Source organism: Chelon labrosus (genome assembly GCF_963514085.1).
Source record: "Chelon labrosus genome assembly, chromosome: 8".
NCBI classification, from domain to species: domain Eukaryota; kingdom Metazoa; phylum Chordata; class Actinopteri; order Mugiliformes; family Mugilidae; genus Chelon; species Chelon labrosus.
This window is the reverse complement of record NC_140358.1, coordinates 3,844,894-3,916,982: the sequence shown is the minus strand read 5'-3', so window position 1 is coordinate 3,916,982 and position 72,089 is coordinate 3,844,894. Positions and strand designations below refer to the sequence as shown.

At 40.5% G+C, this 72,089-nt stretch overlaps 2 protein-coding genes across 2 annotated transcripts in view; one reads left to right on the top strand and one right to left on the bottom strand.

The window, feature by feature from the left end:
* Positions 1 to 18,234: 18,234 nt before the first annotated feature.
* pdgfc (platelet derived growth factor c) lies at positions 18,235 to 58,078 on the bottom strand. Its single transcript, XM_084549485.1, has 6 exons — positions 57,317 to 58,078; positions 31,477 to 31,669; positions 27,302 to 27,482; positions 19,270 to 19,477; positions 18,811 to 19,031; positions 18,235 to 18,635 (listed from the first exon to the last, which is right to left on the bottom strand). The coding sequence occupies exons 1-6, from the start codon at positions 57,426 to 57,428 to the stop codon at positions 18,522 to 18,524; spliced, it is 1,029 nt and encodes a 342-aa protein (XP_084405611.1). The 5' UTR covers positions 57,429 to 58,078; the 3' UTR covers positions 18,235 to 18,521.
* A 9,897-nt stretch (positions 58,079 to 67,975) lies between these two features.
* The window catches only part of glrbb (glycine receptor, beta b), a gene marked incomplete at its 3' end in the record, with an annotated part of 22,519 nt that continues 18,405 nt past the window's right edge, over positions 67,976 to 72,089 (top strand). The window contains exons 1-2 of the mRNA XM_084549795.1: positions 67,976 to 68,640; positions 71,459 to 71,565. Of these exons, the coding sequence (XP_084405921.1) occupies positions 68,519 to 68,640; positions 71,459 to 71,565 (229 nt within the window). The 5' untranslated portion in view covers positions 67,976 to 68,518. The remainder of the gene's footprint in view (positions 68,641 to 71,458; positions 71,566 to 72,089) is intronic.

Sequence of the window (72,089 nt, the reverse complement as noted above, 5' to 3'; positions counted from 1 at the left end):
GAATCTGAAGTAAAACAGAACAAACCAAAACCAAACCTGAAACATTTATGGGTCGTGGGTTTTGGATTTGGCTCCAATTGTGAGCAAAATCATGCATCCAAAAAATGTGCTTGTTAGTGCATAATGAGCATTAAAGTCTAGCATGGCAGCGTCGTGTCAGTGGGCTATGTCCAATTTCCCTCTGGTGCATCTCTGTTTCTCCTCACTTGTCCTTTTCTGGCATCTTAGTTCCTTAGATTGAAGTCATGAGGAGAAAAACATGAACATTTGGAAACACGTTTAGAAAGTTAGCTGTCTGGTTTAGCCTTGTTTAAATACACCGCATATTAAATGGCAAATTATATTATTTATACCTAGGCTTTCTTCGTAATATACATTAAGGCTGGATTTGGGGATACACTGGTAGCCACGGGCGAATGTTTAAACATTTCTTATGTTTAACCACTGCTGTCATTTTCTAATCTCATTATGTGGAAGTAAAAATAAGTACAAAGAAAGTTGATATAACTAATTGGAAAGTCATTAAATGGAAAATTTCAACTGACATCATCCCGTTAATTGAAAGTACATGGGCGTGTCCCTTAAATTTTGTTATTATTTTTTGGTGTCGGATATGCTGAAAGTTATGAAAGTTAGTTCAATATACAGTATATACAGCGTACATTTTAATAATTTGGTTATTTAAAGAGAAAAGTGAAGAAATAAAGGGAGGATTTAGGAAAAAACTGATAAAATAGCAGAGAACAGTATTACACTATCTAAAACTTTTGAAAACTTGTACCTCTTAACTCTGCTTAAGCAGAGTCACAGAGAAATGATGTAAGGAACACACAATAGCATCCTAAGCCCCTTCAAACCATCAGTGCTCTTTCATATTCTCTGAGAGAGCATGATTACAAAGAGCAAAAGAGGAAAACACAGACGGAGAAGAAGCTGTGGGTGGAATTTATCTCCTGACCAGACAGCGGGTCTTTAACGAGGCTTGAAACATCTCTGGGCATTTTAATGGGCAGATTTTCCAGGTCTCAACACTCACCCACAGGCACAACAGCGTATAATGTCTGAGCCAAGTCCAGGAGAAAAAAAAATCTGAAGCATGATGTCATTATATCTGAGCTATGGCCTCATATCAAAAGAAAAAAGTACTTTGATAAATTAAGGGAAAATTGGAAGTTAGAGACGGGGACCAAATTCATCTGGGGCCGTCTGTCACACTAAAAACTTTAAAAAGGACTATTTTGTGTGACCTGAAAAAAATATGTGCATAGCAGAGGTGCTATGGTTCATAAATGCACCTCTTGCCTTTACCAGTCGTTTAAATGATTGTATTATATTTTATTTTAGGATGCTCAAACTATCCAGTTACTGAAACGTCCCTCTTTATTGAAGCTTTATCTGGAATTTTAGAAAATTCAGGCTGTATGATTCAGGATTTGGAACACGTCACGTGATGTTTGCCCCACATGAGCAAAACATGCATAAAAAGAATGGATTTATTCCAACCAGACACAGTCGTACCAAGCATTTACATGGTTATCCATCAGTTCAGTGTGTTCCAACTCAAATGGTTACATAACACATTTTTTTATTTTCATTTTGAGTGGAATACACGTGTCCCTGTAAATACAGCAACTGATGAATGAGTGTTGCACAATGAGCAGGCTTCCAGTGCATTCACTGGACTGCTTTTGTTTTATAAAAGTTCTAGTAAGAAGTAAGATCTTCTTTTAAGCAAAAATCAGTAGAATAATTCTACTATCTGTGTTGAAATTTTTTCCTGATTTAATAATGACAGTATAAATAGTATTTGCTGTTCCAACTGGCACACCAAAAACCTAAATGTGTTTATTTGTGTGTCTGACGATCATGTTCCTCTAAGTTAAATGTGTGACTTGTATTTGGATGTCTTGTTGTTCAATCCTGCTGTGCAGGAAGTTTCAGCTGAAGAGACTTTGGTTCCAGCCCTGTCAGTGCTGTTGCCTGGTAACCATTTATATAGTCTGAGACCAGAGCTGCAATCTCAAAAATATAAACCCACTCTTTAAATTACCAAGCTGGGAGTTCGTCTCTGCCAAACTGGCATTCAGATGTCCCTGTAGCTGACGATTTCATTTGACTCGCTTCCATAAAGCTTTTATGGAGGCGTGAACTGTGTGAGGTCCGTAAATTTAATATCATGTTCTCCAATCAAATGTTTAAGTCATGATAAAATGTTCCTGGTGTGATTGCTGGCATCAGTAACACCAATGTTCCATCTCGCTTTCACAATTTTTCCACGCCATATTTGGCATTTAACTTATATTCCTTCCCTTTATACTCACTCATATGTTTTTGATTCTCTTACAAAAATAAACCTGTGATGTTATCTATGCCTTGTATTTAGATTTTGAAAGAAACACAAACAATCTGAGGATGGAAGTTCATTCTGTACTTTCTGTGCTTTCAGGAAACGTCCTAAGCCATATCCACATTTAAAGTAATCCGCTTCTTGCACATCAAGGGACATAGCCTACACACAGTAAGAGACTAGCAGTGATGTGGTGACCAGAGACCATGGAGTTTCAATCATATTCAGTGTGTTTCAGCAGTTATACCCAGTAACACCATAGCACTGTCCAGTGGGTGTGCACAAAGTTGAGCCCGTCTCTTTTAATTCTCTTTGCGACGATGCAATTAAGGCCATAACCAATGACTTCCACAACTTTGGTTCTTGCCACCCAATTCATCATGCAGATAGAGGGCTTGAAGCATCGTGTAAACCCAGATGGAGCAGTGGTAGCATTAAAGGCCTTTATTTTCAAATACAGAGCAGTCACAGCAAGAGGAGCAATCTCCGTCCAATACACTGGCAAATCTTTTTATGCTATTTTTATTTTTCACTCCCAAACATTTGCGGACGATAATAACAAGTGAGTTACCTCCTCTAGTAGTTGGTCGCTAGTGGATGGTCCTGACCCTGGTTGTCTTGGTTACCCTCTTTTATGTTACCAAGTGAAACGAGCTCATCTGTAGATATCGTATAAATAAACAGGGATAATTGTACAGTGTGGGTTTGATGGAACCCACAATGACGACCTTCCACTCTGATATGGTTCAAAAAGAAGTTACAAAATTCGTCGATGTTGTTTATAGTGTCGACTGGGCCTTTCTGTGTGGAGTTGCATGTTCTTCCTGTGTCTGCGTGGGTTCTCTCCGGGTACTCTGGCTTCCTCCCACCATCCAAAGACATGCTTAGGTAGCTGTATCAGATGCTCCTACTGGTCAATGCCTCAATAATCCCATTTTAAAATTGAGATTAGCTCAATTTGACACCCGCCCACTTTGCGTTATTTCACCTGTCCTCACTCCAACTCGTCGGAATTCTTTTACATAGCCTCAGCTGCTGGTCTCTGTCGTGTGTATGACCCTGTGGATGGGTGACATGCTTAGGGGTTGACATCCACTCCAAAAACTGTCCTTGAACAGAGCCTGAGGTAGTGGTATTTAACATTTACATGACGTTGTCCAAAAGTACATAAGATGTAGGTTGAGGTAACTTTGAGCTCCGAGTATTTCTTACATACAATGGAGGCATTTCTCCCTGCATGATTGGTCCTGTCTACATATATAAAATATTTCAATGTCTTCAGTAAAGCCCTTTGGCATTAAAAGTGTGACATAATGTATCCGATCAGCAACCCTGACAGACACCTGATTAATGATGGCTCTGACACCGACTTTTTCACTTTTTCATTCTCTTTCCCTTCTGCATTATTCATAGATTTTCAAATAATGTCTTAATTTACCACAGCGCAGGGAATACATGCTGTAGTTTGCATTGTGACAGATTAATAATTTTGTGACTTCCATTTGTTGTCCTGAATTTAAAGGATTAAACATGTGGCTCTGAGCACATTTTTGCACCTACTTGCAGGCTTGCAGAAGTGCCTGATGATCCTCACTGAGCTTGGCAGGATTCAGTGGCAGAAACCTTCCACAGGTAACTCCCCATTTTATTTGTGTGTGCATGCAAGTGAGAGACGTGAAATAATTTTCTTACTCACTACTGTCAGCATAACTGCAGTTCACAAGTAAATCCCGTCATGTATGATATTTCAGCCATTATATGCCCTCAGGCAACATTGTGCTGCCCAAGGGAGATGTTTGCATACAGTAACTCTGCTTATGGAGGCTGACTCCCTTGTGTGTTAGCTGGGATGCCTATTACCATAGCAACGTAGTCTCCAACAAAGCAAGAGTGGGGCTTTGAACAGACACGCTGGCTGTTGCACCATTCCAGCAAGTCGTTTGCAGATATTCCTCATCAATAGACAGAGGAGCCCTTTTATTAATTAGAAATGCACTCAAGCAGGGTCAAGGTGTATTGTGTCGCTATCTGTGTTCAGTGTGTGGAGTTTGCTGAGTGCTGTGTTAATGCTAATTTCTATTGTAATTACAGATGTGAGATAGATTCTGTCTTTTTCACTGAATGACATGGTGGCTTATTCAGTGCAAACACGTCAATTATAATGATTCAGTCTTAAATTTACAAATTAAACGATCATTTTCCTGAAATGTAAAAACGAAATCTGTCTGAAGAATCGGATAATTGCAGATATTTTGTATACAGTTTGGGTTTTTTCAGCCTCTGGTTCACATTTTGGCACATGCCAGTATAATGAAGATCATGTCATGTCAAAAAATGCCATTTGCTCTGCATGAGAAGCAAGTGAGTGAAATATTCACAGGAAGAAATGACTCTTCATCTTGCCATTGCAATGAATATATTATAGCAGTGCTGCTGTGTTTAAGATGTAGTGCACTTAGAAGACAGAAAACAGGCTTTGTTCTCATTTTCTCACGATTAAGAAGGCCATTCTTGGTTATTTTCATACCAGCACAGATGTGGACATGGAGTGGTCAGAGCTCCAGTGGTCATGGGTGTGGCTGACGAGTTTGTTTTAATATGTCCACTTTGAAAATCCTCAGAGGAAATATCATGAATTCTCCGGCAGATGTTTCACTGTGTTTGCATGCTTGGAATTGGGGTTGGGCCCTTTGATCTAAATGAAAATGCACCGCAGAGGTTTGCAGCACGGGTGAGTCGGAGCGCTGCTCGAGGAGCAAATCAGAAACCGTTCCCATCTCCGGATTTTCCCAGGTTTCCCTGCAGAGTCTACCTTCTGTGATCAGAGACATGGGAATACCACGGCCCGTCACCTTGATCCATCTCTCTCTTGGCACAACCTGGAACCATTTGGCATCTCCAGTGGAAACACTCTGAGGCGCTGCCAGCAGTGGCAGACCACCAATGCCTGCATGCTTCCTCCCACAGAGTTCATTTTTATACAAACTCTGCTCTATCATCAGTCTGTTGTTTCACCGCAAACAGGATTCTCAGGACGGTTAAACAATATATCAAGAGTAAATTTACTAAAAGGAAAACGCAACATATGCTGATCTCGTGGGTAATAATCACTTTAGGATCAAACAGCTTATGTAACTGCAAGGTATTTAATCAGACACACACACAAGATTAATCAAGGCATAGCTAATTGCTAACCCTGTAGTATAGCGAGAGCAAGCGTGTGCATTTAACTGTACCATATATGGCTGTTGGCACCGCACAGACCTTCATACTGCCCTTTTGACCTGAGTGATGCTTGGAGAGACTGGCATCCTGGCAAGTGACTGTGGCCTGTTTGGCTTTGTCTTCTGCTAATGTTCCTCTGTTTGGCTGCTCACACGCAGTGCCAGCTCCCTCCTGCATCCACTGAGATGTTCAGACACTGTGTGTTAGGTATTCTGCGAAACCATTACCTGGAACACTCAAGATAGTGATTTTACACCGAAGAAGGATTTTCTTCCCCACAAAGGGCAACCCATATCTGTGCCTCTTAGAATTTATTTCACCTTTTCTCTCACTCTTGGAAACTAAAGTAGGTCCTTGAGGGGGAGGTCAGCATTGTTTATCCCACTTTCTATCTGTACTTTATATTTTTTACGAGACAAACCTTACAGATAAGGCAAAAAATTCATTTTATTACACATATTGAACAATGTGCAACAATGTAGAATTACAACACACTGATATACAGTATATAACCATTTATCCTGTAGAGGGTTGTGGGGGACTGGAGTCCAGCTGGCACTTTGGACAGGCCACAGGGTTAACACACAGAGACAAACAAAACATTCAGACTCAAATGGCAATTAACCTTACATGTATGTCTTGGGACTGTGGGAAGAAGCTGGAGCATCAGAGCATCTGGAGGAAATCCTGGCAGACACAGGCAGAACACTCCACACCGACAGGGCCATGGTAATAAAACGCAGAAACGTCTTAATTTGAGGCTATAGTGCTAACCACTGCCGCCCTATTGATTAATATAAACCAACTAAAAGACATTCTGTCTAATAAAATTCTCCTCATGTTTGAAGACCTCATCAGTTTATATGGTTTTGCCAGGTTCCATAAAAGCCTTCTGGGCAGACATTTCTCAGAAGCAAACTTTGCTTTGCCATACACTGTCAAATGCTTTGTGCACAGGTACTATCATTGTCCCGTCTGAGGCCCCAACAGAGCCTTTATCCTTGATATTCATCAGATCCAAGCAACATGCACTGACAAGGTCAAAAGGTTTAATGTTCTTTGCCTCGGGCCACTCCGCAAAATGTCTTCGGGGGCTTCTCTACTGAGATTTCTGTAATTGTTAGGAAAGTGCAGCTTGGTAAACACAGTGTTCACATCTTTTACACATAAAGCTGACTTCCCCTACCCTGAAGTTATTTCCTCATTAAATACAGATTTTTTTATTTATTTTTTTTATACCACAGATGCACTAAGCTGTAAATGAGTTAGCTGAGGTGGGGTCTTCTTAAATGAAAATTCCCATTAGTTTAGCCACAGTAATATAAAAGAGATCTATTACTAGAGTGCATGGGTATGTGCAAGTAGCAGCTAATGCTTCACACAGTGTTGTAAAGACCTCAAACACATGTGGAGGTGAAGCTTTTATCAATTAGATGGTATATAAATACTTGTTTTGTGGGTAAAATAAATACAAACTGCCTCAGTCCCCAGTGAAGTTGAAAGAAAGTCAGGACCTCACAAGCTATTTAACACTACAGGCTATGCCTGCTCAAGCTAAACTCACCATGAGCCAAGCACTAAGAAGCCAATAAAAACAGCCTCATTTAAGCTGCAGTTACTTGGCACACTCTGCTTCAGATGAAAACAGTCTCTACGCCCCGTCAACTTCATGTACTGCTGTGCATGTACAGTGTGCAAGCTGAGCAAAAACATATTCAAATGTACAGTGAAGTCAGTACTTGTTCCTTGAATAGTCAGTATAAATTACTGCAGGCCTAAACACAGCTTGTCAATGCCAAGCTACCCATCCTATCCACCACTGTTAAGAATCCATTTGATAGCTAACTCAGTGGAAATAGCAAATGTAGATTATGCTGCTAGAAAATCTTTTATTTTATTTGCAATGCCATTATCTAGAGTTTGATGACAGTGTTGACCCCTTGTCAAACATTTCTGTGCCACGTGGCTTAGCACATAGAAAATATTTTGTTATCAAAGAAACAAAAGCACATAGTTTTTTGTTTGACGTGAGCACATTGCCCATTTGTTTTTGTGACCTTGATTAACTTCACGCTCTTCACCGCCCTGTCAGCTATAGTAATTTCAGAATCACGGCGCTATCACAGAGTGACTTGTATGCAAAAGGGTTTGTCTGCTGAAAATACATGGCTTTTGTTAGACAGCAGTGGTACATCGCTGATGCACAAGTCCTATCATGTTAATTTAACCTATTCAAGCCAATACCTGGGGGACTCAGAAGGCTTTGATGCCTTTTCAGACAGAGAAGCGGGTGGATATATTTTTTTTCTTTTTTTTACACGTTCTGCATTTAATAATTCTGTAACAGCTTTATGTTAGAGTGTTTGATCTTATCTCAGACAGACTTCAAAGACATGTTTTTATTAGAAAAAAACGTATAGCAGTTAATATAGTACAAAAGCCGTGCAATGTGCTAAATGCCAGATAGTCTCGGGAGAAAAGGGGAGCAAGGACAACAAGGCAAACTTTTAGATTGAGGGGCGTGTTTTGTCGTTCAGAGATCAAAGGTTATTCCATCACGATCCATATTGCAATCCCGATTGCAGATCCCGCAAGAGGTTGTGACGAATGTTTTCGCTGGACAATGAGAGATCAACCTGCAACAAAAGGATGACATCAATTTGCTGAAATGATCATCTGTGCTGAATAGCTACCGCAGCTGCAGCACATTATTGAGAAAAGAAAATATGATGCAATTCTTACAGTAATTGCTGCACAAATTGCAGTTACATTTTACCTTTTCATCTATGTTTCTATATTTTTTTAAAAAGTTTCCACATCATTATGTTGACTGTCTTTTATAACAGTACTATAGCATCTTCTGACCTTAAGCTTGCAGTAATCCATACATTCAATTAATACGTGTATATATGTATATGTATATGTATTTATATATCATGTAACAGCCTCGCTGTTCAGACAATAATGTCCAGAGTGCTGAGAAGCAAGCTGGCCCCAGACAATGATGGATTTCCAACATCCAGTATCAGGGAGTGTTTGCAGACATTACATAGAACAATAGCAAGCATTCAAGTCTCAGTTGCATTAGACGGAAACACTTTAACAATAGCTAAGTCCCACTTCAGGGAGTGGATCTTCCAAAGTCTACATTTCTAGGATGAATATATCATCAAACACAACTCAATAAGGTCTGTCACCTCCCACGTATCCATGTTCTTGCTTTTGTTTGAAGCATGCAGCAACATTTCCTTTGGAACCCTTCATATCCCATACTCATTATTCATCTCCAATTTTGTGCAATGCTTGACATGAACCTTCTTACCTTTCTGAGCATGTAGACACATACACCAATCAGGCATAACATTATGACCACCTTCCTAATATTGTGTAGGTCTCCTTTTTGCCTCCAAAACAGTTGTGACGCATCAGTCACTCATCAGTTTTTTTAGTTGTTCCTAAACCGTTTTTGTGTGTGTGAAAGTCTGCATCCTGCTGGGGATGGCTGCTGCCATCAAGGAGTGTCATTGCTACGAGGTGGGTGTACCTGGTCTGGTCTAGGTGGGTGCTACATGTCTAAGTAACATCCACATGAATGCCAGGTCCAAAGGTTTCCCAGCAGAACATTGAATTGTTACAAGATGGTCAATGTTATTTACTTCTCCTGTCATTAGTCATAATGTTATGCCTGATCGGTGTATTCGCCATGCATTGGCAACTGAACCCACACATAAACCCTATTGCTCAGTGCTGCTAGAAGTTTGACTTAAAAACCATCCACAGCTCTTTAAAGTAGCACCATTCTAACTTTTCTCTCAGTACAGAGTCTAATACTTAAGCTTAGGATGTCAGCTGACACAGATTGCGGATCTATTACAAGTCCTTTCTTTTAATTTGAAATCTATACACCTCACTACAATCAGTTTTATGTCAGGTAACAAGAAACCATGGGTTACTCCGCTGCTACAAACAGAGCTAAATAACGTACATACAATACAATACATAGGCATGAGCTCAGAATTGTATCATCAGTAACATTTTGTTTGGATCAGACACCGCTACCAATATGTAATCTCCTAAGTAAGGTGAGCATCAGCACAGATGCCAATCTGGCATATCATATAACTGAGTTCTGATTTAGGGGGGGAACTTTCCAGAGATAAACATGGACTTCAGGAAGAAAGGCTTAATTTCTGACATGGTTCTGTCTATTTTTCTGATAAGGAGGTGCTGACTGATACAAGCCGTTCAGTTATTATGATAAAGAATGGAGTCTCAAAAGTGGTTTTACACAGTTTCTCCTCAATCTCTGAAACTGCTGAAAATATATTACGTTAAACTTTTTTTTTTTTTGATCAGATATTTGTTAAAGATATTTCTTTCTCAGTTATAAGAACATGAATGAAAAGTGGGATGTAAATGTGTTAGCTGAAGGTCTGCACTGTACCAGCTCCTGCAATTTCTGTAAACTCCTCTCCCCAACAACTGCTCAGGTACGGTACACAGCTAATGATCAAGCGATCCCCTTAGGACCGAGCATTGGTGGAGACATTGCTACCACAGAACATAAACGGCAGATAAACACATGAGCAAGCAAGACAGAAAAAAAAAAAAAAATAAATGAGTGGATGTACTGAGATGATTCAAAATGTAGAAAAAAAATGAAAGAGACTGGGTTGGTTTAACAGACGGAGACAGACACTGGGGATCTGTTGTTGCATTTGGTCTCCCTTCAAAATAAATGTTACCCACCATTTTAGAAAAAGGGTGGTATGTTAATACATCGTTCTTCCTTCCTTATAAGGGCACTGTCTGGTCTGTGTTTATAAGGTTATGTGATGGGAGAGTTTATTTTAGCTTCACCCAGAACTAACTCTGAAATATGTGCCTACGTTGTTAACAGGGAGAGGAAGCTGAGAAAGGCTGACTTATTTAGAGCTCTAGTCTATGTTACTGTGTGCCTCATTCAATCGAAAAGTGGGTATTTAACAGCTTCCCAGTTTGTGCAGTGTGCTTGGCTGATTCTAAGTAAATTTGCGCTGATGATATCAGCACTGAATGCACTGATACTGGGTGTTCTCTGGTAACCTTGCGTGATTATGAATGACGCTGTGTTGACTGGAAGGTCTGCAGGAAAGAAGACGCCCCATGTCATCAGCCGAGACTGGTTTCCCAAATTTGTACACTTTCGTTACTAGAGGGTAAACTGACCCAGTCTGTTGTATTTTTTATTTTTTTTGCCCACTGACCACATCACTCGCGTAGATTTTTAAGAACTGGCTCAGCGGTGTCTCACCATGAATGGGACATTTAGCGGACTGCTGACTGGGACCTGTGTTGTGCCTCACATGTGGTCTGTGACCCTCTTTTCAAACGGCGTTGAAAAAAGAAAACAGGATGCTCAAACCATTGACTCGGCCCGTGTGTGTGTGTGACTCAAAGTGAGGCGATGGGGCAAGTCCAGGCATGTAGAAAAGAAAATAATTCACTGATGGTCAAAGCCTCCTGTGCCTGCTGTGTTCAGTTCATGATCTAATGCTTGGCTCTTTCATGCCGCAAAGCAAACTCCTTGGCTTTCTCACAATCCTTAACTTATTTTTCACCCTTCCTGTCGAACCAGCCCAAATTCATGCTTTTGTTTCGAGAGCATAATTTCACAAGGAGATATGCAATTAGAAACAGTTCCTCTTGATTTAACATTGTGTGCCCTCTTTTTGTGTAAGAATTTTTCATGCCAAAGTTTTAACTTCGGGGCAATGTTTCCTTCTGAGAACTTTTTAGATGAGAGCAAAGATTAGATTCACTTATCTCTTTTATGCTTTTTAATGAAAGCTTGAGTGAAAGTTGAACATATTTAGTACATTTTATGTACATTTTGGTTTATTTAGTCATTTTCCTATTCCCTGATGTCTTTAAAAACAAATGTGTGCTTGCATACATGCATGCTGTGTCTTGAAATACTAATCTTAATTTAGTAATGGACATTGTTTGGTAAAATGGAGGTTACTTTTCGCAAGGTAGCATGAAAGGCTTGAAACCTAGAAAAAGGCTAGTCTCTTCTATCAGCCAAAGAGTGTGGGTGTGTTTAAGATGTAAACTCTGACATGGAGCTGCACACCAAGTCAATCATATCATCCTCCATTAGTATGTCAAGGGGAGTCTGGGTAGATATCTGTCAGTGTCAGAGGACTGTGAGGATCCAGGTCCACTGGCAGCCACATGAAGCTCCCAGTAAATGATTACTCACAGGCTCCTGGGAGATGATGTGACCTTCCTCTCCTTAGAGACACATCTGTCACCCATGTGGCCACAGCATATCACTCACCTGGTATGACACCTCAACTTAATACATTATGCTTATTTTCTGCGATGCGCAGTCAGGTCTAAACAGGGTATAAATATGTGTGTACACCTTTGATACTAACATTTTATGTTAGTATCAAACTTTCCACAACAGATATTTTAGCTTATCAGGAAAATCACATGTGTAACTAATAACATTAACAGTGGCTCTGTTCTGTTTAGGTCTCCCAGTTAACCATGCCAGTGACACAGCACGCCTGAGCCCTCAAGCTAAGACATTAAATGAAAAATGCTGAAAAGTGCTAATTGCACTTGTGCTTTTTTCTGCTGTATTCTTCTATTACATATGTATTTAAAATACAGTGGTTTAGGCATACTTAATAGACATTAATCACCATGTGGGTTCTTTTTTAAATTTCAGTGATTTGCACTTATTAAAGCATCATTAAATACGTTCCCGTTAGCTAAAACTATAATTCTCTCAGATTATAAAAACATTTTGATGTGTAATTGGCAAATCTAATGTTACTGTAATACACACATATCAGGCATAACAATATGACCACCTTCCTAATATTATATAGGTCTCCCTTGTGCCTCCAAAACAGCTGTGACTCATCAGAGAATGGACATGGGCCTTCTGAGGGTGTCCTGTGGTGTCTGGCAACAGAATGTTGTTAGTGGGGGCCTTTGGGTCCTATGGGTTGAGGGGAGGGGCCTCTGTGGATCATCCCACAGATACTTGATCAGTTTGGGATCTAGTGAATTTGGAGGCCAGGTCAACACCTTGTGCTGTTCTTCATGTTTTTTGAGTTGTTCCTAAACCGTATTTGTGTGTGTGTCTGTGTCAGGCTGCATCCTGCTGGGGATGGCTGCTGCCATCAAGGAGTGTCATTACTATGGGGTGCTGGTGCCTGGTCTGGTCTAGGTGGGTGCTACATGTCTAAGTAACATTGCATTGTCACAGGATGGTCAATGTTATTCACTTTTCCTGTCAGTGCTTTCATTATTGTAATGTGGTTTTGTTCTTGTCACATATGTTCTTACACATCAGTTACATCAACTTCAGTTAAAATAACACAATCATTTCAGTGATCACATCCTCAGTGTGTAACTTGCACTGAAGGATTTGTGTTGATCTTAATAAAAAAAGTGTAGTAGCATGGATCTTCTGTTTTATCTTTCATTCCCTGGACATTATTATTGTTATTATTATTTCACTCTTAAGACTTGTTAAATAGCCAAACAAAGGTTAAAAAAAATAAAAATAAATGCCTTCTCGTAAGTTTGACCCACAAAGTGTACCTCTGGGGTTAGCCGAGCACACTGCCGATTAACTCGATGACACAGGAATCAGTGACTTTTGACCTTCCTTTCTGTTTAGAATGCAGTTCCCTTATGGCCGTCAGCGGGGCGGATGGGTGTGAATAATAGCATCAGCTATGAGAGGCTTGTTAGAGCTCATCAGTCCTGACCAAATGGTTTATCTACAACACAGCCACCATGTCCTGTGTGTGTTTTTGTGGGAAAAATACTGTATGGCGTGAATGCAGCTCACACAATTTCAGTTGCCCCTGAGTTGCTTGGAGATGAAGTAAGGTGTTCAGTCAGAAGAAATTAGCCGAGCAATTTTCAAGGAACATGATACCATCGAGGTGAAAATGAGGCTGACTCAGATACAATTTACATTCAATGACTTCAGTGTAGTATCTACACAGAAAAACTTCTTATTCATGGACAGTATTATTTGCCAGTGGTTCCTGAGCTAGGTAAAATTTTCGTATTGACTGTGCACTTAAGTATTTGATTTATGGCAGGATGTTTAATGCACAGTGTATTATAGAGTTCAGGGTAAATGTAAAAACCTTTCATCTTGGTGTGGTAAGGTGGAGTGGTTAAACGTTCGACGTAATGAGGAGATGAAAGCTGAAACATCTGTCAAATGATTCAACCTACAGTATATTTAACATAGAGCACTCGTCTGTTGTGCTGCTCGCTAAATGATTTCCTGACCCATGATTAATACTGCACTAAAGTCGAGGACCTTACATTCCCAGCAACAACAGCCAGTTCTCTGAAAACCACTTCTGCAGCACCCTATAATTATCAAAACATAACATGCACCCCTCAATTTGGCCTTTCCATCCATGTGCTGCGAACCAATTAAGGATGCTGGAGATGTCATCTGGATGGGTCTGCCATATTTCCCCCATCAGTCAGTGCTCAAAGATCCAGCTCAGTTATAAATGGCTTCAAGCTAAGATCGATCCAGAGGCTGCAGGTTAAAATTTATGGTCAGTTGCCAGTTACAGGAGATGGATGGTTACTAATGTGAGAGCCCAGCAAAGGCTGCACTGAATCGTTTTGTAGATTCAATAAATACAACTTAAAGGGAAATAGTACACAACTGTAACACTTTCTTTTCTGGGTCAAATTTCCTGAATTCATACGTTTTTATGAGTGTGTGTGCAATGATAATTTTTCGATACGGTAGCAGATTTGCTTGGGGAAAATAAGTCTTTTGTAACGTTCTTTCATTGTTCTTACTTGTTGACATCATTAGCATTCAGTCACAGCTGCAGTAATTGTGTGCTTGTAGCAACGTGTGGCCCACGCTTTTATTGGGAGCTTCTTCAAGGAAATCATGAATAATCAATGCAAACACACAAAAATATCACAAGATCAAGAGCACTGAAATGAAACAGTGCAACAGTGTAATATAGTCAGAATGAAGGAAGAGGACAGAGATTAGTAGAAACTGCAGACCGTGGCTTTTGCTGCCACTGGCTAAGGTGCCGAGATTTGAGACAACGCCAGAGGGTTTTTAAGCTGGACAGACAGCAGTGACAGATGGGGTTTATGCAAAGAAATCTGCGAAACAAGCAGAAAGAAAGCAAGAGAGCAAGCACGGGCACTCACATCCAAAGTGGGTTGCCATGCTTACATGCCAAAGACAGATCTCAAAATAAAGCTTTCTAACTTTGTTTTTGGATATGCTATGACCTGGATGACTGAGAGTCTTCGCAGACACACAAACGACAGATCAGTGACTTTCTGAGTCTTGTCATCAGTGTGAGGTTGCCAGAAAAGTATATTTAGGGAGCTTTAGAGTTGCTCCCAGACAATTGTCAGACACAGCTGAGCTAGCTGTATTTTCCGGTGGCTTCATGCTAAGCAATGCTAACTGGTTGTTAGCAGTGATATAGTATTGAAAAAACAGAGTATTATATTTAAGTAACACTACGTCAAGAATATGTTCATATCACTATTGACATTGAATAAGTGCATGTCTAAAATTGACTAATGGACGGAATAAATTGTGGCCACTGTGTACTCTTATATAAAGGATGTGCCTGGTCTGTTATCTACTGCCCTGAATAAATATTAATAAAGAACATAAATGTTATATTCATTTTAAAATATAACCAACTGATGAGTTCACAGAGACGAATCTGAGTAGAAAAAGCACCCACTGAGTGCCAAAACAACCCCACAGTTTGCTTTGACAGAGAAATGTCAGGGACTGCTATTACATCCGTGAAGCACAGCACTGAGGAATGGCGTTATTATGCTCTTATGATTATTTGTATGGACGTGTAGGAGGATTATTCTTTTCAGGTATTCGGTTATACAAAGGGACGGTCAAACCTGCAATTTGTTTTGTTGAGTTCTGTGATTTCAGTGAACAAGTGTTTGTGGGCCAAATTACTGGAGTTCAGTCAAGTCAGAGCAAAAACCTCTGTGAAATTCATTTTAGTTTCAATTATCTGTGGTGCTGTTAACCAGTGTTCACGCTACCATGTGGGCACAGTACTTTTAAAACATCTAACTCTGATGCAGTTTGTTTTTCTTCAAAGACACAATGAATTTAAATTTTGTTAACTTGCATTAGGTTCTGACGCACCACAGTGCCGTGGTCAGGCCTGAAGCTGCTCTGGTTTCAGAGCAGAAGAGGCGATGAGCAGATTGCATATGTAGATGAAGAGTGGAAGCGTCAAGTGCTGGATTGCGATTGCACACATCCATGCACGCACACAAACACACCAAGGACCGGACCAACTACCCATGCTGTGTCACATTTTGTGCCAGTGCAATAAGGTTTCCTCTGCAAAGACACATTGCACTGAAAGAGGAAGGCAGTCTGTTTAATATTATAAAAACCACACTGGGAGCTGGCGGGTTTATGCAGTAGCATCTGGCGTCACCACAGATGCCTGCCAGGGTGCACATTAGATCAGAATAATTGGCCAGGGCTGCAGTGTGAGATGGACAAATGAGAACCTCCTCCTGGGTGACCTGATGGCCGAGGGGGAGAATGAACAACACTGCTCAGTGTCTGATAAGGAGCTTGTGGAATAGAAAAAAAAAAAAAACTTCGATGGGTTTTAAGGGAGCGCTGCTTATTCCTAGGTTTTCAGGTAGCCCTTTTGATATTAAAAAGAAACTCAACATCTTAATCACACAGTGAGAAATATGGCAAGTGATGTTTTCTAAATCCTTCTCTCTGGCACTCTATCTTTCTCTGTCTAACGCATAATTTAACTGGTTTACTCAGTTTGCAGAAAACTAAGTTTTATTGCCAAGTTGCAACTTGAAAAAACACTGCTTCTGTAATGAAGACTTCCAGTTTGTTCCAGTCACCGACTGATGGACTCAAGCTTTGTGCATTTGTTTATATGACATTTTTCATAATCAGAGCGATGTGGTTAGGTGTTAGCATGAAGGTTGTCATTTTGCCCTGGCAGAGGGACCGCTGTGCAAATATATAATATAGTGTCCCATTGCTACATGAAAGCTGGTTCAACAAAGCTTGAATTGGCACTTACCTTTTTATACATTACAACAAAACCAAACATAAGATCACTGAGTAAATAAAATGTAGGTATGAGTCACTAATATAAAGTATCAAATGGTAAAAAAAGTATTATAACAACTAGACGTATGTAGTAGTAGTAGAAACAGTAACAGTAACATTTTTGCATAAGCTTTCTTCCCAATTGATTGCTGTACTGCTGGGTGATATCAAACATAATTCTTGTCATTGATCCTTTAAAGGTGTAGAGAGGGCCTTTACTGTGCATGTTCTGCATGTGTTAGGCCCCTCTGCCCTGCTGACCTTGCTTGGTTGTCGCAACTGTCTGCACCTAAGAAAATGTGGATCAAAGGGCTAAGTACAGAGGCCTCCAGATTTCCCCTCTCTTTTGTTCCAGGAGTACACCTTGCTCTCATGACTGATTATTCATTGTATTAAGACCCTTATATTAAGTTGCAGCCCATTAATCAGTCTTGCACTATTTACTTGTGTTTGTTGTGATTTCTCTGAAAATCACATGCAGATTGCATTTAGAGAAATGCTTTGAAGAGCAAAGCACTTACTACATACATTATTAAATTTCATGCTTTGTGTTAAACAATCTGAATAATAAACAAGGCAGCCGGGTTAAATACAGAGTATACATGGCCATAAGTGGTGCCTTACATATTAAGCAAATATACTGCACTGGATATTTGGATATGCAACCCTTTGGAAACTGATTTGCCATTGTTTGCTAGTGTTTCTTGTGTTTGTTCCCAGTCCCAAGTACTGCACGTTCAGTTAGAAATGGAAGAATTTATTTTTGATGTTCAGGACTAAGAAAATACAGAAACAGTTGTTGCAAAAGTACAGATAAATAACTATGGCCTACAGAACGTGAAAAACATCCATGACAAAATTGCAATGTAGCAATCACTAACAATCAAAATGCTGGCTAATACTACTGTACAGCGACAAAAGTAGCAAAAAAGGCATCTTGGACCTAAATTCCCTTTCATTAAACAATAAATATTTATTATGAACAATCTCAAATGTTGCAAAAAAATAAAATAAAATGCTCAATGCTAGACATTCCTGAAGCAAGCAGATTGGATATTGCTGAGATGGATCAAATGAAGACTTCAAACGAGCAAGGGCCAGCTGATTCTTCACGTGCAACTTTTATCTTATCCTTGAGAATCTTTGGTAGGAAAGGCGCAATAGTACTGAGAAAAAAAAATGTAAATGAAATATTTACACATAATGCAGTCTCATTAGTGATGCATTTCAACTATACCATGTCTGTGTAAAACAAGAGGGGAGCAAAGGGAAACTACTCATAAAAAGCACCTTTCTTTGCTTGATGGTAATAATAGAGGAGCCGAGGGAGAGAGGCAGCTGGAGCCAGCTCACTTGTAGACATAAAAAAAGAACTTGAACAAAGAAGCTCCCATTTTCCGTGACACTATCAGCCCACACTGACTTAACTTTAAAAAAAAAAAAAAAAAAAAAAAAAAAAGAACAGGCAAACATCCCTCAATGTTTTGTTTTTTTTCTCTTTGAGGAGCTGAAGAAAATAGTCTTCAGAGCGCATAAGCAAGAGTCCAGAGCTGCTCCAGTGAATTTCTGTCTCTCTAAAACGCACTCAGAGCACGTGATTGGTATTCCACAGCAGTCAAATCCACTCAGAAGATTTATTAGATTCCAGTCTGTTCTGCTTCATCCAATTAGTGAAAGGACAACAGGATAAAGGGAGAATCTTGTTAACTCCCAATGGAAGTGGATGAGATACAGAACAGCGGCGGAGGTTCATTTCTATGAGCTTCCATTGGCAGCTATTACACATGTCTGGGGTCAGTCCGAGTCATCTTTACACACACAGGCACACTCTTCATGGTGCTCCAAGGGAACATCAGTCATGGACTTCTGCAGGCCTCGTCCACCACTTCGATGTTTCAACAGTAGAACCTGTTGGAAAAAGCAAAAAAAATTCAACATATTATTTAGACTCTGTCAGACTAGAAATAACGTTTCCCTTTTTGAAAACCACTTACGACTTCTTCTTGAAGAATATAACATTTTTAAACAGGTTTCTCAAAATAAATAAGATACTACATATTTGTAAGTGTATTCTTTCAGTTACCTCATGGTATTTCTTCGTGACCCTGGCAGGAACACACTGGCAGTCGTAGCAGCGGTGAGAGCAGCATGCGCAGTTTCCACCACAGCGCTTCACCAGGAGGCAGCTGGGCCAAAAAATGGCATCTGTCCTTTTGAGCTCCTCACGCAAGGATACAGAGAAGTTGCGCGGAGTGCAGCTGTACAGCTGAACGTCTTCCCTTAGCTGATTCAGATCTGCTCCTCCTTAAATACACACAAAAAAAATGATCGAAACCAGTTCGTGTCAGTTGGCAATAAAAGCTGAAACAAGGACAACTGGATGACTGAGAACCTTCACGGACACATTTGTTTAACATTTTGCATTTATAAACCTTATTTATGTGCCACACACATTACCCGATGTTCCATTTTAAATGATCACACTACTTTCCTAACTTGTGCATTTAATGTAATTGCAATAAACTAATTGTAACTGGCCTACCTCTGGTCTTCTTATTGTGGATGAATGATTTTCCGAGCACATGCCATGTGGGTTTGTACAACTCCTCTATATCCAGCTGCCATCGCTCCGGCTCCAGGTACTTCATGACCTCCTCCACAGTGCTCAGCCCTTCCACGGCCTCCGACAGCTCCTCAATACCTTGGAGGGATGGAGGGAGAGCTGCAGGGACTGCAGGCTCTGATACACTCTGCAGGAAAACCAACAAAGTAGATGGAACAGAAGGGTTATTTATGTAGATGTTGCAGCAGTCCTGCATTTGTAAGACCTTCGATGGACATGCACACTGAAAAAGTCTTTAACAAGCATAATTCTTCTATAGTAGACACACAACAGTCTCAACAATATTAATTATGCCATAGAGACATTAAAGTTGCTGTCTACATTATAAAAAACTTCAAGATACTTAAAACAGCCCAAAAAAAAAAAAAAGAAAGAAGAAAGAAGCACCTTTACCAGCAGTGATAAGATTATAAAAAGTTGAGTAGTGGTACATTTTATGTCATGGTAAAATACAGAATTGGGTTAAGGCTCATTAAATGCAACCGTGGTTTGGACTTAAACAGAGACCATGACTGCTCGGGGCAGCTAGGCCCAATTTAAGATAATATGTGGATGAACAGTGACCAGAGCCCCTTAGGATCACAGACACATATTTTACATATAGGCAGTCTCACTCATGTGGATACAGAGAATACTGTTCTGCAAGCTGCATTAACATCTTGAGGAAATAGTGGTCACTGGTCAGCCAAGATGTCTGCAGCGGTCAACATAAGATTTTGGATGCATCCTTGCCTCACGTGCATTCATTATGTTAAGTTTAAAATTTAATTTGATCTGTTAAAAACTATTGAAACAATTCAGGATAGAAGTAAAGGAGGAAAGCTAACTGAAAATATATAGGTTTAAGCTTATTTTACACTGTGTCACTATATAAATCGCAACATGAAAATAAAAAAATCACTTAAATTACATATAAAATAAACTTACAAAGCACCACACATTTTCAGATCATCAGCTATTTTATAACGTAGACCATTATAAACCAGTAGTATAATTTATTTATAACATTGGTTAATACTTATAATTCCTCATATTAGCTTGGACTCCACTTAAGAGCTCCAGCAGGTACATATGATGCTTAATATATTCAAAAAACGGCTGTATGCTCTGAAGGTGTGAATCAAAAATGAATGAATGACACCATTTTTTGAGGTTGTCAAATGTGATCACATCTCTGTCGCCTCCTCTGCCCACTCTGCATACCAACATTTGTCCCTGTAGCTTTTGGCTGACGACAGTGTTATTTGTTTCAGGCTCTCAGCTCTCCGGGCTACAGCGAGCAGTCACCGAGAAGATTGATACCTGGGGTGTTGGTCTTCCCACGAGAGAAGAGGCTAATCTGTTAAACCTTTCAGTCTTGTGACGCTGCGTTTGTCCAACATGTCAGCTCGCTGGTCTCTCTAATCTTATGTGACTGACAGGTAGAAGGCAACACTGTGACACTTGTGCTTGAGCAGTGAAAACATCGGCTGCTGGCAGCTGGGTCTTTAAGCTTTTGGAGAGGCAGAAATGGAAAAACAATTAAATAAATTGTAATTCCCAGAATTTGTATCTTTCCTTTGATGACTTACAGAGAGAGAATTACAAAGGAATTCAGCGAGAAACAGCGCTTGGAAGAGAAAGACGCCACGGCGCTAACATTGCAAGGATTTGTGGGTTGTGTCCTATTAACCACTTTCTACTCATGCTCAAAATGTAAGAATTCTTGGCAGTGTAAAAGCTCATCAAGTGGCTAATCTAATTTTCCTATTTTCCACAAGAATAGACATGTCAAACACTGAGTAGTGCCCCGAAGACACCATGAAAATACTGCATGTGTGGTGCAGAAATAGAGTGTACTACCGTTGAAAGGAACAGTGATTAAGATGGATACAGCCCTTTCAGCTGGAGTAGACACAAAGGTAAGACAATTAAACAGTAAAAGAGGTCTGCAAGTGTGTACTGACATTTTCACACTGAATAAAGGGTATTCCATAGGAAACAGTGATGAGATTTATATGTGCATGTGTTTAAAATCCAAGTCCCTTTGGCACAACTTTAAAATAAATGCCAGTGGTTTGACATGGCTGCACCACAGGCTACAAAAATACAGCTGATGCACAGCTGTGTTCATGCCACAGATTACTAATGAGGTTGCTTTTATAACCGCTGAGCGTATCTTTGGTTTATTTGGCACCAACGGAGATAAACAGTCACAAATGTGAGAGGAATATTTATGGGAAACGGAGCGGCCATACAGCACCATACAGAACTTGAAGTAAAAGCGAAAAGGTGCCGTATTTCCAGACAACAGAGGAAAGCTGTGATTCTTATTAGTTGAGCCTTGGCAGTGGCCAACAGCGTGGACTGGAAGCCATTAACAGCTTGTGAATGTCGATGGTGCAACACTCCCCCAATTAGCAGCACTCTGCAAGCTCAGCTTCAGATGGGGAAGCCAAGCAATCCTTCAGAGACACATCAGGACGGTGTGAATAAAGCTATAAGTAGCAGATGAGAGCTCCCATGTCAGAAATTCTTGAACAAAATATTTAAATGGACCACCCTCACTTCTAACAGGCACAGATTCGCAGCACTGTCAAACATGACAGATGATATAGGAACAAGAATTAAGAAATACAGCAAAAAAATATCCCAAATAATTCACAAAACATCCAAATTGGGCTCAGCGGAGCTTCTTTAATGATTTATTGTAAATTTAGATGAAATAAAATCTCAGAAACACTTCATTAGTTGCCATTTTTGTGTTATTAAAACAGAACATACTAACAGAAAACGTGAGAACTGAGCGAGTGGAATGACGTTTCAACAAAGGCTTGGAGCAGATTCAAAAACAGGATGCTGATGTGACTTAACAAGTCCAGATGACAGATGTACCGTGACCCACTGAGCCACCAGGTTAGTCCACATGTATTTTCTTTGTGCCTAGGTGTCTGACGGTACGAAGCCAAAAGCAGAAGCATGTGCAGAACTGCTTGTTTGCTTTTGCTAAAAGCTGACGCTGACAACGCAGTTTTCACCGTGAAAAAAAAAAAATGTCTTGCATCAAATTGCCCCCCAGTCCCAGTGCATAAATAAACTCCACAATGGGACAGCAGTGTCGTAATGGATGAATGGAGGCTAAATTTGTGCTGTTCCAAATATGGCTTTTTGTATGTAAGCATGCAACGACACAACATGAAATTTAAAATCTATTTTTGATTTAAATTGTCTGGTTTTATTACCATACAATACAATATGTCGATGATAAAATTTCTCTGTTGCTTTAGACTGATGCAGTAAAATTTGTAAACTATGACCAGAAATGTATGAAAGCTCAAAGTAGCTAACACTGCATTCTGTACTATTTATGAAGAAAGCCTTAGAAGAAAGTCCCAAGAGGAGATTCTGAGCATAAATACTAACACTGGTGAGTCCCCACTCATCTGGAATATCTACAATTGGAAATATTACTATCGAGGCACATAATAAATGCAGACAGTATCACAGAATGACAAGATTGCGGTGCGCTGCTGTGGTAAATGAGTGTTCTGATTTGCCTTTAAAAACGTTGAACGTGATTTTATTCAGACAGTGCAATAACGTGTAACTCTCCAAAACCTCCCAAAGAGCACGAGCCCATTTTCAAGATGCGATTTCCTCCTTTCCAGCTCTCTTTGTTCTCGTAAAGCGCAGCCACATGATCTTATTTCTGGTAAGTGAAATGACAGGTTCAGCTAACTATGTTGAGATGACAATTCTGAAATAGCATCTTGGGAGAGCACTGGAAAACAATATCATCTCTTTCACATGGAGCTGCAAACCACTTCCTTGCACAAGAGGACTTTGAGTAAGCAGCAAGGTTTGTTGTGCGTGAAAAAAGTATTATTTTCCCCCCACTATACGCTGCACTCTGCAATTGAGGCTGGTGTAAAAACAGACCTCAGTTTCATCATGCCAACGCTAAGACTCCTGCATGGCTTTGCAGCTTATTGCTAGGATTTTAATTATCACGTCAGTGGTCCCATAAGCTTCTATTCAAGTCTCTCTATTGACGTTCAAACAGTAGATTTAATTTGTTTAGTGTATCCAGATTAAAATGAGAGAGTTACTGCTCCAGTGTGTAAAACTCTCTTCAATCCATTAAAATAAACAAAGCTGCTAGAGTAATCTTTACTGCAGTGCAGTGTAATTCAGAATTGAGACCTCACGGAGACAATGATGTATGTTTTGTTTGCTCTTTTAACCCACAGCTCCCACCACTCAACACCCTTCATGCTCCATTCAACAGGCTCCTTCTCTTCTGTGTTTTAACAACCTCTTTGCCTCGGCCCTTTCGCTTTTTCTAAAATCTCTTCCTGTGAATTACAGACTGGGTCTTATTTTTTTCCCCCCTTCCATTGCGTGGAAGTGGTGGGGAGGAATTATTGCTTGTTTAAATATAAACTAAAGTGCTGGCCCCTGCATGGCATGAGGTTCCAGTAGCTGCTGGTTGACCGCAGAGGAAACAGAGTGCTGCTGTTCTAGCGTGCTCCTCCTCTGTCAGAGGAAGGTTCAAAGGGAAGAGAGAACCAACGTGCAGAGGCCAAAGCTTCCTTCCCCCCCACCTCATGGTTTCCGCACCTTCTAGAGTTGGAATATGAAAGAAAACCTTGGTCTCTTGTTTCATCAAACAGTTTGTGGAAAGCCATTTGAACACCACAGAAAAATAGTTCCATTCTGCTGTGAATGGATGAAGTTTGGGTTTAACATGCCACCACTTTCATGTGGGGTTTATGAAATGTCACATTTCTTAAGCTATCACACGTAACATAGAATTGTATATTATAATGGTCCCGTGAAGGTCATGTATCTCCAAAACTTCAACTTTTAATAAAGTAAGAAGAATAGACTTGAATTCAGAGTTGTTAACAATCAAGTTTTTAACATTTTAAAAGTAGTGGCACTTATTCCACATTTCATCAGGTCAGTTCTAACCCAAGAACCTTGGCAGGTTACCAAGCATCAGTACTTACTGGCCAAATACTGACACTGACACTGTCATAGGTTGCTTTACTCATTCTGTGAATTACTTTCCTTCATTTTTAAAAATCTATTAATTAGATGAATGAAGTCGGGCAACATTTACTACTGAGACAACTTGGACAGCTGTCTGAAAGAGAAAGTGAGGAACTAAAAAGGTATTGCTTTGGCATTTCTTTGGGACTTGGGAGTGCATACTCTTCATTAATGTTTGCAGTTTCAGTATCTAATTTTGTCATTTTGTTTCACAAACAATAGTCATACTATACTCAGCCTTCGTATTCAAAAACAATAAAACAAACCATTCCTTGTAATAGTGTCTAATTGTATCAATCCATGTCCGTTGGACGAAGCATGACATGCTTACGGCCCTAACATCGTCGCTGCTGCAGTCTACTGATGGCAAACACCATAACAACATTTAGTGGCTCTACCACACGGAGATGCTACACAAAAATATTGATTCTAGTCTTTTAACCTATCTGTATTATGAGAACTACAGCCCTGATACTCAGCATGACACACAGTGTGGTTTTCAGAAAGTCAGTGGATTCCTTTTCACATCATGCTCCTATTGGTGGTGTTGTTTTGGGTTTTGAGGGTGATGAAAGAATGCAATAATAAACCCCACGAAGAATGAAAGAGCCAAAAAAAGAAAAAGAAAAAAGAACTGCTTTTGAAGCACAGCAAATAGTGAATACAAAGCACTATCAGTAACCTCAGTTGCCTGCTTGGGCTTCAAGCCATTAGGGATAAATGACAAGTGGAGCTGTTTACTTAAAGCAAGTGAACAGAATGAAAACATGACAGGTTAAAACATGGCTGTTGTCTCTTTAGTTTATCTCTGGGCTTTTGTCAGTGAGGGAGCAGAGAATAAGAGATTCTGTTTGTGTGTGTGGTCTAGAGATCAGGAAAGTGTAAAGTAAGAAAGTGAAAGAGCATGCAGAATGCAAAGAGGGTGATCAACACAAAGACGGCTAGATGTACAGGGACGCTGAAGTCATCTGTTCAGAAATCTGATTTCATGTTAGTTATGCAGGCGTATTTTGGAAATTCCAGAGGCCAAACACAACCTCATTGGTTCAGTTAAAATTCTCCTGGATATGATTCATCAACTTCTAATGAATCATATGTTCTTCTGGTAAACTAATATGCATCTAGCCAAAATGATTCTTGACCTCTGAGTCACAGGCCATGGTACATATTCCAAACAGATCTGGTGTTGCACTCATTCATTCACATCTTTGTAAGCAGGAATAAAAAAGTGATCTTCATTGCGCAGGGCGAGCCAGTTAGCTAGCTGCATTACTGAAAACTAGGGACAGGAAGTTGGCTGTAAAAGTGGCGACTGGCACGCATGACCATGATGTAGCTATACAAGTTACAGTTATACAAGTTGCATCACTTTCGGAAAAACAGATGTGCATATAATGTGGGGTTTTCTTTGCGCTTGAACATGACTGAGTCAGTTTTATTTTATCTGATCGCCCACATGTCATTTGGCATTTAAAGATCTGTCAATTCAATTCAATTCAATTTTATTTATATAGCGTCAATAACAATACAAATCGTCTCAAGACGCTTTACAAAAACCCGGCCTGAAACCCCCAGAGCAAACCTGAAAGCGACGGTGGCAAGGAAAAACTCCCTTTTAACAGGAAGAAACCTTGAGCAGAACCCAGCTCATATGGAGGGACCCATCTGCCTAAGGCCAGCCGGGTACAGACATACCACTAAATATATTTCCATGAATATATGCTGTTTTCAGGTTCCCTACAACAGTGGTGGAGAAGGTTTGCATTATCCGCTAAGTCTCAACAGCCATTGATCGAAACTTAGCCTGGATGAGATAAATTAAACTATCCTTTACCTCCACTCATTGATACTCACAGTATGGTGTCATACACATGATCACACTGACACAGACACCCAAGCTCCAAGTGTTTGTTGAGTCCCAGCTCCTTCTGAATTTCAGCTTGTTCGTGTACTCTAAACTACTGTATACTGGAAAAAAAAATGTCTGCCAAAAAGTTTAAAAGGTGAATGGAAACGGAGATTTGGTCGGGATGGAACTAGTGATTAAAGTCTCTGTTACAGGCGAAGACAAGTGAGAGAGAAGAACAACAGGAAAGAGCCGAAAGAAAGACGGGTTGTGTGTTTTAGGCAGGAATATATTTCAGTAGTAAGTATAGAGTAAAACAACATGGGGGTTTTAGTAAAGTGGGGCATTGTGAAAACACATAAAAAAGATACTACTTTTGTTCTGTGTATGATGTAATCATGCAGACAGAAAAGCACACAGACACCACAGAAAGCACTAAATTCCTACTTTCATTTCAGGGGCTTGGATGTATCCCCTAGGGTCAGAGGACCACTTGGTGAATGTGAAGCCACTTATTTTCTCTATTTCAGTCTCATGCAACACCATCAGTGACACTGCAGCACCTCATCTGTCAAACCCATCTGACAGAGCTATAGCTACACTGCAGGTTCAGAGGCCATATGCCTTTAAAGAGTACAGTGATATAGAGCATATACGTTTCATTATTTCAAATTGAAGCATGGAATCAACACTATCTTAAATTCTCCATTGTAACTGTACTCGCCACAGTCACTGCAGAGATTGTGTAAAACTATATGTGTTTCCCCGGTTTGTATGTATCTTCACAAATAAATGAGCCTAGACTTGCCAGACGTTCCGAAGTGCTTAAACATAATTTTAGGATGTTTAAAACCTTGTGTCTGGGTAAGCACAAATAGATGACTGCAAATTAAGATGCCGCGTTATGTAACTGCAAATTATTTTAATTGTGCTCACAATGAGAGGCATTGTTTCCTGTTTCCATGGGATCTCCATGGTAGGAGATTGAAGCAGAATAGTGCCATGACAGCTAAATGTTTAGCTACTTGTAATGCATATTTGTCAACTCCTGACTGTCAATGCTGTACGTACCACAGGCAGAAGGGAGTAGTGGATGCAGAATCCCGGCTCAGATGGGAAATATTCATCCGAGATGAAGCGAATGCTGATCTGGCTGCCTTTGGAAATGTGACTAGCTGGCACCGGTTGCGACCCGCACCAGCGACCCAGGAGCGTCTTCTCAGTCGGATCTTCTATTTCCACAAAGTCGTACCTGGTAGAGTCAGACAGAGAAAGTCCAGGAAGAGGTTAAATTGTCCTCTCAGCTTTCACTTGTTAATAACAGCACTGAAAATCCACAGAATTGTCTCAGTAGAGCTCCGTTAGGGTAAATTTGATTATTGCTTGCACCCATTTATTGCCTTCCCTGGTGCTCTCTCATCGGCACAGCCCAAGCCCTTCTAAAGGTGAGATTGTTATTATCAATAAAGTACTCGCAGGGCGATAAAGCTTTCGTCTCATTTAACAAAAGAAACTTTAACAGCAGATTAGAGTTCTTAGCTGTGAGACGTGCCCTTATTATTCACTGCCTTTACTGAGTAAAATGAATAAACTGGAGATTCCCAAGTGGGTTGACAGTGCAGACCAAGCAGCTCTTCTTACTGTTATGCAATTAATGGCCACTAATGCAGCCTTTTGGCAGGCCTATTACACTGACGCTACATGTTGTCATTGAAATATCATTTTTAATTAAACCTTGAGCACATTGTGTTGTAATTTGACTGTGTATGATAGCAAGGCCTTTTTACTTGCACCCTTCTTGACTAAATCTATAATAGCATTTTGTAAAACAATTCAGCTGAATACTTTTATTTTTTATCTTCAGATTGCATTTCCATCTTCCATTTACAAGAATTACACATGACACGTGACTAGAGTTCAAATGTTTTTCATCTGGATCTAATTATAAAAAGAACAGAAAAGAAAACTGCAGGAACTGTTGGTGGGTGAAAACCAAATGTGAAAAAAAATAAAATAAATCCTGCATTTTTCAAATACTAATAATACTGAATAAACATATTTTGAGTGCTATAACATGCATTTCAGTTTCAGACAGAAATATGAGTAAAAGCACCATTTTTCTTGTTGTCTTGCCTAAATTTGCCACTCTATAATCACAAGACAGTCTCTCGCCACTGGCCAAACTGGCATTGCCAGTAAACATTATGAAGTGCAGAAGCATGTGGCCACACTCCAGACTCCTCTGGCATGCCAATGCTAACATTGACCCACCTCAGCACTTAAGGCATGCAGTTCAGGAGTTCAGCCTTTATTATTTATACCTGTGTTTAACCAGTCACTGCGCTGCATTCAATAAAGCCTTGTTTCACAGTCTGGGATGAATCACTTTGCCATTTGCGTCAACACGCACCCCAACCTCTCATTCAGTGCTGCCAATTCGGATATTTGGATTTCAAGGACATTGTTTACTTTTTGCAAAGGCCTGACAGATTCAGTTCGGGCTGGTTTGAATAAAACAACAAGACGGACATGAGCAAGGTTAAAAATGGACTTTCTGCGACGTTAAATAAACTGAAAGGGTGGGTGATGTCAATACATTTATTGACCCTGCTGCGTTTGGTTTTATACTTACACAGGAAGTTTGTTATCTCCACAAAAATACTTATTTGGAAAGATGGAAATGAAACCATGTGTCGAGAGCCACATATTGACAGTTTAAGTGTGCAATTGTTGGACAACTACATGAACTGTGAAGCATTCACTTATTTAAATCAAAACCATACTAGCATGAAATGGTTTTCAAAAAGGATAAAATATCCGTTTAGCTCCTTTCTGCTGATCTCGATAGAGGTCAGTGAAGAGAGAAGCTTTCCTCTCTAAAAGTCATCTCTCAGACTGCTCCAGAGCTTTGACAGATGGCTCATCAATAATGCAGGATCCCCTGATCATTACACATCGCCTTGTGTTCAGAATCACCATGTTGAACAGCAGTTTCTCAGATTTACAAATGCACTGACATACATACCAAACTGTATGAACAGTTAGAGTGAACAGGGGGAGAACCACAAAGGAATACTGTGTTACCAGTACACAGCCAGGAAACCAGGTTTAACATCCACCAAGCTTTCTCCTACATAGTTTTCTCCTTGTAGATTATTAATAGATACAATATCAGCATGGAGATGACGCAGATTAGCAACACAAACATAGCTTTTTTTAGTCCTCTCTTTTCAGACAGAGAGGGTAAATGCCTTCCTGAGAACAGTTCTGTCTGGGATCCGTCAAGCACGACTCTGCTGCCATGCCAACCAGCAGCAAGACCAATCCCTCTCCAATATGCCTCTCCTCCAGTGGATTTGGTAAGAATGCTTTTCATCGCGCCACAGACAAACAGAATCGCAGATGAGCATCTCAACTATACAGCCTCCCTCTCATCTCAGCAAAGACTTCTCGCTCCGGGCTTGCTACCAGAGCCGAAGCACATCTCCCACTGTTGTTTGTTTTATCCCCAGCAATCGCTGTGAATCACTGGACACAACATCACAGCCCCGGTTTATTTGCATCACATTGTGCAGTGAAGAGCAGGGTATCGATAGCTTTTGTGTATGGATGTTTTTTTGTTGATTTAACATCAGTGGAGTGAAGGTCCAGGGGGAAGTATTGTAAATAAATTTTTAAACACACATGAAAGATAAAGTAGCAGATTAGGCCAGAGGCTTATGTACGTGTATGTGGGACAGAGAGAGAGGGAGAGTGCATGTGTTTGAGAGAGACAAAAATGAGAGAGAAAAGACAAGCAGACGGGCTTGTGAATGTACTTTTCTGCTTGTGATTGCATGCTGCATTTGTCTGTTGGCCAACCCCGAAAGGATTGTGTGGATTTGATCAAAACCTGCAGGGCTTTGGTCAGAGGTTGGGGAAGATTGACGGAGGGAGGCGGCGAAAAATGCAATAGCCGGAGCGGCAGATGAGTCGATGACTCGCATGACCCTGGAAAAGGATGTTGTTATTGTCTCTTGCCCCTCTCTTTGAGGTCGCTGACTAGTGCAGTCTTGTAAAGGCAGGACGGCACAAAAGTTGTCAGTCTGCGCCCTGCCCCGCTGTGCAGCTTTCCCTCACAGGGTTTTGTCAGGAACGCTAACCTCATTCGTCAACAGGCAGCCGGCCCACGGCAGGTGTGCTGGGTGGCTCAAATTACCTGTGCTCGAGCTGTGATTTGTGGCTTATGTTGAACAGAAGCATGACTACAGGATGGCAGCACATTACAGCACTTTAAACAACTGAATCTACCAAGATTAAGATCCAAGCCAGAATCAAAAACACTTCATCAACACGAAGGTTCATTTGCAGGGACTGTCACTGGAACGGAGGCATACTCATCCATAGCCACATATTCCTCTTTAACAACCTGATATGCTCATTTAATATCTCAAAATGTGCACATGGTGCTGCCATGTCAAACTGCTGTGCCTTGTCAGCTCAGCAGAGAAGTGTCATTCTCCTTGTCATCCATTAGAGGGCTCTCCAGGAATGGATAGTGAGGTTACCCTCCCCCAGCTCTTCTCCACCTCCTCCTGATTGGGCTCCACCATGCTAACCAGTCAGCTGTGATTTAATGACAGCAAGGTACTGAGCATAATGCACAGAGGGTAAATCGATGGCCAGGGTCCGGGATCCCCGTTTAAACTGAATGGCAACGGAGGAAAACCCAGGCAGTAATTGAAAGTGGGATCCTCAGTAAAGGAGGATGTACTGTAGGCTGTGTGCGTGTTTTCATTTGTGCTTATGTGTTGCCATTCAGAGGGTGTGGCACGTGTCACACCCTCTGAAAATATCTATATATATCATGAAATATACCGGTTTAAGCCACCTCATTACGGTGTCTTGGGTAAAACAAATCACTCTGGTGCTGGGTTTTTCAATATTCACCAGCTGCCATGGCAGACCAAAGGCAATTTCACAAATGGCCACACCCTGTCTCTAAATCTTTAAAGACGGACTACAACACAGGCAGGACACGTCTTTACCTCAGGCCAGCATGCCAAGTGGGAAATCCTCCCATCTGATGAGAACTGGTCATGCAAGCAAAGGAAAACTGCACTAGCGCTTCTGACTGAAGATTAACATTTTTATTAAGTGTAAAATGTTTTCTTTAAGGGTGATAAACACAACCTTTTCTCATGTTCTCCATTTCTAGTCACATCTTTGCCTGCTATACAATAGATTTTTCATATGCACGGTCTTACTTGCATATTCCATCTTCGGGGTCCTCCAGACCAAATCTCTCATCAAAGGTGAGCTGGATCCTCATGTTGCTGGTCGCCACTAGTCTCCAGACTAACATGGTATTCCTGGGATAGGTGTGTGGGAAGTCTGGGCTGTGGATCATTCCCTCTTCAGACACTGTGATGACTTTCTCCTGATGGGAATCTTGCACTCCTAAAAATGAAAAACAGAATGATTTGTGTCATGTGTAGCCTGTTTGAGTAACTGTTTGGTGAAATCAGACAAACAGTCTTAAACAGGCTTGCTCTGGAGAAGCCATTTAAGTTTGCAAAGAGGTATTATGTATTGTGAAATACTGTCCAGGTTTCCAATATAAAAGGTGAAAGTCGGAAGACCAGATTGGCACTCCCTTATTTTTTGTATTCACCACAGTTAACACTGTTAATTTGATGTTATTATTACTTAATTAGACACCTTAATGTTTCATTAGGTGATGACTTTAATCTTTTTTAGCATCACACTGTATAAACATACAACTAACATCCATGCAACATACACTGTTACAAGAAAATATACTTACACATACAAAAATCTTAACGACTACATGTGGTTATTGTCATCGTTTACATTTTTATTCATTGCATGTCAGAAATCACAAAAATTGCGAAAACTGCAAAAAAAAAAAAAAAATATATGAAACAGCTTGAACTGATTTAGCGGATCAAACAAAAAAAATGTTTGCACATTATGTTTAACTGTGTGTTCTTATCGCGATGCCATGAATACTTTGCAGGAAACGCGTTCCCGTGGGTATTTCCAACCCCCCCCTCTCATGGTCCCATTAATGCACACTGGGACCAGTAGCTGCAGGGTTTTAATCACAATGACAAAGCTTGTCACTCAGGTCCTCCAGGGCTCCATCAGACACTGTCACCTTCAATTGAAAAATTGCCAGGATGCTTCCACCTGAGCCTCGCGATCATTGCAACGACAACACCCCGAAGCCGTGCTGATTCCAAGAACATTTTTAATTCATGCGGTCAAAACAACGTGCCGATGTAAGTCCACGGAAAAGAAACATTTATACAGATTTACTGTTATAAGCCTTCAAGATCATTGCATTATAGCTTACTGAAACTAGAATAACACAAACATAACTTTTTGGCTAGTCTTCATTATGACTTCGGCTACTTGTTTCCGTGTACTATTTGTCTTGTTAGCGTGCAACCAAGCATCAGGTTCTGATCAGAGATGTGAAAATGATTTAAAGGTCTCTAACTTAAATTTTAAATTACTTTCATTTGTACACTAACTGATTGTTCCGTTGAAGCGTGTCTTGTATTACGCACATACACAGTGTTTAAAACCGCTTTTGAGATGGTGGAATGCACTTTTGGTGAGGTTAGATTAGGTGTTTTCCCCTGGCCTGCAGAGTTAAGCTTGGCTTAACCTGTCATGAAGCTATGCGCTGAACGTAGATCTGAAATCGATACCGTTTGTGTTAGATGGAATTTCACAAAATGTTGCATTTAAGAGAGCAACATCTAACTGTTTATTAAAAGCTCTAAAATAACTCCAAATATTCATATGAGTAGTTGTAATCTCACACAAAGCACTTGTCAACGCTGCAATAGTTAGTTTCACACATTGTCAGCCATACAATATACTAATATAAACATTGGCTCAATATATTGTTATTAGTAGCATCATGCTGTGTTGAATTTTTTATTTTTTATTTTTTCTCAGAGATTGCACTGATAAATTTATCCTGTCTCTGGCCTGTGCTCAAAGAGTTTAAGCTGTATTTATTTCTGTACCTCTGATGAACATTCTGCATTCATTAACCCATCCAACACACCCGGCCGTCCGAGTAACCAGCAGGGGTTTAATGTGCTCAGGAGAAGGAGGGTGCTGCTGGAAGTTTGTGCATTAGCGCATTAAACGGATGAGTAACCATTTCCCTCAGTGCAATATGGACACATTTATATTCGAAACACATTCTGAGCTTGATCACTCTTTATTTTGCCATAAATTTGATTTAAGGACGTGATTCATACACAGCGGCCTGATTCATTCTGCGGTTGTTTGCTTGCATTAGGAACAGAATTACAGGCTGGTGAAGTTTGTGCCATGCGCTCAGCCTGTTTAATGTCAAATAACAGCTCCACAGCAACCCTGACTTTCTCAGGATGGTTCCAAGGACAACAAATCTGTCTGGAGGAACAGTCACTAAGAAGAAGTGAGTGGAACCAACTTCAGCTGGGTCTCTTTTTAACAGGCAGTTAAGTTTTATACTCAAAAGTTTCAGTAATCTTTTCAGACAGATGCCGACAAAGGTGGGCTGAAATGTAAACTGTGGCTGGGAGATTTGAGCAGAAGGTTTGCTAGTTAATTCAGTTAAAAACTTCCATAAAACTGAGGCTATAAAGTAACAAAAAATTACATGAACCCCTCAAACAGTTGTTAACAATCTGGAAATCAGCTATAAAGACCAAAACATTTTTTGTAAGAGGGTAAATATGTTTATCTCTGTAAAGTTTTGTGTAATTTTTTTACATGATCAGGAGTGACTCGCTATTGGAGCAAGCCTCCAGTGGTCATATGAGGTAGGCTACTTTCTGGCGGACAGTGTTTGATGCAAGTTAAAGTTGCTTAGCTATGACTAGGAAATCAGTGTTCAGTATAGATGTTTAGCAAAGGATGCACATTAAATTTAGAATTTCATAATTGTTCATATTTGCTTCCTGAATTCAGTTCTCATAAGTACTGACTGCCTTTGTGTTTTCGTTGTTGATAGAAGTGTCTAAGCCTTCTCTATCTAATTTCCATCAAGATGTAACTTGACATTCGGAAATTTTCCTCTGGCATTTGCACTGATGCAATCTCTCAGATAGAGTACACAGAATGAAGCTGGAAAAAAAAATATGACTCAGAAGAAAACAAAACAAAAAGAAAAAAAAACTATTACTTCACATTGCACATGTCACTTTGAAGTTTTCATTTGGGTTAGATGGTGAGCCAAGTGGGAACAAACTGAATACCGGTGTGCCAGGTGCAAAGGAAAACAAAGCCCAGGCATGATTTCTCAATGAACAGGCTCTTTCATAAACATGTGAAGAGTTTGGCTTCAAGTGCAACCTGTGTCACTGAGTGAGGATAACCACCTCTGTGCAAACCAAACTCTTTGCAATATCATGTATGCACTCTTTGCAGGCAGACAATAGATAATTTATTAAGTGCTGGTTTAAAAAAAATATAAAAACATCTCGGCTCAACAAAATCTAATAAAATGTCCATTGTGCAGTCAGTATACATTTGATGTCTTTGCAGAAACTACAGCAAATTGGCCTTTTGCCCTTTTTAAAACGTGGCACATGTACAGTAATGGCAACACACTAGCTTTGATTGACTGTCTTTATATCCATTTGCTGGCTCAGGAGGAAACAAGCCGATAGCTTTCATGCTATTAAAGCTTGGCCCTCCATCACAATGGCAGGTTTTTTAATTACATTCCCATTACTGTGGGCTCTAACATGCAGGATCATAAAGTACTCCATGAATAATGCTTTTTTTAAAATATATGATGTGCAGATGCACATGTGATAGTTGGTGTACACATGATGTTAACAGAAGTGGTCGAAAAGTGTACATGAGTCATTGTAAACATTTCCATGGGAAGTTCTATTAAATGATTAAGCATGGACTGGAATGCCTCTTTATGAAGACTGTAATTAGGGGGAAAATGTGAAAGGAAAATCTGATCTTGTTGTTGAAGAAAAAAAGAAGGGAGAAAAGGGCCTTTACATGAGAGCATTAGGTCCTGATGAAAAGGTATTCCAGAGATCTTCATGGATGAAATCATATTTAATCCAAAAAGTCTGTTAAAATCCTGCTTAAGCCTCACATACTCATCACACGTAACTGCAGTATGTGGGGGAACAATGTGCTTGCATTCCTCTTTGGTTCAGGTCTTTGCCACACGAAGCTCAAGAATGACCTCTTCGAGTGATTCTCCTGTTGTGGATCTTTTGTTCACTTGCATCAAAGCAGAAAGTCCTCAAGAGCGAGCTCCTTCAGAGCACAACGGCTGAAAAACTAACATTTGATCAAAGTAGAATCCGCAAGGTCAAAAAACAGCCTCCTCCTTTTCTTTCTTTTTTTTTTTTTAGGAACAATACAGTCTTTTCATGCTTCTTTCTTTTCGACCTTCCCCTTGATGCCCTTCCTCGTTGATTTATCCACGGTGTACTGTAAAATGCGCGGACACGCCACCAGTCAGGGTGGATTCTGGGCGTAACGTTGACTTGAAAATGACCTCACTCTCGGGGTTAACCAATGTCATCTAATGATCAGAGACGGGGTCCCCTAGAGTGAATTACCTCAAACATGACTTTTCCTTGACCTAGTTTTTCCCTGTGTGAGGAAAGTAGAGCCGACTATTAAGGGAGGAAGTGACTCTGAATAAATAGGAGCCTATACAGTGCAGCCATTGTGCTTTGTTCACACGTTAGTGGGTGAACCATTCATGCTGTTAAACATTAACCTTTCCCCTGCCAAAACAAAACTGGAATGTGCATGAAAAATACCATGTGCTTGATGTTGTATTGTGCACACTACTACTAGAAGTTTCGGTGACAATAATAGCAAACATTATGATATGATTAAAAGAGTAGTCATCTTAACATACACAGACTGCCTGGGGATGCAATAGTGCAATAGTTACTCACATAGCCCGTGCACAGACATGTACACCCAAGCACATGCTGCACATATCTGCAAACACAGATTCTTTATTAAATGTTAGATTGCTTTAAAGCAAAGATTAACTAATGATAATAGTCTCTCTCAGAGGGAGCAATGAAAACCATTCATTCTGGCTTCTGTTAGGCTCACTAAATTCATCTATCTTCACATGATAGCATTACGCTGTCACATTAAATTGATACCTTGCTTTGCAGTTCATTGTGTGGTCAGGCGGCATAGTAGCAGACATAACTTTCTTTTTCCACAGCACTATTAAGAAAGCAAGAAATATAATTTATTTTTTATTTATTTATTTTTTAAAGAGAAATGGTCACTATTTATTATTTGCTATAGCTATTATCACATATTATGGGCTAAAGATTGGTCCAGTGCTAAATAAACTGCTCCCAGCAGCGACATGCATCAGAGCTAACTATTTACGACAGCTATTTCCTGTCCGGTAATGGACAGCCAGGTCACTGTGACACTAAATCCAAATTGTTTTTAAATTCAGCTCTGTTACTTGCTGATCGTGAGCAGCAGAGCCGAAGCAGATTTGGTCAGGTGATGAAACTGTACCTAACAAAGCATTCCCTTCTTTAAGTGCATGCATCCCGGCCTCGGTGCAATCACTCGGGCATCTGTTGCTTATTAAAACGGTGCGATGGTTACTACAGGTGCAGTAAATTCCCAACCCTGCTTAGGATATTTATTGCTTTTGGGTTTACAGTCGGCCAGGCAAAAAGGGTTGAAGCACACCACGGGAATCTTTCATACCATTAAAAAATAATTTGACTGTGTGAGAACCTTCTGTAGCTATTTAATCTGCCAGGCCTATGCTCCTGTGTGTTGGGCTTAAGAGGAAGTGTAAAAATATCCAAGATCCCAGCAAACATTGTTGAAATAAGTCAAGAAAAAAATGGGCAGATGATGAAAGATAAGACAATGCAAGAAAAGTAATTACATTATCATGAAATGAAGATGAAGGTGCAATTTTTTTTATTTTGCATAGCTTATGGGTATCCACCTTATAGTTTTAGTAGTTGGAAAAAGAGCCTGGTACACACTGTGACTGATGGCATGAATAACAGTAAAGCTGCTTAATCTTTTCAGATGTCTGGCCCAGAGATTAGAGACGTCCCATGGCAGAGCAGATAATATTGATCACTGTGTCTGTCAACAGCTAGATGACCTGCTGAAGGGTCCTTGAGCAAGACAGCAGACCTCTGTACCTGCTCACTAAGTCACACAAAACTGAACACTTTTTAGCACAAATTAATAAATTATAAATGTGCACTTCATTAATTAGCTGTCTTCAGGTAAAGCCCTGCCACTGTCATCAGTCAAATCACAGTTCCAGTGATTCTTTTGTAAATAATAGATGCGCTTTAAAGTGACAGTCTTGTACTGGATCCAATGCCAAATGGGCAGCAACACAGCTATTAGACATGCAGAATGCAGTTGAGCCCCTAAACTCTAGAGGGCTCACCAATCCTAACTGTCCTGTCGCTCACAGCTGCAACAAAACCACAAAAGCACGAGGACACAAAATGCAGCCACAGCATAAATACTATCCATTCAGAAAAAAAAACTAAATTACCCTTTTAACCTACATTACCCCAAAGGAAATGAATAGGTTTCTACGGTGGAGAGGACCGACTGTGTTTATGTGATACAGGACCCATGACAAATACATTATGTTACACATTGGCCATGAAGGAATTAATTGGAATAACACAAAGCTTAGTGAGACTTCTGAAGATCCATTAAGAGAAACAGTAGCAGGGCTCTCAGGAAAGCTGCTTCCTCTTTATGTTTTTACACCATCAGTTAGAGGAAAAGATTTGCAAAACATCACACTTAACAGCCTGGAGTTCAGCTCTGCTGTCCGTTTCACCTTTCAAACATCTTAAACGTCAGGTTCTGTCACATGTAGGTGGACAATTATGACCCGTGAAAGCATTTTAAGTGAAAGGGTCAAGGGTCAAATGAAATGTAATCAGTCCTGACAGTGAGAGGCCTGAGTCCCTTGGTTTTGCTGTGCTGTAACATAAGAGTGTGATACTTTATTGATCCCCTGCAATGAAATGCGTCATTTTAATGACACTCTACCTGCAGGGAGGTCTGAGCAGTGACCCTTGGGGTGGCAGGGGCTTGATGACCTGCTCAGAAACACTTTCACCGGGCAAACTATGTCCAACATGGTTTTAGACAAAAAGGTGGTTTGACTGAATGGTGGTCTCCATCTGACCATTAGGTCAACTTGACCAAGTGGAGAGAGGGGACATCTGTTGACACCTGCTGCAGAGGCAAAGGAAAACATCTGCAGATCATATCGGATGGCCCAACCTGATACCACTAGTTTGTGTGTTAGTGTGCTCGGATGCATGTTCTGTCTACAGCTTTCCCACAGAAGCAAAAAGTGTATTTAAGTATATTATATTATATTAGCCTCATTCTATATATGCGCTTAAAGAAGTAAGCTTTATTACATAAAGATGAAGCAGAAAAATGGCGCTTGTTTTCTGAAGAAGACACACAAACTATATTTATGGATGAAAATTACATTAATCATTTATTAGATAAAACTTTAAATACAAAGCAGCATCCAGCTTTCCATAAAAGTTACCTGTGCTCCTTAAGAATAAGGTAATAAAAGTAAAAAGCCCTGGAGCCCGTGGAGGATTTAACTTCCATAATGGCTATGAACCATATCTTTAATTCAATGTGCTAAGTGTTATCGGAAAAATGATTACAAATTGCGATAAGGTTTTCCTAAGCTGCAGCTGCGGGCTGTTAATGATGGTGAATACACAGCAGTGTGCAAGCACATGTGATGCTGTGCAAAATGCAGACACACCAAAGCTAAACTGAAGTCTTTCAACGAGGCTTTGGGCCCAGCAGCGCAGAGACTGAAAGTAGTCACACAACAGCCTCTCCTCAGATTACAATGGTTCCCCACCACTCAATGATTTCTCAGAGCCTCTAATTAGCGCCCACACTTGTGTTTGGCGTCCAGAAAGGCGTAAGATTGAGTGTCACTCTTTGCACTACATCCGTCTTTTTGTGTTGACCCTCTGGAATTCCCTGTCTGAGCCTCTGAGCCTGGATTTAGACATGATATCAGCACCAAAATCTGTCATAAAGTGGAATATAAATCCACCCAACCTCAGTATTTCTCCTTTGAAAGTTCAACTGTAGTTTTAAGCACTTGTTTTTTACCACCTGTTGCCTAACTTGTAGAAGCAATAGTGATTTGTTTGGGAGTAAAAACTTGTGGCAAAAGAGCAAAACTACCGCACTTTAGCGAAATGTTTGGCGAATAGTTCTTGTGGACATCACCACACTGTTGACACTGAAAGTACCAAAAGTACCAAAACTGTTGCCAAAGCCTTCATTAAACAGCAAGAATACACAATTTTATTTCAGATCTCCTTGGCGGTGGCTCAAGACAGCGAGTAAATATTTTTGACAAATTACAATCAAGCCCTGCATTAATGCAGGATGCCCCATATCAACCTCAATTTCCTCATCAGCTGTCAAACATCAAATCAATATCCAAGTTAATTATTGTTCAGTGAATAGACTGATAGAATGAAAAAAAAATGAAAGAAAAACGGCTGTGAAATGTTTCTCACAAATACTAGGAGACGGGCTGAACCTCCCCTTCTGGCTGGAAACCAAGCGTTGACAGATGAACCACGTCTTTTTTAAACTTCTCTTTGCAGCTGCGGACGGCAGCTCCAGGCTGCTTTGTAGTCACATCTGTGAGCTGGACAGCTGGATATTTGGAGAAAATTACAGTTTGATCTGTGGCAAGCCAGATTGGAAGACTGCCTTGCCGTACCAGATCCAGACACTACAATTAAGTCTGATCAAAGATCCAGTTTTTTGCAATGAACGTAGCTCAGAGGATTGATAGCTGATCACAAGTCACTCTGTAGGTCACTGGCTCTTGGACGGAAGCATACAAATGTGCGCACAGCGGCTTTGAAGAGGTCAGTGTTTTTTAAATTGATCTATGACCACACATGTCTGCTCTGGAATCTCGGTAACGCTTAGGTTGCAACTTGGAGGATGGCCAAAGTCACACATGAACGAGTTTGTCTTCACACACCATCCTCTACTTTTCCCATTACTTCAATCATATTTTAAAAAAAAAGAGCTTTCAATGCTGGGTGGCAGTGGTGTGGTGGTTAGCACTGATGCCTCACAGCAAGAAGGTTCCGGGTTCGATTAATTGGTGATTCTAAATTGGCCATAGGTATGCATGTGAGTGTGAATGGTTGTCTGTCTCACTGTGTTAGCCCTGAGATAGACTGGAGACCTGTCAAGGGTGTACCCCGCCTCTCGCCTGATGACAGCTGGGATAGGCTCCAGCAGACCCCACGACCCTTCACAGGACAAGCGGTTACAGAAGATGAATGAATGAATGAACTCTCAATGCTTACTATTCCAAATCTACACCAAATAATCCAAACACAACTGTCTAGAGTGAAATAAAAAAAATAATAAATCATACAATATATATAGCAAACATTACTTCAAGAACAAACAACGCTTCAAGACGCTTATAGCAATTCAAGAAAATTTTGGGGAAAATTTTCAGCTGTAGCAGACTGAATTAATATCAAAGGGGACATGTGAAATGTGTTTTCATTTTCAGTCAGTTTAAAGGAGAAATTCTCTCGTCTCTTCCTCTCGTTCCAGATACAGATCAGTTCCATTAAGCAGGTTGCCCTGGATCTCTAATTACTACCACCCAACCAATCCTTCGCAACTTTTTGCTGTCTAAGAGAGGGGCTGCAGCTCTGAACCCAGTGTAATGAAAGTTTACTCCTTTCAACCTCTATTTACCAAGGGAGGATTTGCTGAGCACGGCTGCTCCTTTCCTGTAACATCCTGCTCTTGCTCCCACAGATACAAGCCTGTTGCTACACTACAGGCAAGATTGTTGGAAAGAGCTGAGAAGAAGTGTATCATTGCACTAAAATTCTTACTGTATTTAGACTGATTCAGCTCCGCTATCAGTCCACTGCCATTTCCAAATGCATGTCCCTCAAACCCCAGGAAACAACACTAGTGCATACATCCCAGCGTAACAACTTGCCAAGGGGCTGGGCTTTTCAAAACCAAGCAAGTTTGTACCTGGATCTTCACAGTTGTCTTGAGTAGCAATTTGAGGATTAGAAAATGAACAAAATTTACATTTCTGAAGGGAAATGTCTGCAGGCGGGGGCAGTGACTTTGAGTCTGCAGGTTAATTCCCACACTCAGTGCAGCTCTGTGTATCCATTCATTCAGGTTTTTTTAAGGATTTGTATTGCAATCACTATGGCAGGATTGTCTAAAGAAATGCTCTGGAGTGTAGTGAATACAGGTTTGGAAAGTTGCGACTTGCAAGGGTCTGAAGGCAAAATCTTTTAATAATATGTCTCATTTTACTGACTATGCCTCCTTAGCCCTTTTGAAATTGTATCAAATGTGAATGAAATGGTTCATGTGATCTTTATGAATTTAAACTTGGAATGTGGAAAGGTCCCATTTTTTTTTTTTTTCTTTTTGCAGAGCTCCCTGGCCCCTGTCCACATTACAAACCATTATTAGCTAGAGAAGTGACTAATCAGAGTTTACCCTGACTTTGTGCAAGTTGTTGAAGTTCACACACACACACAGAAAGATGACTCTTAAAGGCAACTTTTGCAACTACTACTTTTGTGTTAAACTGTGCCAACAAGATATAAGATATATTTGGCTCCTAATTCTGTTTGGTTAGAGTGGAAAAAAAAGGAATACTCCCTTCAAGGCATCACATTGGTGTATGAGCCTGAATGAAAGCAAGGCGACTGTCTTCTGAAATGCAAGGTGAAATTTAATCCTAGACATTTAACGCTTCACTGTAGCAGCATCACTGACCCTGGCCATCTATGCCATCTAATTGCAGGCAAATGATCAATGCAAACATGGATTCCCATTCACAACAACCTGCTGCTGTGATTAAAAAAGGAAAGTGATTATGATTCACTTACATTCATGTTATGTTATTTAATCAGGCTGTCCACGTGTTATTGTAATCCATCAAACAATTAGTCCTTTATTGCTTTACTTTATTCAGTTTCCGTCAGCACCAGAACTGCAAGCAACTTTTCTTTGACCTTCAGTCACACACACACTTTATAATGACTAAAGACTAATGTGATATCACCATACTTAGGTTGTCTCATCATTATGTGCTTGTTTGGATAACGGTTTTTAGATTTGACAACAAATGGAAACTCCAAGCGCTCAATTGGAGTGTTTAATAGTCTGCACAGATCATAGGATTGTCCAAAAGCCTCCCAGAACTCCTCTCTGACTGCTCATGAAAAAGCCTTTTTTATCACCTGTGTGCATTTGCTTCCAAACATTTCCTCGCTGTTTGATGCTATCCTTATCACAGAAAAATAAATAGGGAGAGAAAGCACAAGGTCAGACACTAAACTGTATTTTTGTAAACAATGAATATCCTTGAAGCTGCACTCAAGGAACAATAGCTGTGTAATTACTTTCTGAGATAAATGGTTAAAACAGGTGCTTTTCCCTCCAATGCTTCCAGAAGTTGGTATGTACATCTGAGTAGATGCTTTTTACTAAAACTTCTCAGTTCGATTCCTAAAGTGATCTATTGCCGGCTATGGTCAAAGCAGCAACTGGTAATAGTTAATAGTTGGGTGAACTGAGTAAGAACAAATGGTTTTGGTGTATCAGAAGAATTAATATTTATTTAAAGTATTAAACCAAAGTGAGTATTGAATATGTTTTAATTCTAAGGAGTTTTTGTTGTCACTGGTCTGAAAAGAGGGTTCATGTGTTAAGGTTCATAGTAAAATTAACAATACGTGTCAAAAACAGTACAGTTCCTCAAATGACCACTAGAGACTGGCTCAAAAAAGCGCCGATAGAGCTCTAATTTAGAGCAGAAAGTTAAATTATAGAAATGTATGCATAATTTAGGTCATGACCACTCTGCAGGTGGATGCCATCTCATGTTGCTAGTTGTGTGCCTAGGTTTCACCCATCCGAATCTGCTCCACTCACATTTCTTCCTTGTCCATTTTTCAGTCAGCCAGGAGATAGCCAGGACATAAGCTGCAGATCTGCACAGAGCATTCATACTCTGAGTTTGTCTGGCCACTGGCTGAGAGAATACATTATGGACCAATCACAGTGGCCTGTGTCGCCGCAAAGTGTAGTCCCATTTCTGGGGAGTTTCAGATGAAGTTATGCCATAGGTACACCTTAGATCTGACACAAAACAATAAACCTGGCTTTAGGGGGAGTCAGTTACTGCTAAGATGGGGACAACCAGAGCCACCACAAAAATATTAGATATCTACATTTTGAGTGTTTTAATGATGTATGACCATGCAGTTGTGACTTATTTTTAATGTGTGCTTCTTTATTTATATGGTATGCTCGGATACTGCACTTGCAGTAAGATTGCATGTAACAAAAATACGACCTGTAACTACAAAACCTTTTAACTTCCCTTGTTTTCATCAGAAATGTTTGATGTTCACAGCACGCATGCAGACACGTCCCTAATCTGCCTGAGAAAATCCATCACCATGAGAATCCAGTGCTGCAAAACACGCCAAAAAAACAAGCCAGCTCAGTGACCCGCTTTGGATCTCAGCTAAAGCCTGTCAACAGGTGTGAAGGGAGACAAAGTGTTGAACAAACTTTGGCTGTCAAGGCAAAAAATGAGAGATAGACTTTGACAAACGGAGTTGTGCATGAAAGATCTCCCTTGTCATTGGTGTCTCATTAGCTGCCGTGGTTCCGGGGCCTTTTTAATGCTGTCGCCTGTAAAAGTCCTAATTAGAGGCAGCTGAACAGATGTAAGATGTGGAGGGCAAAGGAAGAGGAGGAGGAGGAAGAGGAAGAGGGGGTTTGGCAACTTTTCCAACTGGTTAGTAGCCTGTCACTCTTCTTATAGAGTCTCTCATAGTCCGAGCATTAGTCATTCAAGAGGTGTCCTTCAAGCTGTTATCACACAATCTTCCCTGTGAAGTGTGAAGAAGAAAAGGGAGTGCGAAAGTCTTGGGGTCTTGTAAAATCGTCAGTCTCTTTCATATAGCTTCAGAGTCTCATTCTGTAGAAGAACCTTCATTTCTCTGTATTTTAATTATTTAATCTGAGCCATTATTGTCATCGCATGCACTTCTCGCAGTTTAAGTGTTAAATACCGGAGATGGCTCCAACTATTTTTGTTTTTATCTTGATGTTTATGCCTGCGTCAGGCCCATTCTTGTAAATGTGAAGGAACGCCTTGGCACAGCTTTTTCAAAATTGGCACCAACGTTCACTTGGACGCACTGATGTGGTGGTCAATGGTCCAAGTGCTTTTGTCTATAACTCAAGAATTCATAAGAATTCCTAATATCTGATAGGATAAATGGTGGGGTGATAACATTTTATATCCAAAAGGTCAAAGGTCAACTTGATTACAACACTATAATATTCGCAGATACACTTGTATTAATTCCTTCAAAGTCTTGATGACTTATTTTACAAGTCCGGACAGACATAGATGCAAACTGCAACTTGGCTAGTTGGCAGAGGAACATAAGTGCAATAATTCTGTGGTAAATCAGTATTGTGTAATGTCTGATTAATCTGCAAATAGTGCTAAAAAAGACGAACAAGTCCGGGTGCCTTTTATTCAGCTTTGCGTTTTGGACAGAGCTGAAAAAGGTTTGTGAGCACAGCTGCATAAATCAGGATCAGTGCTGTGTATACACAAATGCATCAGTACATTAGTACAGCCATATGTGATCTAATCCCAACTTATGTACACAGATCCTGTACACTACATTCACTATGAGGAGCACTGAGAAGTGGTTCAGCATTTTTTGGTTTAGTGCAGCTGTATTTTTCAACTATTTATCATGGCTCTTTGTGCACTGCTGCGCCTTATAAGCAAGCTTTAACATCAAACTCCAAACTGTTGATAGAACAGATAAGACAATGTGCATTAATCATCCAGCACATGCACAATAAACACACAATAAAACATGAATCGGTAGAGTTTTCCCCCTCCTAATGGCCATTACTGACTGGAATGGCAAACTGCCCAGTTAATGTCACGTTAATTATCACCTGAACGGAAACACAAACACACTCCACACTCATTCCAGAGTCTTATCTTTAACTACATCCCAGATCGAAGTTCAAGAGGATGTACGTCCACTCTCTTGTTTCTACTTGCTTGCCTCCAGCTGTAACATTATGCTGTGTCACCAACAGCATTAAACAGGACTTTAATTCACAGTGGATATTTTTAACTTGTCACTCACATATCTAACTAATACATTAATAAGGGCTGCACTGTATTTAGTGGCAGCAGTTCTCAGACCTTTGTGTATTGCATTCTGGCACACTGGCACAGCTTCCTGGTGCAGCTAAATGGAGTACAGCTATAATTAAGGTTATTAGTTACACGTGTGCTTTTCCTGCTAAGACAAGTCAAAATGTCTCCTGTGAAAACTGCCACACCCTCCGGTATTTGATTTTGAAAAGTCTACTTAAAATGTGCAGAACCTAGCAATAAAACACAGCATGGACACTACATCCTGCAAGACTACTGCTTTGGCAGAGTCACTGAGCTTCTGGTTACATCATCTACTCCCTGCATGTAATTTCTGATCATACTTAAACGTCCCTGTCTTTTTTCCTCTTGAGTGATTTTTTTTCAAATGTAAGCCTGTGGTACTGAGCCAAGCAACATCTGAGCCCTTTTCTTTGTACTCCTCAACTGCTTAATCACATCCAGTGTCAAACTCTTTTTTAATTTTAAGCACAACTCGAGTGTTTAGGATTGCAACATGTGCAGAGAGCTAGTACACAGTAGCATATGGCACAAAGACGAAGGAAGAGTGTTGGTTCTTCAGCGGTAGATCCCAAGAAACAAAAGAAACCGTGAGAAATGTAACAAATATCGGGGCATCTGTAACCAACTTACTGGAAGTTAGGCTGTTGAATAAATAAAACACACTTTTCCAGTAAGTCTATCAAGTCATTTTTTTCACATTGTACAAGGACAGCAGTTTTTCATGCTGCAACAAAGTGACGAATTGCACACCGTATCACATTCATTACAATTTTCCTCACTCTACAAGTTTGAATGGAATACATAAAGACAGGCCACTCATCAGAACATCATGTGTCCTGATGTATTATGTATTATGTACAGTATGATGTAACGTGCTCTTAGAAATTACAAATAAATAATAAATACTATCTATTCAAACCATGGGGGGAAATAGTTACAGGGCAGCTATATCCTGAGCTGTAGTACAGTCCCTTCATTTCTCTCCTCCTCTAGCAAAAAGACAATAAGATATCAATATGTGGGCTTTATACCACAGTAAGTGGTATAAAGCCCACATATTGAAGTGATTGTGAAGGAAGAATGGGTCAAACACAGGCCTTAGATCTGGGCAAACAGGATTTGTTCCAAGTTGACTTATTATTTTCCATTTTAAGTATCAGTTTGGTCAAATTTTGGGAGACAAAATGACTTGGTTAGATTAGGGAAGAGGGTAAAACAGATGACATCAGCTTTGTGTTCGAATGTCTTTCTGCCAGCAAGTGTTTCAGCTGCATGCAAATAGCATTGTTGGCTAGATACGCGGGTGCTTGTCTCTGTTATGCTTCAAACCTGGCTGTATAACCAGATGGGCTATTCTACCCCGAGTACAAACAGCATTGTTGGCTACTGCCTAACACTTGGGTGCAAATAGCATTTGCCCAATAAGTGAATTTATAACCCTCGCTATCAGCTGTCTTTTTGAGAGTGTTACAGGACGGTAAAATTTCCTTTCCTCAGCGGCAAAAGCTACCAAGTGACAAGGCTTGGAGATGTTGCTCTAAGACAAAACATTTCCCAGCATTGTCTTGTTCTACTGTGGAACGTGGTAAGAGGTAGTTTCATTCTTCATTCCACTAAACAGAGATTGCAGCAGATCTCTTTCTGCGTGCAGACAGCCACACTCAAACATGCACATACACACTTGGCAAAATCATTCCAGTCAGTCATACGACCTAATAGCTAATGTGCATTTTCATTCCAGTTGGGCTGTAGAAATGGATACCCTCTCCCGGGGATCCAAGTGTAAGCACGCCTTAGCAGAGCATATCCTGCGTGCACTGAAAACCTATTTGTGCTTTGGGAAAAGCCATACATTCTCAAAATAGTATGTGTGATTGGGTTACCGGCTCCGTATGCCACTGCCATAGAATCGTATATCACGTCTCACCATGTGCTAGGTGACATAATCCAGCCAGCATGGGAAGGCGCTGTGCCAATGATTACTGGGACAGGTGTGTTTTTTATTTCAAACCCTAAATGCATTAGTGCTGGGATATTTCACATTTCCATTTAATGGCTTCTGGTTCTCTTCTCACTCTCCTCCAATGGCACCTACAGTGGACACAGCGGCGGTTTCAATTCCGTCAGCATGCATGACTTATGAGTTGGTATTGTAACTATTTTGGGTAATAGGAACTGAAAACAAGAAAAATGTTTCTTCATAAACTTTGGACATTATGAATGTTTGAGTGAGATTGCACCCTGAGCTTGCGCTCCACGAGTAGCGACACACGGAGAACAAAGATCATTCTTTTAAGATGCAAATCAGTTCAGCTATGTGTCCCTGTGGTATCTTTGACCTGAAGCACACAAGGTTGCACTGCATAAAATGTAACGTAATCTCAAAACTATTTACTTTAGCGCTGAATCGACAAGAATCCTTTCAGATCAAGTAAAAACACATTGAGTGGAGATGCTGCTTGTCAGACTGATGCAGAAGTTGATTAAGCACAAAGGGGTACCGCAACTGAAGGGTAACAAGCCAGAACAATGGTATGCTTTTAATTAATATTACTGGCATTTATTAGCAACTTACGCCAAAGCAACCTGTCATGTAATAAATATGAAATGACGTATAAGGAATGCCGTTCAAGAAATATGGCTGCAAAAAAGTAAAACGGTATTTGTCAGTACAGGCCATAAATCAGTCTATCCAGACACATGCTGGTATGTACAGCACATGCTTTTCATGTGTACCATAATGTTTGTCTTTACAAATTGACAGATCTTTATTCTGATGTTAACTGCTGAAACTGCATATTCTGCACCGAGCTGTCCAACACACTGGATGTATTCAAAACATAATGAGGGTGTTCACGCATCGGTAACTCTGGCTGTCCTTTTCTAAAATCAGCATGCTTAATGACGGTGCTTGATGACCACCAAATGTTTCTGCTGCATAAGATGAACCTACAGTAGTAACTGGCTTTCACACATGACAAACCCTTCACGTCATAGCGAGGAAGATGGCACACGCGGAAAAGATCGTGCCTCGGTGATGGGTCTGCATAAACTATGCAGCCTTGTAGTCAAAGATAATTCATTATTTACAGAGTGAGACTCAGCCAGAAAAAAAAAAAAATAATCCAAAATAATATATGTGAAATATGTAAATAAAATCATCTTTCATTAATATATGTTTTAGGAATGTGTCTGAATAATGCAATGGCAGTTAAACAGTGCTACAGTAATATGCAAAAGTATCCGATACTGTAGCACGGTGGGAACAGTGGGTAGCGTTGATGCCTCACAGCAAGAAGGTCGCTGGTTCGAATCCCCGGGGCGGAGGCCTTTCTGTGTGGAGTTTGCATGTTCTCCCCGTGTCTGCGTGGGTTTTCTCCGGGCACTCCGGTTTCCTCCCATCATCAAAACATGCTAGGTGTTAGGCACTGGTCAGGTTGGCCCACAGTGGCGGCGTGCGCGAGTGCAGCGGCTCAGGACCAACCCTCCATGTCTGACCATGCAATCTCGTTATATGATACTTGTATAATATAATGACAAATAAAAGCTCTTTATCTCTTTAGATATTTGGATTCTTATCCTCTGTCTTATCCATCATGTAATACCACTAGAGAAGGCATCTAATGTGTCTACATGTTACTCTGCAGCATGGCAGTGACCCTGCGCATACAGCCAGAGTCATTATTAGTGTGTAGAGCGACAAGAAGAACAAGGAGACCTCCAACAGGTGGAATAATGCCACTGTGTGATTACGCGAAGATGCAGAACAGACTGTGACAGCCTAAATCAACAGAAAAATTGTCCCAGAAACAATATCCCCGCCAGGAATCATGAAAAAAAAAAAAAAATAATAAAAAATTAAAGGATTTTTTCACTTTCGTGTCTAGAAACCTTTTCGCCATATTTTAAATAAAATGGATGTAATATAATGTTTATGTGTCATTTTGTACCTGATTTATAGATAGAGTACTGCATAACCAGAAGGTAGATCATTAACCACTGGCAGTCTGTTGTTAGTTAACTTATACTGTTACTATTTTTTCCTTTCATGTTCCTTAATAACTACCCAGTATTTTAGACAACTATTTTCTCGTAATGTCTGACTAAATAGGTCCTGTTCTGTCACAAAAGTCACAGCTGGGAGATTCTTCAACACTTGTTCTGGGTCAAGCTCCCTGTCAGTCAACTGCTAGGTGATGCCCGAAAGGCCCAGTGAACTGAGGAGTGGAGTCCTTACAAGACACTTTGACATACCTCTCTGATAGGGGGTGATGACATCTGCCAAGTTATGCAGACATGCCCACCAGAGACAGCAACCAAGGTCAACTCATCTTACTGCCAAGATTTTCTAGTCCAGCTGGAATTCCAGTTGCCGTAAGGAAACCAATAGTCTGAGGACAAATGAGGACTGCGTAAAAACAGAGCCGTACTGACAACGATTCAAGCCCTCACGGCCTCGAGCTGATCCAAATGTTTTATCAATGGAGGCTCCTGTTTGAGAGGGAATTTGTTTTGTTACAACAAGAACGGTAATTATTCTTGCCAGCTTTTAGAGTAGATCAAGCGAACTTCCCAAGCTCCTCTTTTTTTTTTTCATACTATTATACGTTTTTATAACCCAGCGGATATTTGCTCATTTTCTTGCCTTGACAGGTTGTGTTTTCAGTGCAAAATGCTCATAAATTACAACCGTGTGAGACAAATACTTATGCATTTAGTTAATTAAGCATATAAAACCATGGAAATGTGATATGGGGAATGTTTTTGAGCCATAGGCTGGTTGGGTTAGGGTGAACAAACGCTAATGGGAATGGCATGCCTCTTGTGTTAATGCAAGCAGTGAATCAAAAAAACAATCAAAGTAGTAAGAAAAAAAAAAAAAGGAACAAAGAGCTGAGCAAACGATGCTAACTCAAAGTGAATGGCAGGCATTTGCTCAGACAAGTCATTTTCACTCCAGGCAGATAGTATGCTCCACCCTTCCTGCACCAGTCAGCCACTTCCTTAAACCCATTTAGAATCAATAACACCGGCACTATTTACACCTTGTTCAGAAGTCTAAATTTATATACTGTGGCTTTTTTTTTTTTTTTTTTTGCAGTGGGAGTCTCAGAGGCATACACTTGACTCATAATTGCTCATTTTCCCTGCGCTTTGTTTTATTCAGCCAGCTTCTTGTGTAGCCGCTTTGCTCTGTGCCAGCTAGTCATGCAGTAGCTGCTTGAGTCATTGTGCCAAAGCAGCTGATAACATTCACGGAGTCCTTCCGCTAAGGAGGCTAAATTGTTTTTCAATTTGGGTAATTTCTTTCCACTGATAAGGAAAAAAACATGATCGTAAAGTTATCTGTAATCATTTTGCTTGTGAGGGAGGCTCGTGGTGTCCTTTTTCTTTTTTTAGCATCATCGTATCAGCGTGATTACAGCCTTCAGAACTAGCATTTACCCGGAAACATTGACAAACATTTGAACTGATATTGCCAAGTTGATGGCATAACCTTTTCACTATCCTTATCTGAAAACTGGGGCTATTTTAGAAAGCGGGTTTCTTATTTGAGGCCAGCAGGCAGAGGCAAGACAATGGGACTGCTGCAGACGCTGAACAGATAAGAACCTGGAAGAAACACAGTGGCACATTAAAGATATTCTTTAAATACATTATTTATCCAGACAGTGTTTGCTGAGTACGTATGTGTTTCCTCACCAACACCCTGATTTCTATTCAGACAGTTCCAGACACACCTGGGAGCTACAAGTGCACCTGATAATGGCCATGCAGTAGCTACAAGATAAGTGTCTTGCTTCAGGTCACTGCAGTGGAGCACCAAGACGCAGATTTTATGGAATATTTTAATCATAATTTCATATTTCAGTTTCTTCCAAGCTACATTGCCTCATAATTGAATCTGTTTTCCACCCATACATAAATAAACATGATCGTGCTCTTCCTCCATGGGATGGTGAAAGGTACTGATCACATTCTGTCTCTAGGTTGGTTTCACTTGGAAATCCTGTTGCTATAGTAACAGCTATTGTCAAGGGACGTACACACAGGAAGAGATTAGCAGCAATATGGCGGCAAGAAAGCGTGAAATGATAATGAGATTCGGTTGGTTGTAGCCCCGAATGTCTACCACAAGGTAACACTGTCCACAATGTTGGTTCCTACCATCAGATTCACCGTGCTGAGAACAGGCTTGGAGTGTCAAGTGGACCCAGATCAAGCAGCCTTGACCACGACAATGTTTCCTTTTCAAATAGAGAGCGGAGACAGTAAGAGGAGCAAGATCTGTTCATGCACTGTCAATATTTTTATGTTCTGCTTGTTTCCCTTGGAAATAGTTGTGTTGGGAAATAGATAAAAGGTTAAATAGGCAACCAGAGTCATTGATGTCCACAATTGGCAGCTACAAAGAGATGGAGAACGAATAAAATGTACAGGGCTCTATAGTTTTATAGTTTAGCTGATGTTGCTACAGTCATCATTTCTTAACATCTATACTTACACTTAAATGACACAAAAAATTCCACATTGGAAAAGAAAAAGCTGATGTCTGATTGTTCATTCATTCATTCATTCATCTTCTGTACCCGCTTATTCCTGTTAAGGGTCGCGGGGGTCTGCTGGAGCCTATCCCAGCTGTCATCGGGCGAGAGGCGGGGTACACCCTGGACAGGTCGCCAGCCTATCGCAGGGCTGATTGTTAATCTGGTTATTATGTAATCCATTTAATGCCAGCCAATGCATAGTACTAGATATCTGACTTAACAACTGTAATTTTTACTGATTTTGAATCATTAAAGTTTTGTCCTGTCACAGTTTTCACTGTTTCACTGCTGCTTTGAGAAACAAAAAATTCAACAACTGCTGCCTTGAATATACTGAGCAAACAAAGGGACGCTGGAGGAGTACATTATGTTTTGTAAGTGGTTAACTTTCTTAGACAAATGTATACATTGTTCCACTACAACAACTTGTCGCTACGGGAATCCCTTTCAAATAAACAGCTGCCAAACTTGATATATTATTGTCTTGTACTAAAAGGTTTATTCTGAATGCAATATCACTTCAGAGGTGACCTAAAACTGCTTTTCTACTAGCAATAGGCAAAATATTTTTGTCTGACCTGAAACCTGTCATTTGGCATAATGAACCTAAAGAAACCTTTTGGAGACTAAGACATTAGTTTTTTGTTTTCATTGGATCATGGCTGGCCAGAGCATTGTCCGTAAGCAAAGAAAACTCGACAAGAATAGATTCATCCAGGCGCAGACAGACCGGACGTCAGTCGAGACTATTTTTCCTTAAAGAACCTAAATCTATGACCCAGATCCCTTGAAAACTCCCTTGGCTTCCTGAAGTGTTGGGAGAGACCGTGCCCTGGCTGCCCAAAATGACAAACAGCAGGCAGGCGGTGGCATGCTTTCACCTGCCAAATACAGCACTCTACTTCCAAATAGAGCTGACAGGGAAAACATAGACACTTTTATCCAGGGTCTCCCACACTCTGGAGTGAGATGTTGAGGGGGAAAAAATCACCTCCTGCGAGAAGACATAGATCTGCTTGTATTCAGCAGTTTCTACGGCTGCTATCGTGGAAAAATCACACTAATGATGGGCAGGGACAAGAAGCCAGAATGTATTGTATATATTAGAAAGTTTGATTCCAGCACTACGAAAGTAAGATAAACCTATCTACATATATGTGGTTTTGATCTAACAATGGCGACATACTTGGTGAAATAGCCATTTTCTTCCCACAGAGTTCATTGAACATGCGAACCATCCATTTTCTTTGATGGTTTTAATACAGCCTGACATACCGGCCACTATTGCACTGCCCACTACAATGATTAACTGCGTAGTGCTGCATTCATTCATTCATGCATATCCATCAAAGTACACATTCTTCTAAGTGGAAACAAGCTTTCCCAGGGAAGCAGGCTCAGGAAACATCTGACCTGTATTAAAGAACGAATGGAGATTTCAAGCCAGGCTGGTTCTGTTGCACTGGTTTAAGAGCCGTATCGTAATTTCAAATTAAGACACAGAGTTAAGCACTATGGAAACCACTTAAAATAACATAAACGGCAATGCCAGCTGGCCACATTTGTAGCTGCCTGTAGAAGAGGCTTGATGCTATATAAATCAGTATGTTTGGTCTGTCTTGGTCTCGGGGCAGACTTGGAAACATTTGCTGAGAGGTTCAAATTATGCTTGATGCTTCTTAATTTCACATGCAGATACTGTTTGGTGAATCATATGTAGTGGAATATTTGTTTCTAGCAAATGTAGCAAAACATGTTGTGTGAAAACTGATTGGGATTTAATGTTACAACTTTTTTATATATTGGCAATTAGCGCTTTTATTTCTTCCAACTTTGCAAATTTAGAAAGCTGCTCCCAGTTGGTGAAAGCATCCAAGACTAGCCCAACGTTTTAGCTCACAATTGGCGGAATCTTAATGTCTCTGATTAGATATTTGGGAGTTGGAGTTTGTTTCTCCCCTTGGGTTTTTGTGTATACAGGCTTGTACCTTGAACTTTTTATCAAATGACCAAATATTTCCTTAAGCTGTTGCTAATCTTTCTGTGTATAAACAAGGCTTGGAGTCTAGCAAGGTGGACGAACTTACTATTCATCTTTAGGTGATTGGCAGCTAAAGTACTTCTAAGTGTGCTATTAACAACTATTCTCAGCGACCAATGAATGAATGAAACAGTCATGATTCCTAACAAGGCCACCCAGTCTTTTGCCTGTTTTTAAATCCCCGCTGCAAACGTCTTATTTGTCTACATCACAATCTAATGAATGCACAATGCACCCCTGTGCTGCAAGTATGCCTATATGTGGCACACTGCACATGTTCCCTATAGGCCTACGACCCTTCTAACCCCAGTCCTCCCCCTAATCCCATAATCTTTAACGGAACACCAGCCTCTGTGATCATTGGCAGATCTAGAGTGGTGCATACCTTCTTCCAGTGGCGCTCAGGGGGGGATATGTGGAAATATCACAGGTAATCTGCATCTCCTACAAATATCTGCAGCTGGATGTTTTTGATGAAACCTTTGTCTCTGCTTAAGGGTGGGTATGGTATGGATAAAAACATGGGCTTCTACAGAAAAGAGAAGACAAACTTCTTAATGTCATGTAAGTGATGTGGAGCTGACTTGTGACTAAGAAGCTGAGATGCATCTTCAGTGGGATGTACGTTACTGGCAACAACCTGCATCTCTCCCAGCAAGTCACTGCCTAAGACACAATAATTTTCATAAAGGCTGCACGGCAGAATGAAACGTACCTATATATGTCATGGGTAATCAACTTGAAGACAAGGTGAAGTGCTACATTATATACAAGTCTATTTGCTCAGATGGAAAGACAACATTGATTGAACTTTCTATAAAATAAAACTCAGTGCCACTATCAACCTATTATAAAATGTATTTCACAGATAGTGTACTGTTGATTTCCTTTTCCAGAGTCCGAGGGAGAAAAATAACACTACCTGGATTACATTCACTGGCATTATTTGTTCCATTACAGAAAGGACATACTTACAAAGCTGACTTGGAATGTGTTTGGGTCAGCACTGACTCCTTCAGTGTGTAATCCAGGCCAAACCCCAAAAAGGCAGTCAACTTTAGTTTCTGAGAGCAGATATTGCAGGGATATGAAATAAAATAGGTTGGCACTGAATCTCAGTTTTCTTGTTTATGTGTCTTAGTGAATAGTGGTGTAAAATGAGACTATGTTAGACTATCTGGTCTCAATTTACACCCGTTTGCAGGAAGAAAAAGATTTTTCTACACAACAAAAGAATAACCAGAGGTTGTGGCGGTGGTGGTCGGGGTGGATGATTACATGCATTTTTCCTCTAACTTTTTCCCGTTCCAAAATCATACACAGCCATCCAGTAGGGCGACTGGAGATCTCATTTTTAGTAATGTTTTTTCTTAATAACCGTGAAACTTTATAGCCATGTGGCGAACACATGAAAATGACATGTGCAACACTGTAACATAATTCTCAGCGGTGGAGGAAGGAAATGTTCACGTTATTTATGACCACAACACTCACAGTTTGAATTTCAGAGTTCATGCCCGTTCCTTTTTGGAAGTTTTGCCCAAATCATCTATTGCGACAGATGGTTACTCTCCACTGCACTGGCTCTCAATGGGAGATGGTCCCCACTGATATCTTATGGAGTCATCAGCAGCTGCTTGCCAAGCTTAATACGACTGGGGACCGTAACTCTCTAGGCAACTACTACTAAACATGCCAGACAGGTCTGGCTCTCTCCCCGACTTCAGATCGATATCAAATTGTCTCACCGAGTATCAGCAATCAAGTGTGGCAGAATGGCGAGCACTCAGACACTCCAGTCAGAGGTTACAGACGGCCTGGCCAGCTATGCCCTCAGCCAACGTGTGACCACGATTTTAAAGAGTTCTTTGACAGTTTAACATCTTTCCCCCACACTTCCCCTCCTTCACTTACTTCATCTCTCTCCCTCTCCTCCCTCCTCCCTGTTGTTTTCCTTTCTCAGTCGTCCTGATTGAACCTGGAGATCCCGACGGGAGGCTCTGATTTCTCAGCGCTCGCTGTTACTGTAGTGAAGTCAGTGCTGCATGTCCTCACACAAGGCCAGTCAAACCTACTGGCTATAGAAGACTGAGTAATGAATGATGTTTGAGCAATGCAACATCTGCAGAACACAGACATGGTGGTGCTTTGAACTGTGAGATTTATTTGTGTCTTTATGTTGTTGATATGTTGCTATGTAAAATTGTACTGTTTATTTAACTTGATTTAAAAAAGGATTCAAATAAGCATCAATTACTAGAGTTTTTAAGTAGCATTATATACCATTAAGAAGAACAACGTTTTGGTGTCCAGGCTGTTGGATCCCACTTTCTGCACAGCACTTGCTCCTTATAAGAAAAAGATTTATCAAGTGGACATCTGGACCAAAATGTTAACACTTAGTAAGAAGTTAAATAGTTCATTGAGGGCTCTTCCGGGTGATTTATGGAGCTAAAAAGCAAAAGAAAGAGCTATGGCTTATGGTTAATCTATAATTCATTAGTAAGTGTTTTATCAACCACTAAATTAAAAAGAAAAATCCTCATTAAGTGGGTTTCAATCAGTGTATTAGCTAAATTCCAGGAAGATTACAGAATGCTCATGCCCAATCTTAATTAATAACATTATTACAGATTTCTAAGATTACCCTATGTTCCACCACTACTGTGCACTCACACTCACTACACAACAAAGGACCTAATTGTCCCCCCCCCCCCCCCCTAAAAAAATAAAATAAAATAAAAAAAAATAATCATTGCCGAATATTATTTACTTATGTAGCCAAATATACCATCAACATCAGCCTGGACGTAACATTAAACGTGGAAAATGTCTGAATCAGTGCAGTTCAGTGCAGTCAGTTCAGAGGTAAGCAAATTACATCGCCCCGAGCGACTTCTGCTGAATGAATGGAGCCTTTTTTTATGATCACAAGCAAAACCTTTCCCGGGGGACCTGGAATTTCAGGAGGGTTTCCCCCTCTTAAACATACAGGGGTACACTTTAAAGGTAAAAGGTAATTTTGCACTTCCTATCCTGGATAATGCTGTTCGAAAGGCATTAAATGTTGCCATTCATTGCAGCTCCACGCAGATGTGCATTTTAAAGAATCTCAGTTTAAAAACTTTGCTGAATGAAACAAAATGAAAACTCACCGTTTTGCTCCTTTATATTTGGAAGGTGAAACTTGCTGACATGACTTGATTCAGCTTCCGACCCATATTGTTGGAGAAGCGATGCAAGAAGGAGTAATAATGGAAGGATCATTTGGATGAGTGGTAGTTGGCGATCACAAAGCGCTGTAGACGGGATGGTTTGTATCACCACACGCACGCGTCGTTTACAGGACACCAGTGCAGTCTTGGACACATTTGGAGAGGATAAACGCAGAGTGAAATCCACATAATCTTAATCATCAGTCCGTCTGAAGAAAGTGAAATGTCACAACAAATCCTCTCCACAGCTTCCAAACCTGGCGCTGCTGCGCAATGCAAGTGCGCACCTGTTGGTTTTAAGAAAACGTGGATACTTTGCTCAAAGAAAGTTTGGTTTTAAGTATTTATAATCCCGGAATTAGTTGTAAAATCGTCCTTATGCACGCATATCAACTATGGTACCAGATCGTTAGAAATGCACTTATGCATTTTGGCTAAAGCGCGTCCACTGTGCGTTCTTCACTCCGCCTGATAAATCCCTGCAGATCTTTACGCATTACAGCAAAGGCTCACACACGGAGAGAGCGAGGGAGTCCAGCAACCTGATACAGTCTGTGCCCAGAAACCATTCGCAACACCGAGACGAGTTCTGTTGTCTGGCGCGGTCTAGAGTCATAACTTGGAGACTGAGATAAAATATCGCTGCGCGGCCAGGGTTGGGTTTTTGGAGACTGGCAACTGACGGCACAACAGGTGCTATACATAAAGTACAACTTCCCAGCCGAGGAAACTCCCCGGGATGTTAACTATTACGTTGCTGCCTGGTCTTTCACCCACTTTCAGTTCCATTTTTTTGTTCCTCCTGCAATCAGTTTCACAAGTAATTTCCAGAGAAAGCTATAGAGAAAAACAGTTCAGTGTGAGGTGATCTTGATATCTGGGAACTCCTGAAATTACTCTGCAGACTCTTCTACGCAAATGAAAAAAAAATAAATAATAATAACTGTGCAGCAGTTAAATTGAATGACTAAAGATTTTATCTTTGCAGCACTTCTAGAAGAAGTTATATCTATTTTAAGAACAAGGAAATTTGAAGTATGTGCTGGTAAAGACATTTTCCTACTCATTCTATTGGGCTAAATCATTGCAGCCTTTGTGACCCAGTTCCATTTTTATCCCGGAGCATCATGGTTCATCAAATTTATAACATATACACGGTTAAACAATGTAGTCCAGATTACATATTCACATCAGGGTGGTCATGATTCAACTGAAACTTTCCGTAAGAAAAAAAAAAGCTTGTTTCAGCCACATAGTGATTGTTTAAAACCTTGATTCACTTTCCCCATACAAGACGTGAAAGACAAATGTACCCACACAAAACTTTTTAACACTCTGTTTTGCACTTTGCCTAAATGTTTCTGTGGAAGGAAATGTTTAAGGGCTTCTCAATTTGTCATATCAAAGCAGAGACACCGCTTGGAACAATACTCCCTCCTGTTCCCAATTTCCTTTCTCCCCGGCCCAGTGTTGTACCTCATCAACTGCGTTTCATGTGGTTCCTCCCACCCTATTGTTGGCAAAATCCACCAGTGTATCCCCCTGCTGCATGGCAAGTCTCCTGCAGCACAGACACAACAATCAAAGGAGAGCTGGAGACATATTGAACCCATTGAGCCAGACACATGATGCAATGCTGCAGCAATTTACCCCCAGTCTCACATAGCTCAGAAACCACCACCTCAAAGAGAGTGCAGAGCAGCCATCTCTGCAGCATCAAGGTATGAAGGGAGGGTTTTGTGGTTTTAATCAAAGTTAATGGCTGAGGAAAAGGGGCATGGATGCAGTCATTTCATACTTGTGTTGCCCCTGTGGAGAGGGGCATATTGAGGTCTTCATGTGCCTGCTGCAAGGGCCAAGGCCCTTTGTGTAAAGGAGAGTATCACATTCCATCCCTGCAAGGGCCTGCAGCAGATGTCAGCACTTCACAATGTGGAATCCCTCTCTCTTTCACACACACATATGCGCACACACTCATTCACCCCATGAGGTTTTGTCTGTAAAAGCTGGGTATTTTGTCTCGTTGTCCGTTCGATTGCCGCTTTCATGGTGGTCTTGTGAAATGTGGCGGCTTTAATACAAAGAAATATAATAAACAGAGGAAATTAGAAACAAGGTAGACCTTTCGGGTCACAGCTAACATGCAAAGACATGCCAGCCGGGAGGAGGTCTCTGTGTCCACGGAGCATACTGGAGATGGAAATGTATACAATAGAGAATTCACAGTCATCAGCCCCCGGCTAAATCCCATTAGACTTCCTTGCCTTGTCGGGACACACACTGTCAAACAAACAAATGCCCTCTCCCAATCAGTCCGTATTACACAACGTATCTGTCACAGGTTGTGTGAAATACCAGTTTGGTTCCAAGTGAAACAAAGGGAAACACAAGGGAATGAACATGTTCCCTAAACCCAGATCACAGCTCATTATAGTACCTTGAAGAAAGAGACCTCTGAGATTACTTCATTTATATGGTAAAACCTGTAGCTGCAGCAGCATGCAGGAGTTGTTTTTTTCCATGCTCAGCCTTGTGCTCAATAGTGAGTGGTTTTCATTTATGATGGAAAATATGCTAAACAAAAGAATTCAGAAATAAGTCTTATCTCTGTTGTTATGCCTGACAGGCTCTTATGGGTTATGCTAATAATATTGCTCTTAGGATACTATGGTCTTCAGCATGTAGCCACACTTCATATCTGTTAGCTCAGGATGTCTTGTGGGTGTTGAGGTTTCACGGTTATGGTTGAGATAGTGAAAGTGTGGCATTGTGGTGATTAATTGCCCCTGGCTGCACTTGGCTTTGAAACCGGAGCCCCCTGGTGGTGCCCCTCGGGGCTACAGCATGTAGTGCTTTGCTCCGAGAGCTTGATGATGCTACTGCAAGTGCTGTGAAACATTTCTTATTTCTTTTCAAAACAAAACTTTTTTTGGTTTTAGTGGGACCGCATGCTGTTATTCAACATATTTCCACGTTAACATGCTGTTTTCTTTTAATGGAATCATCTACTCATCCAGCTATTTTCTAATCTGCCTGCCCCAAATAGGGTCAGGAGGGGGTCATCTTCAAGCATATTTGATCTCCATCTCTGAAAACACAAAGTTGGAGTTTATGGCTCACTGCTGTGAAACTGAAAGGAGTTAAGATTCACTAAATAACCTGCAAGCAATTTATTGGTTCATGGTTGGCCACGCCAACACTAAGGTTTAACTTAATAAAAAAAATATATATATACATATATATATATATAATAAATAAAAAATATGCAAATAGATATGCAGAATGATTAGCAGAACCCTCTTGGATGTATCAAAAGAAGACCTGCACACTGACGTAATGTACTAATTTGTTATCAATCAGCTGGTTTTATAGGCAGTTTTGGTTTATAATAAATAAAACAACATATTTTGTTGCCTCATCATATATTTGCATGGAAAATCAAATTCTTAAAAACAGTGAACTAATAAAATCAATGGTATTCTCGTCCAAAATGTAGTGTAGAAGAAGTATGGCGTGGCTTCCATTGAAGTACCCTGATTACCTCAACAAAGCCTGTTGGACTAAAAATGGAAATATGCATTGTATCGTACATATGCTGTGCTCATTTTTCATATGAATCATGTATTATCAGCCCCGTCCCTAAACATCAGGTGAAGAGAGAACTTGGAAGGATTAAGGCTGGGTAAGCTGCGGGTGCCAGGCTTCTGAAGTCCATCCTGTGTGGTACCTGTGCCTAAGGTCCCACACCCCAAAGATCTGAACAGCTACAGATTGGCGCCACTGACGTCTCACCTGATATAGACACTGGACAGGATGATCCTTGTCCATCTGCGCCCTCTGGTGAGCTCATCGATGGACCCGCTTCAGTTTTTCAACCAGCCCTGCATCGGAATGCATGACGGCGTTATCTACCTCCTGGAAAGAGCTCTCTCTCTCATCTGGAGAAGGCTGGGAGCATTGTGAGAGTCATGTTCTTTGATTTCTCCAGTGCTTTCAACACCATTGGACTACCTGACCAACAGACCACAGTATGTGAGGATACAGGACTGTGTGTCTGATGTGGTCGTCTACAGCATGGTAGCCCCTCAGGGAACTGTCCTGGCCCCCTTCCCCTTCTCCCTGTACACTGCCTACTTTAGATACCGCTCAACCATCTGTCATCTGCAGAAATTCTCAGATGACTCTGCAGTCGTCGGCCTCATACAGCATGGAGAAGATGGACAATATAGAGGACTCATGAGACTTTATAGACTGGTGCCCAGGAAAACTGCCTCCAGCTGAATGTGGGTAAAAGAGATGATGGTTGATTTCCGCTGGCACAAACACACACCACACACACTGGTGAACATCAAGGGAATGGACATAGAGATAGTGGACTCTTATAAGTACCTGGGTGTTCACCTGAACAAAAAGCTGGACTGGTCTGACCATGCTAGAGCACTTTATAAGAAAGACCACAGCAGACTCTGCCTGCTAAGATATAATACTAAGGTCCTTCTATGACTCTGTGGTGACATCAGCCATACACAGAGTCTCTTTTCAGTAGAGGCTGGAGCATGTTGTCTTGCACACTTTAATCAGGAGAACTTTTGTCCTAAACATTCATCCAATCAACTACATTTGCCTGCAGCCAGCAGAACCCTGAAAACAAGTTCTATTTGAATTAAGTAGTTACCTTCGTGCTGCTGTCTGACTGTATTTGTTATAGAAGCTTGATGCCCGTGAAAATGAGACAGAAGTAAGTCTACAGTGTGGTGGCACAGGATGGAACAAGTTCATCTTAACAGATGTTAAGATGTTATATTCTAAACAAAACAACCCCAAAGCACAAAGTATTTTCAACCACTGCAATCTTTTCAAAAAGGTGGACATCACCTTTTTGATCGAATTTCTTGTTCTTGCCCCCCCAGAGATGGAAGTCCAGAAATACTGGAAAGGAGCTCTCCCTCAGCAGACTTCTGGCTCGACGCCTCCATCGTGATTTTGGTCAGAGTTGCACTTACTAAACATCTGCTGATGGGAAAGACTCAGTTTCCATTATGGCAACGTGCCTATTTGCTGATCCAAGGGTCAGTCCTACTGCACTGTCAAACTTCACGGACATATTATTGCACCTGAACACAGCGCTGTGCAACGATGAATTGCTTAAGGCTGTGCACATCTCCCCCCCCCCACTACTGCATTTATGGGTCATGCAGAGTGTACAGTGCATTGGTAGTAGGAAAACCATGCATGATTTGTGTTGTTGAAAGATGTTAATGGGATCATATATGTTTATGGTCAGACTGAAGAAATATTGTGCATAAGGAAAAGTTAATGGGGGAACTCATCAAAGATTATCAGTGGCCATGCCAATGTTCTGACTGACTTTTTAAACTGTGATGGTGTAATTAACATGTTGAGGCTGACAGAAACACATTTTGGACATCAGGCCTTCACCTACATGATTAAAAACCATGACATTCATGTAAACTGTGGACTAACTTCCAGAAAAAGATGTTGTGACCATTCCTTAGAAATGTCAGCTTCATCCTTGATTCTATTGTATAAATGCATTAGACTTCTAAATATTCTATTAGAAACCCTGTAATGTTTTGCATATTCCATCGGTGCTGCTGCTCTTTGCTTTATCTTCATCCTTCCTGATTTACATGAAGGCCTCGTTCATTTTGACAGCTCTTATATATCACACGTGTGTCTTCCTCTTCCAAGCACTTTATCATATTTAGAGTTTTTGTCCCTGAATCTTCTCTTGGTTCAGTTAAAGAACTATCCATCACTCCTGAAATGAAAACAAAGCTGTTACTAAGCAACGTATAGTGAAACAGATGTTTTGTAGTAACAGTTGTGCGTCTCCAGCCAGGCCTGTCAAATTCTTTTTTTTGTTTGAAGTAAAATGTGACAGCACATACAGTATAACTCTTCTGAGCTGCAGTATGGTAGCAGAAATGTGGTTTGCATGCCAGGTAGTGTTGCACAGTAGATTTCTTCAATCAAGTCTGACATTTTTCTGGAATGGCACCCGATTGTCCATCACACCCGTGGCTCGTAGCCAGCCAGAGAACATTTTTCTGAACAGCACAAAAGAATCCTTGTGCTCAATCGCTCGCCTCCTGATTGTAACACCAGAACCATGCCCTGTGACATAAATCATTAATCTCTGTGCATATGGTGCCGATTAATTTGTGTATGCAAATGGAATGCCCTGTCAGTCAAGATTATTCTGTGGGGATCAGCGTGGAATGGCCGCCCAAGTTGTTTGACATAGAACGATGAATGAGATATGGATCAAAAGTGTGGGAAAAATAAGCCCACTTGTGTTCTGTGATAGATTTCATTTTCTCTGAAAGAACTAAAGTCCAGGCATCCATTTCACTTCTTCTAATGTGTTTCAACCAAACTCACAAAATGAATTAAAAATAATACAAACATTTCTGGGATGTTTAGAAAAAGTTATTTATGTAGAGAAGTTATGACCACAACTGAAGCCAGACACATGCTGTACTTTGTAGAAATACATTCCAAATCTGTTCGGGGGATTCCTAGTGTAACACATGAAAAGCATGGAAAAGTAACTCATATCACAACTTCTGACCTATTTTACTTGGATGTCATTATAATAGACAAACAGACAACTACAGAGTTCAGACGCCAACAGTGTGGGATTTGAGTCTTGTAACTAATACCCTGTTACAACCCAACCTATCTTTTCTTCTTTAAGGTGATCTGGCAGGCAGGTAACCTTTATCTACAGTACCTGTGTCTAGAGGGGAACCTCACACACACACACACACACACATTTGTATAGCCATCTTTGTGTCAACGACATTCATCAAGAAAATGCCCTAATCTCAACCATTACCATAGTTTTCCAAGCTCTCCTCTCAGAGGCATAGCTATAAAAGCATAGCTCAACTCTGCAACAGAAAGATTTGGGATGTAAAGGCACATCAATCATCTGCCACATAATATGTGTCTAGTGATCCATAAAATGTCTTAATACACGGTGTCTTTTAGACCGAGTATAAAAATCAATGCCGGGACTATTTCAGGTTATAATACTTGATGAGTCTCTAACTGTTTGGTCACCTGCCAAAACCTTTGTACCCCCATTTATTATTATAATAGGCCTGTCGAACAAAGCCAAAACAAAAGCCTTCAGTCCGGTTGCCTTTGCCCTGGCTTTGTTTTAGATATACCATGACCTGGACGACTGAGACTCTCACCAGATAATAATAAGTCATTCATTTACTCATGTAATACTCATTCCTCTGTTCATTCACTCCACTACTGAGATAAAACACACACACACACACACACGGACTGCAATTTTCTATAACTCCCAAATGTGTTTTAACAGACAAGCAAGTTATCAACTTGGAAACAGCAGTTTAGAAAACACTCTCACCAAAGGGTCAATTTAATGGCTATTCTGAGTCACACCATAATCTGCGGACAGAGTTTGCCCAATAGCTTCCTTCAAATTTTCCATTTTCCCCCTAAGCACTTAAATCCATCTCCATCTGCTGATGAATAAGATATGACGTAAAAAGCTCCGGAAAAAAAGACCTTGTATGAAATTGCTTTTCAACAAAGTTAGTTAGTAGGCTAGTTATATATATATATATATATATATATATATATATATAGTCATTCCATGTTTATTTATTTAGATTAATAATAGTTGGAAATACAATTAAAATAATGTCATCATTTAGACCTGGTTGATCAAATTACAGACTTTATTGATCTTTTATCACCATCTCCATGCATATTTTCAATTTACATATAAATTAGTGGTCAAAGCAGGACAGATCTCTGTCAGACAATAGAGTACAGTATAAATCACATTAACACCAACAGAAGCTCTCGGCTCTGGAGCCTGAACTGTTTGAGTAATTTGCCCTCGGTGGCTGCTTTATGGTCTCTCCGTTCACGTCCATCTGCCCCTAAATACCACACAGACGCTGCCATAAATAGTGATGCGTTTGCGCCCATCACGTCAACGAGAGCATTTCTCTTTTTCCCCCCCTTTTTCTTTCGCCGTCACGTCACGCCTCGGCGTTTAGCAGCGACAGCAGACGCGCATGGAGGCGGGGAGCGGCTGTCCGTGGTGCTGATGGGAGCGACGCTCTCCCCTCCAGCTCCGTGCAGCCGCTACTGCGCATGTTGCATGACAGGTACACGCAAGCCTCCATCTTGGGCATCCCGAGCTGAGGCGAAAGGGCAGCAGCCATATACACACTGATTCAAAAAAATAAAAATAACAACAAAGCGGGCTCGGAAACCAAAACATTGGCAATTTGCCGAGATGTAACTTTTATTTATTTTATTTTTTTCTTCATCCTAAAACACATTCAACTAATCGCTTTAGTGGCGAAGAGAGAACAGAATGGAAAAGAAAAACAGCGGCTGGACTGGAAGGCTCTGGTAACGACTACTTGCTCAGTCAGCTTCACCACATCCAGTTTTTGTGAGGAAGTGACAGGTGAAACAGCCATACGGTGAGTGTGAGCATGTGGCATTTTTATGTGATAAATGACTGGTTATATGTCAATAACATGCGCTCGCACCCTCGCGTTAGTATGTACTGGCATCCCATTCCTCTTGCATCCCCCTGTCATGGTGGTCGCTGTTTGTAGTGTTGTTCTCACCACAGCCCCCTTCTACTCTTCTGATGCTCGGGCTTTGGGCGAGTAACAGCCCCTGTTGCTTACTTTTTTCTCCTGAGGAAGAGACCCGATGCGACGTGCAGCCACAGGTTGTGGGAGCTGTGGTTTCTGTTTTGCATTTGTTTTGCAGACAGCGTCAGTGTTTTGCTCAGCGTCCCCTTATGGCTTCATGCATTTAGCAGTTAAACAGTGACAGCAAATAGTCCACTGAAGCATGTAGTGATAATATGTAGAATCAAACTGAAAACCAGATTATTGTTAAATCTGATCTTCTCCAAATCACATAGCATACAGTGCATTGATATTAGTAGCTGTCTGCCTCCTTCATCTAAATATTCTCGCTCATTTACATCATCGGTCCTGGAATTTAAATTGCACAGTTTATGAATGTGGGCAGGCCAGAACTGCATGTTGACCTGAGGCCCATATGACTGGAGGCACCTAATGTAATCCACTGTATTACAGACCCTCTGCAGTTTTAACATTGCCAGCTGTAAATTACAGCTAGGGCAATGTTTTAGGGTGGTGGAACAGAGTTGGTTCAAACAGTGCTAAGGTCGAGTTATGGTCTGTGCTGAACTCACACTCCTGTTCTGCTCAGTAAGGGTGTTCATGATGACCTGGTTGATTCCTGTTAGTTGCACACACTGCAAAGTTGAAACCAGTGCACGGTTTGATACGGGCTAAAGGAAATTGAACAAGTCACTGTATATTATTATATAAATAATCAGAGGACAACGCAAACAACACACCAAGGGCATGCCAGGGGGAGGGAACTTTATTTTTATGACTTTTTAATTCCAAAAGTTTGTGGCCAATGTAGCAGCTTAGGTTAACTTTATTTTCTACAAATACACATGCTTTATAATTATTAACATTTAATTACAGCTACATTCACAAAAATGTGATGATTCTTTGGGCCATAAACTTTCAAAATAGACATATTCTAGTCAAGATAGGGGAAAAAAAACTAACTTTTTCCCCCTTTTTTTTAATAATTATTTTGGTTTGTTTTAAGATTTTACTAATTTCACTAAATTCATCCCTGAGATCTCTGAGATTGGCAGATCGATGTGATCAAAACGTCATGAGTTAGTTTACAAGTTATAAAAGAAGACAAAACATTGTGACAAATGTATTGAATGAGACATCCTTGACTGATACCATTCACAAATACGTTAAGAACAATTGCCATAATGTGTTGAATAGTAAGATTTTCTCCTCCTTCCTTCTCCTTGTCAGGAAAACTGTAGTAGAGAGATGGGAGATGTTAAAGTACATATAGTATAGAGACTTCGTAGGTCATAAAGTAAAACCTACAAACTGTAAGGACTGTAGCTGGGATGCCAAGTCAAGCCTCTGACACTGCTCCAGCAGTTGCCTCCTGATTTATGTGGGTCAGCTCTGCCAGAACAGCGCCCAACGTTCCACTTTTCAGGAAGTTTCTGGATCGATATAGCGCTGCCCTGAAATCAGTCCAGGCAAAGCAAGGTGTTTGCATGGAGTCAAAAATCTGAGAACGAGCCGCGGAAAGGATTTCTGCTGAAGGGGACGGTGATCAATGTGCAGGCGAGGAGCAGACGGGGAGGTGCTGGGCCAAGGCAGTGAGAAGGAGAGAGAGCGCCTCTGTCTAGACAATAAACTGGCTCAGTTAATATACAGACTTGTTGGCAGTGTGTGGGAAGTGAGGCCGCTGGTTTTGTTGTTGGTCTCACTGTCCCTATGCAATGAAAGGGCGCCACTTTCCTAGAAGGGGAATGAATCACGGAGGCTCTGTGGTTGCTGCTGTAGCTGATTAATGGCCCCCGTCGACAAATGCAAAAAGGCACTGTCTGTGTGTGTCGGTGCACATTTGTAGATGTATTTGTTGCTGTAAACACAGTGGGCTAGAAAATCTACCTACATGTTAGCATTATCACCTACACCATACACCAAAACAAATGTGATCTATTTTAAACATGATAAAGCAAATGTACAGAAAACAGTCTTGTTAGGCCTTTTATGTGCAGGTTCTAGACTGAAGTCAAGTGCATTTCTGGTAATATGTATTTCAGCCATGCTTTAGAGGTCACATTAAGCTGAGGAGTCCTGAATGACCATTGTTATTCAGGTGCATTACTCCAGTGATTGAATTTATGCTTGAACTTCCTCTACTGTATTAAACCTTGTCAGATTGATTAATTTCTATTTCAGACATTTAGTGTGTGACATGCATCCAGAGTAAACGAGTGTGCACCATGTCAAGAAAGTAAGGGGGCAATTAAGGGGTACGTTTTAGTGTTTGGGAAATAGATATGCTAGGTGTATGCTCGCTCTCACCAAGGGCAAAGCTGAAGTAACCAGTGTCACATCCAAATGAAACCTGAGATTTGTTGAACGTGAAATGAAAATGGCACCCTGCACACCTTCAAGGCCTTGGCCGTAGTTAAACTGCTTGGTTTTTCCCTCCTCAGGCTCAACTCGCCACGGAATGGACATGAAGAAATTCGCACTCCTTCTCTTGGTCCTCTCTCTTTGTCTAGAGGAAGGATTTGCCAAAGAGAAAGGGACAAAGAAGGGAAAGAAGAAAGGGAAACAGGTTTACTGTCCGTCGTAAGTATGGATTAAACCACATCTTGCACTGGCATGCTGTTTCACACAGCCACTGTATGTACTGATGTACTGTATGTCTTGTAGCCTTTATTGCAGGTACTTCGAAAGAGGTGCAATGGCACAAGTTTCAGAGTCTGAAAAACTGAACACTGCAATTTTTGCACTCATCTAAAAAGATATTTAACTCCAAGTCATAATGTTTAACTATTAAGACCTAAGAAGTACTCTACAAAAGCACTCTAAAGGCGAAGCATTGTAAAAAACACAGCTCCTGACACCTGAAGGTTTTCGGATTAACTTGAAAATCAAACCATATAAATCACACTTATGTCATATCTGGCTCTAAAGATGTTGCATCTGATCTCCTTGGGTTGAACGTAGATGTGTTTCTCCTTCTGAACAGACAAAATCTCACTAACTAACAAATTATTCTTAAAATAATTTGGAATACTCAATCTGAATTTGCTGTTGGCAAGACCGATGCTAATAATATATATACAATAAATAATAGTAATTTTTCATAGCAGACATTTTGACTTGTAGGGAGCACATGTATTAATGATGTCTGCATTCCACTAAGGGGAGGTCCTGCTTTAGTGAATTCTGGCTCACTGTCATGACTGACTGGGACACTTAATGGAACCGAGCCATCCTTAATGTTATTAATTGTGCCTGTGCTTTTCTTGCTGAGACAAGCCAAAATGTCTACTGTAGAAAGCTCTATAGAGGAATAGTAGTGTGCATGTAAACAAGGGGAATTTCTAATTAACCTATTGATTTGTATGTGAAATGGTGGCAGTTAAGCATTCATTTAAGGCATTACTTAGTATATTTGACACCTGATGGATGTTTACTTTCCAGTTTTTATGCAGTTCTACTTGGCTTGTAGAAGCCGTCCACTAGACTCAATGACTTTTCGGGAATCTGTACCTAAAACACATCAAACATGGCATGTGTAAGACCCTAAATAAACATAATGTGTCAACTAGATGATAAATAGAAGTAAGTAGTGTACAGAATGCACATTTTGACCATACACTGTACAAAGATGGACAAAGATGGACAAAGGAAGCCAAAGCAAGTAGTCCTTACCCTGGTGACTGGCTGCAGTATAGGTCATAAGCTCCACCCTCTCCATGTTAGTGGATAGGACTTGGGCCAAATTAAAATACTAAAATACACGTCAAATAATTCTTTTTCAAGGATAGTTTCTGTCATTTTAGGTAGTTAATATAATTCTGATGCACACTCAAGTGTCCATTTTTTCTGATAAGTTTCATTTTAGTTAGTTATTTGATGCTATGGAAGTAAGTACAGTGCATAATCCAACATTTCCTTGTAACTGGACGAAAACACGGGTGAGTCTGGCTGAAGTGTGGGTGGATTATCGATGTTGTGGCTCCGTGTGGCTCCACTCGGTCAGGACTGTGTATAACCTGGCTCCAAACTCAAGATGACGCCGCCCGTATCCCGGGGAAAATAGTGTCAATTTGGCCAATGCAAGGAAGTGGTCATGTTGTCCATATTTGTATACAGTCTATGATTCTGACATGCCGCTGAAGGCCCCATACCTTTATGTATTTTAGAGCAGCACCCTCTACCTCCTTAAATGGTAACAAATGGCTCCACAATGAAACTTCTTAAAATGAGGAATGAACTGTTTGATGTAGTCCCCAGTATTGGCAAGTGCAAGCTATATGACATATTTCGTGTTTAATGCTGCAGATGTCTTTGTGGATCAAGGAAACCACTTGGTTTCAGTTTAGCTCTTGCGCTCTAGGTTGTCAGAAAGGTCTGTTAAAAGACAGGGAAAAAAAGAGGTTTAGTGGATGGGAATTGTGTGTTTCACTTTGATCAGGGGAACCGCAGAACATATACACGCTGCGCTGCATTCCTGTGGAGCACTTCAACTCATCCTCAGTGTGTGATAAGGTTTACATAATGATATGTAAAGTGCTTTGAGAGGGGGAAATTCTTTGGCAGGCGAATACACTGCCACCCAAGAGGAGGCTTTCTGTTTCTCCTTTCTTTCCTACCAGGTCCTGTCCACCCCTTTCAATCGCTCTGTTTTTTTCATTAGTCACCCTCAGGGAAAAAAAGGAAAAAAAAAGATGTTTGACTGAATATCTTTGAAACTCACCACTTCATGTTATGGTGGTAATTTTCAGTAGAGAGCTGTTTTTTTGCATGATGACTCAACAGAAACTTTTGTTGTTTGTCTTGACAGGCCATTTATGCTTATTGCCACTCACACGCCCTCACACTCAAATCTGTTTCAGGAATAAAGTGAAAATGTGATGCCGATAGTGGAGTCTTCGCTGGTCAAGCTTTTGCCCAGTGGTTTTGCACGTCTCCAATTCTCACAAATGACATGACAATCCAACTTTAGCTGTGCTGTTTTTTTTTAAGGAGCAGATCATGTTAAGATAGTGAACGCTGACATTAACGGAAACTTTTTCTAAATATCAACACGCAGAGTTGCTGGCATGGCCATAGACTTGATTTAATACAACTGTACAGATATTTCTTTAAAATACTTTATTGTCTTGGAAGGTGAAAAAAATGTCTTCCCCAGTTATGATCTCAGAAAGCAGCACATCACTTTTCCAAACATTGCCTCACTCTAACATTGTCTGGGTGGTCCAAATCTTAACAGCCAATTTATTCCCAAACTGGTAGCGCTCTCGGGTTATAGTTTAATCAGAGAGTATACAGAGCAGAATGGGTGCACTGTGCATCTGAACTGTTCATCTGCCAGGAATTTGACCTGCTAATGTAATCGGCCCTAAAGTTCTCTCTTCGTCTACTTTGTTTGCAGACAGCTGTCATCTGAGGATCTGGCCCGAGTCCCCGCAAATTCAACCAGCAACATCTTGAACAGGTTACTGATCACCTATGATCCCAGAATACGGCCCAACTTCAAAGGCAAGTCTCCGTCTTTTTTTTTTTATTCACATTTTGGCTCCAGTGCTCTCCTACTAATTAAAGTCTAAGTATAAATTATACAATGAATATGTACCTTCACTTTCTTGTCAGGATCTGGTGCTGAGACAGGAATCCATAAATGTGGAGACATTAATTAAAATGCATACATTCTTTTGCGTGGTCTTGCATAATATATAGCATATAGTGTAGAATGCTCTCAGGTTGACTACACAAAGTGGACATAGTCTCAAATCTAAAAACAAAAACACATACAGCTTTTTTAACTTTTATTTGATGAAACAGTCAAGGTTTGGGATTTAACATACTGTATGTAATCAAACCGAAATCCAGTATTAGATCAAATGATCAAATCCAATTTCTTTTATATACTTTATTTTACCTCAATAACTCTAGCTTTCATAATTTGCAATAATCAAAAGTCATAAATTACTACATGTCAAAGATTCAGTTTGAATATGTGATGCTGTTGGGCAGTAATGCCACATTTTTAGTGGTAAAACAAC

Bases quoted from the DNA above. Each gene is read 5' to 3' on its own strand.
- pdgfc (XM_084549485.1), bottom strand. From the start codon at position 57,428: ATGATCCTTCCATTATTACTCCTTCTTGCATCGCTTCTCCAACAATAT. The intron at 19,478-27,301 runs GTACGTACAGCA...GTTTTCCTGCAG, and splicing joins ACTACTCCCTTCTGCCTGTG to AGTGTATCAGAGCCTGCAGT. The intron at 19,032-19,269 runs GTAGGCCAGTTA...TGTGTATTTAAG, and splicing joins CCACAATAAGAAGACCAGAG to GAGGAGCAGATCTGAATCAG.